This window comes from Pristiophorus japonicus, chromosome 25, assembly GCF_044704955.1.
Source record: "Pristiophorus japonicus isolate sPriJap1 chromosome 25, sPriJap1.hap1, whole genome shotgun sequence".
Classification (NCBI taxonomy): Eukaryota; Metazoa; Chordata; class Chondrichthyes; family Pristiophoridae; genus Pristiophorus; species Pristiophorus japonicus.
In genome coordinates, this window is record NC_092001.1 from 18,887,115 (window position 1) to 18,959,203 (window position 72,089).

A 72,089-nucleotide genomic window follows, 5' to 3' on the forward strand; every position below is an offset into this window, starting at 1 on the left:
AATAAATACTGACCTGGAGAGTCCAATAAGTACTGACCTGGAGAGTACAATAAATACTGACCTGGAGTGGGCAATAAATACTGACCTGGAGAGTACATTAAATACTGACATGGGGAGTACAATAAATACAGACCTGGAGAGGGTAATAAATACTGACCTGGAGAGAGTAATAAATACGGACCTGGAGAGTACAATAAATACTGACCTTGAGAGGGTAATAAACACTGACCTGGAGAGAACAATAAATACTGACCTGGAGAGTACCATAAAAATTGACCTGGAGAGGGTAATAAATACTGACCTGGAGAGTACAATAAATACTGACCTGGAGAGTACAATAAATACTGAGCTGGAGAGTACAATAAATAATGACCTGGAGAGGGTAATAAATACTGACCTGGAGAGTACAATAAATACTGACCTGGAGAGTGCAATAAATAATGACCTGGAGAGTAGAATAAATAATGACCTGGTGAATACAATAAATACTGACATGCAGAGAACAATAAATACTGATCTGGAGAGTACAATAAATACTGACCTGGAGAGTACAATAAATACTAACCTGGAGAGGGTAATAAATACTGACCTGGAGAGTACAATAAATGCTGACCTGGAAAGTACAATAAATACTAACCTGGAGAGTACAATAAACACTGACCTGGAGAGAACAATAAATACTGACCTGGAGAGTACCATAAAAATTGACCTGGAGAGTGTAATAAATACTGACCTGGAGAGTACAATAAATACTGACCTGGAGAGTCCAATAAGTACTGACCTGGAGAGTACAATAAATACTGACCTGGAGTGGGCAATAAATACTGACCTGGAGAGTACATTAAATACTGACATGGGGAGTACAATAAATACCGACCTGGAGAGGGTAATAAATACTGACCTGGAGAGAGTAATAAATACGGACCTGGAGAGTACAATAAATACTGACCTTGAGAGGGTAATAAACACTGACCTGGAGAGAACAATAAATACTGACCTGGAGAGTACCATAAAAATTGACCTGGAGAGGGTAATAAATACTGACCTGGAGAGTACAATAAATACTGACCTGGAGAGTCCAATAAGTACTGACCTGGAGAGTACAATAAATACTGACCTGGAGTGGGCAATAAATACTGACCTGGAGAGTACATTAAATACTGACATGGGGAGTACAATAAATACAGACCTGGAGAGGGTAATAAATACTGACCTGGAGAGAGTAATAAATACGGACCTGGAGAGTACAATAAATACTGACCTTGAGAGGGTAATAAATACTGACCTGGAGTGTACAATAAATACTGACCTGGAGAGTACAATAAATACTGACCTGGAGAGGGTAATAAATACTGATCTGGAGAGTACTATAATTACTGACCTGATGAGTACAATAAATACTGACCTGGAGAGGTTCATAAATACTGACCTGGAGAGTACACAAAATACTGACCTTGGAGTAAAATAAATGCTAACCTGGAGAGGGCAATAAATACTAACCTCCACATCACAATAAATACTGACCTGGAGTGTACAATAAATACTGACCTGGAGAGTGCAAAAAATATTGACCTGGAGAGTCGAATAAATTATGACCTGGTGAATACAATAAATACTGACATGCAGAGAACAATAAATACTGATCTGGATAGTACAATAAATACTGACCTGGAGAGTACAATAAACAGTAACCTGGAGAGGGTAATAAATACTGTCCTGGAGAGTACAATAAATGCTGACCTGGAGAGTACATAAATACTAACCTGGAGAGTACAATAAACACTGACCTGGAGAGAACAATAAATTCTGACCTGGAGATACCATAAAAACTGAGCTGGAGAGGGTAATAAGTACTGACCTGGAGAGTACAATAAATGCTGACCTGGAGAGTCCAATAAGTACTGACCTGGAGAGTACAATAAATACTGACCCAGAGAGTACAATAAATACTGACCTGGAGAGTACAATAAATACTGACCTGGAGAGTACAATAAATACTGACCTGGAGAGTACAATAAATACTGACCTGGAGAGTCCAATAAGTACTGACCTGGAGAGTACAATAAATACTGACCTGGAGAGGGCAATAAATACTGACCTGGAGAGTACAATAAATACTGACATGGGGAGTACAATAAATACAGACCTGGAGAGGGTAATAAATACTGACCTGGAGAGAGTAATAAATACGGACCTGGAGAGTACAATAAATATTGACAATGAGAGGGTAATAAATACTGAACTTGGAGAGTACAACAAATACTGACCTGGAGAGAATAATAAATACGGACCTGGAGACTACAATACATACTGACCTGGACAGCACAATAAATACTGACCTGGAGAGTATAATAAATACTGACCTGGGGAGTAAAATAAATACTGACCTGGAGAGTAAAATAAATACTGACCTGTAGAATACAATAAATACTGACATGGAGAGGACAATAAATACTGACATGGAGAGTACAATCAATCCTGAACTGGAGAGGGTAATAAATACTGACCTGGAGATTACAATAAATACTGACCTGGAGAGTGCAGTAAATACTGACCTGGAGAGTACAATAAATACTGACGTGGAGAGTACAATAAATACTGACCTGGAGAGTACATAAATAATGACCTGGAGAGTAAAATAAATACTGACCTGGAGAGTACAATAAATACTGACCTGGAGAGTATAATAAATACTGAGCTGGAGAGTACAATAAATAATGACCTGGAGAGGGTAATAAACACTGACCTGGAGAGTACAATAAATACTGACGTGGAGAGTATAATAAATACTGACCTGGAGAGTACAATAAATACTGACCTGGAGAGTACAATAAATACTGACCTGGAAATTACAATAAATACTGAGCTGGAGAGTACAATAAATAATGACCTGGAGAGGGTAATAAATACTGACCTGGAGAGTACAATAAATACTGACCTGGAGAGTGCAATAAATACTGACCTGGAGAGTAGAATAAATAATGACCTGGTGAATACAATAAATACTGACATGCAGAGAACAATAAATACTGATCTGGAGAGTACAATAAATACTAACCTGGAGAGGGTAATAAATACTGACCTGGAGAGTACAATAAATGCTGACCTGGAAAGTACAATAAATACTAACCTGGAGAGTACAATAAACACTGACCTGGAGAGAACAATAAATACTGACCTGGAGAGTACCATAAAAATTGACCATGAGAGGGTAATAAATACTGACCTGGAGAGTACAATAAATACTGACCTGGAGAGTCCAATAAGTACTGACTTGGAGAGTACAATAAATACTGATTTGGAGAGTACAATAAATACTGACCTGTTGAGTACAATTAATACTGACCTGGAGAGAACAATAAATAATGACTTGGAGAATACAATAAAAACTGGTCTAGAGAGTCCAATAAATACTGACCTGGAGAGTACAATAAATACTGACTTGGATAAGGCAATAAATACTGACCTGGACAGTACATTAAATACTGACCTGGAGAGTACCATAAAAATTGACCTTGAGAGGGTAATAAATACTGACCTGGAGAGCACAATAAATACTGACCTGGAGAGTCCAATAAGTACTGACCTGGAGAGTACAATAAATACTGACCTGGAGAGTACAATAAATACTGACCTGTTGAGTACAATTAATACTGACCTGGAGAGTACAATAAATACTGACTTGGAGAGTACAATAAATACTGGTCTAGAGAGTCCAATAAATACTGACCTGGAGAGTACAATAAATACTGACTTGGATAAGGCAATAAATACTGACCTGGACAGTACATTAAATACTGCCCTGGAGAGTACAATAAATACTGACATGGAGAGTACAAGAAATACTGACCTGGAGAGTACAATAAATACTGAGCTGGAGAGTGTAATAAATACTGACCTGGAGAGTACAATAAATAATGACCTGGAGAGTACAATAAATACTGACCTGTTGAGTACAATAAATACTGACCTGGAGAGTACAATAAATAATGACTTGGAGAGTACAATAGATACTGATCTAGAGAGTACAATAAATACTGACCTGGAGAGTACAATAAATACTGACCTGGAGAGTCCAATACGTACTGACCTGGAGAGTACAATAAATACTGACCTGGAGAGGGCAATAAATACTGACCTGGAGAGTACAATAAATACTGACATGGGGAGTACAATAAATACAGACCTGGAGAGGGTAATAAATACTGACCTGGAGAGAGAAATAAATACGGACCTGGAGAATACAATAAATATTGACAATGAGAGGGTAATAAATACTGAACTTGGAGAGTACAACAAATACTGACCTGGAGAGTATAATAAATACGGACCTGGAGAGTACAATAAATTGTGACCTGGAGAGGGTAATAAATACTGAACTGGAGAGTACTATAATTACTGACCTGATGAGTACAATAAATACTGACCTGGTGAGGGTAATACATACTGACCTGGAGAGTACAAAAAATACTGACTTTGGAGTAAAATAAATGCTAACCTGGAGAGGGCAATAAATACTAACCTCCACATTACAATAAATACTGACCTGGAGAGTACAATAAATACTGACTTGGAGAGTGCAATAAATATTGACGTGGAGAGTCGAATAAATAATGACCTGGTGAATACAATAAATACTGACATGCAGAGAACAATAAATACTGATCTGGAGAGTACAATAAATACTGACCTGGAGAGTACAATAAACAGTAACCTGGAGAGGGTAATAAATACTGTCCTGGAGAGTACAATAAATGCTGACCTGGAGAGTACAATAAATACTAACCTGGAGAGTACAATAAACGCTGACCTGGAGAGAACAATAAATACTGACCTGGAGATACCATAAAAACTGAGCTGGAGAGGGTAATAAGTACTGACCTGGAGAGTACAATAAATGCTGACCTGGAGAGTCCATAAAGTACTGACCTGGAGAGTACAATAAATACTGACCCAGAGAGTACTATAAATACTGACCTGGAGAGTACAATAAATACTGACCTCTAGAGGGTAATAAATACTGACCTGGAGAGGGTAATAAATACAGACCTGGAGAGTATAATAAACACTGACCTGGAGAGGGCAATACATACTGACCTGGAGAGTCCAATAAATACTGACCTGGAGAGCACAATATATGCTGCCCTGGAGATTATAATAAATGCTGACCTGGGGAGTAAAATAAATACTGAAATGGAGAGGGTAATAAATAGTGACCTGAAGAGTACAATAAATACTGAACTGGAGAGTAAAATAAATACTGACCTGGAGACTACAATAAACACTGACCTGGAGAGGGTAATAAATACAGATCTGTAGAGTATAATAAACACTGACCTGGAGAGTGCAATAAATACTGACCTGGAGACTACAATACATACTGACCTGGAGAGCACAATAAATACTGACCTGGAGAGTATAATATATACTGACCTGGGGAGTAAAATAAATACTGACCTGGAGAGTAAAATAAATACTGACCTGGAGAATACAATAAATACTGACATGGAGAGTACAATAAATACTGACAAGGAGAGTGCAATCTATACTGAACTGGAGAGGGTAGTAAATACTGACCTGGAGATTACAATAAATACTGACCTGGAGAGTGCAATAAATACTGACCTGGAGAGTACAATAAATACTGACCTGGAGAGTGCAATAAATACTGACCTGGAGAGTACAATAAATACTGAGCTGGAGAGTACAATAAATAATGACCTGGAGAGGGTAATAAATACTGACCTGGAGAGTACAATAAATACTGACACGGAGAGTGCAATAAATACTGAGCTGGAGAGTAGAATAAATAATGACCTGGTGAATACAATAAATACTGACATGCAGAGAACAATAAATACTGATCTGGAGAGTACAATAAATACTGACATAGAGAGTACAATAAATACTAACCTGGAGAGGGTAATAAATACTGACCTGGAGAGTACAATAAATACTGACGTGGAGAGTAAAATAAATACTGACCTGGAGAGTACAATAAATACTGACCAGGAGAGTACAATAAATACTGACCTGGAGAGTACAATAAATACTGAGCTGGAGAGTACATTAAATAATGACCTGGAGAGGGTAATAAATATTGACCTGGAGAGTACAATAAATACTGACCTGGAGAGTGCAATAAATACTGACCTGGAGAGTAGAATAAATAATGACCTGGTGAATACAATAAATACTGACATGCAGAGAACAATAAATACTGACCTGGAGAGTACAATAAATACTGACCTGGAGAGGTTAATAAATACTGACCTGGAGAGGGTAATAAATACAGACCTGGAGAGTATCATAAACACTGACCTGGAGAGGGCAATAAATACTGATCTGGAGAGTCCAATAAATACTGACCGGGAGAGCACCATATATGCTACCCTGGAGATTATAATAAATGCTGAACTGGGGAGTAAAATAAATACTGAAATGGAGATGGTAATAAATAGTGACCTGAAGAGTACAATAAATACTGAACTGGAGAGTAAAATAAACACTGACCTGGAGAATACAATAAACACTGACCTGGAGAGGGTAATAAATACAGATCTGTAGAGTATAATAAACAGTGACCTGGAGAGTGCAATAAATACTGACCTGGAGACTACAATACATACTGACCTGGAGAGCACAATAAATACTGACCTGGAGAAAACAATAAATACTGACATGGAGAGTACAATAAATACTGACATGGAGAGTACAATCAATACTGAACTGGAGAGGGTAATAACTACTGACCTGGAGATTACAATAAATACTGACCTGGAGAGTACATAAATAATGACCTGGAGAGTAAAATAAATACTGACCTGGAGAGTACAATAAATACTGACCTGGAGAGTACAATAAATACTGACCTGGAGAGTACAATAAATACTGAGCTGGAGAGTACAATAAATAATGACCTAGAGAGGGTAATAAATACTGACCTGGAGAGTACAATAAATACTGACCTGAGAGTGCAATAAATACTGACCTGGAGAGTAGAATAAATAATGACCTGGTGAATACAATAAATACTGACATGCAGAGAACAATAAATACTGATCTGGAGAGTACAATAAATACTGACCTGGACAGTACAATAAATACTGACTTGGATAGGGCAATAAATACTGACCTGGACAGTACAATAAATACTGACCTGGAGAGTACAATAAATACTGAACTGGAGAGTGCAATAAATACTGACCTGGGGAGTAGAATAAATAATGACCTGGTGAATACAATAAATACTGACATGCAGAGAACAATAAATACTGACCTGGACAGTACAATAAATACTGACCTGGAGAGTACAATAAATACTGATCTGGAGAGTACAATAAATACTGACCTGGAGAGTACAATAAATACTGACGTGGAGAGTAAAATAAATACTGACCTGGAGAGTACAATAAATACTGACCTGGAGAGTACAATAAATACTGACCTGGAGAGTACAATAAATACTGAGCTGGAGAGTACAATAAATAATGACCTGGAGAGGGTAATAAATACTGACCTGGAGAGTACAATAAATACTGACCTGGAGAGTGCAATAAATACTGACCTGGAGAGTAGAATAAATAATGACATGGTGAATACAATAAATAGTGACATGCAGAGAACAATAAATACTGATCTGGAGAGTACAATAAATACTGACCTGGAGAGTACAATAAATACTAACCTGGAGAGGGTAATAAATACTGACCTGGAGAGTACAATAAATACTGACCTGGAGAGTCCAATAAGTACTGACCTGGAGAGTACAATAAATACTGACCTGGAGAGTACAATAAATACTGACCTGTTGAGTACAATAAAGACTGACCTGGAGAGAACAATAAATAATGACTTGGAGAGTACAATAAATACTGATCTAGAGAGTCCAATAAATACTGACCTGGAGAGTACAATAAATACTGACTTGGATAGGGCAATAAATACTGACCTGGACAGTACATTAAATACTGCCCTGGAGAGTACAATAAATATTGACATGGAGAGTACAATAAATACTGACCTGGAGAGTACAATAAATACTGACCTGTTGAGTACAATAAAGACTGACCTGGAGAGTATAATAAATACTGAGATGGAGAGTACAATAAATACTGACCTGGAGAGTCCAATAAGTACTGACCTGGAGAGTACAATAAATACTGACCTGGAGAGTACAATAAATACTGACCTGTTGAGTACAATAAATACTGACCTGGAGAGTACAATAAATACTGACCTGTAGAGTACAATAAATACTGACCTGGAGAGTACAATTAATACTGAGCTGGAGAGTACAATCAATAATGACCTAGAGAGGGTAATAAATACTGACCTGGAGAGTACAATAAATACTGAACTGGAGAGTGCAATAAATACTGACCTGGAGAGTAGAATAAATAATGACCTGGTGAGTACAATAAATACTGACATGCAGAGAAAAATAAATACTGATCTGGAGAGTACAATAAATACTGACCTGGAGAGTACAATAAATACTGACGTGGAGAGTAAAATAAAAACTGACCTGGAGAGTACAATAAATACTGACCTGGAGAGTACAATAAATACTGACCTGGAGAGTACAATAAATACTGAGCTGGAGAGTACAATAAATAATGACCTGGAGAGGGTAATAAATACTGACCTGGAGAGTACAATAAATACTGACCTGGAGAGTGCAATAAATACTGACCTGGAGAGTAGAATAAATAATGACCTGGTGAATTCAATAAATACTGACATGCAGAGAACAATAAATACTGATCTGGAGAGTACAATAAATACTGACCTGGAGAGTACAATAAATACTGACCTGGAGAGTACAATAAGTACTGACGTGGAGAGTAAAATAAATACTGACCTGGAGAGTACAATAAATACTGACCTGGAGAGTACAATAAATACTGACCTGGAGAGTACAATAAATACTGAGCTGGAGAGTACAATAAATAATGACGTGGAGAGGGTAATAAATACTGACCTGGAGAGTACAATAAATACTGACCTGGAGAGTGCAATAAATACTGACCTGGAGAGTAGAATAAATAATGACCTGGTGAATACAATAAATACTGACATGCAGAGAACAATAAATACTGATCTTTTCAGAGTACAATAAATACTGACCTGGAGAGTACAATAAATACTAACCTGGAGAGGGTAATAAATACTGACCTGGAGAGTAAAATAAATGCTGACCTGGAAAGTACAATAAATACTAACCTGGAGAGTACAATAAATACTGACCTGGAGAGTCCAATAAGTACTGACCTGGAGAGTACAATAAATACTGACCTGGAGAGTACAATAAATACTGACCTGTTGAGTACAATAAAGACTGACCTGGAGAGAACAATAAATAATGACTTGGAGAGTACAATAAATACTGATCTAGAGAGTCCAATAAATACTGACCTGGAGAGTACAATAAATACTGACTTGGATAGGGCAATAAATACTGACCTGGACAGTACATTAAATACTGCCCTGGAGAGTTAATAAATACTGACATGGAGAGAACAAGAAATACTGACCTGGAGAGTACAATAAATACTGAGATGGAGAGTACAATAAATACTGACCTGTTGAGTACAATAAATACTGACCTGGAGAGTACAATAAATACTGACCTGAAGAGTACAATAAATACTGACCTGTTGAGTACAATAAATACTGACCTGGAGAGTACAATAAATAATGACTTGGAGAGTACAATAAATACTGATCTAGAGAGTACAATAAATACTGACCTGGAGAGTACAATAAATACTGACCTGGAGAGGGCAATAAATACTGACCTGGAGAGTACAATAAATACTGACATGGGGAGAACAATAAATACAGACCTGGAGAGGGTAATAAATACTGACCTGGAGAGAGTAATAAATACGGACCTGGAGAGTACAATAAATACTGACCTTGAGAGGGTAATAAATACTGACCTGGAGAGTACAACAAATACTGACCTGGAGAGTATAATAAATACGGACCTGTAGAGTACAATAAATACTGACCTGCGGAGTACTATAATTACTGACCTGATGAGTACAATAAATACTGACCTGGAGAGGGTAATAAATACTGACCTGGAGAGTACAAAAAATACTGACCTTGGAGTAAAATAAATGCTAACCTGCAGAGGGCAATAAATACTAACCTCCACATTACAATAAATACTGACCTGGAGAGTACAATAAATACTGACTTGGATAGGGCAATAAATAATGACCTGGACAGTACATTAAATACTGACCTGGAGAGTACAATAAATACTGACGTGGAAGTACAATAAATACTGAGCTGGAGAGTACAATAAATACTGACCTGGAGGGGGTACTAAATACTGACCTGGAGAGTACAATAAATACTGACCTGGAGAGTGCAATAAATATTGACGTGGAGAGTCGAATAAATAATGACCTGGTGAATACAATAAATACTGACATGCAGAGAACAATAAATACTGATCTGGAGAGTACAATAAATAATGACCTGGAGAGTACAATAAACAGTAACCTGGAGTGGGTAATAAATACTGTCCTGGAGAGTACAATAAATGCTGACCTGGAGAGTACAATAAATACTAACCTGTAGAGTACAATAAACACTGACCTGGAGAGAACAATAAATACTGACCTGGAGATACCATAAAAACTGAGCTGGAGAGGGTAATAAGTACTGACCTGGAGAGTAGAATAAATGCTGACCTGGAGAGTCCAATAAGTACTGACCTGGAGAGTACAATAAATACTGACCCAGAGAGTACAATAAATACTGACCTGGAGAGGGCAATAAACACTGAGCTGGAGAGTCCAATAAATACTGAATTGGAGAGCACAATATATGCTGCTCTGGAGATTATAATAAATGCTCACCTGGGTTGTAAAATAAATATTGAAATGGAGAGGGTAATAAATATTGACCTGAAGAGTACAATAAATACTGAACTGGAGAGTAAAATAAATACTGTCCTGGAGAATACAATAAACACTGACCTGGAGAGGGTAATAAATACAGATCTGTAGAGTATAATAAACACTGACCTGGAGAGTGCAATAAATACAGACCTGGAGACTACAATACATACTGACCTGGAGAGCACAATAAATACTGAACTGGGGAGTAAAATAAATACTGACCTGGAGAGTAAAATAAATACTGACCTGGAGAATACAATAAATACTGACATGGAGAGTACAATCAATACTGACATGGAGAGTACAATCAATACAGAACTGGAGAGGGTAATAAATACTGACCTGGAGATTACAATAAATACTGACCTGGAGAGTGCAATAAATACTGACCTGGAGAGTACAATAAATACTGACGTGGAGAGTACAATAAATACTGACCTGGAGAGTGCAATAAATACTGACCTGGAGAGTACAAAAAATACTGAGCTGGAGAGTACAATAAATAATGACCTGGAGAGGGTAATAAATACTGACCTGGAGAGTACAATAAATACTGACCTGGAGAGTGCAATAAATACTGACCTGGAGAGTAGAATAAATAATGACATGGTGAATACAATAAATAGTGACATGCAGAGAACAATAAATACTGATCTGGAGAGTACAATAAATACTGACCTGGAGAGTACAATAAATACTAACCTGGAGAGGGTAATAAATACTGACCTGGAGAGTACAATAAATACTGACCTGGAGAGTCCAATAAGTACTGACCTGGAGAGTACAATAAATACTGACCTGGAGAGTACAATAAATACTGACCTGTTGAGTACAATAAAGACTGACCTGGAGAGAACAATAAATAATGACTTGGAGAGTACAATAAATACTGATCTAGAGAGTCCAATAAATACTGACCTGGAGAGTACAATAAATACTGACTTGGATAGGGCAATAAATACTGACCTGGACAGTACATTAAATACTGCCCTGGAGAGTACAATAAATATTGACATGGAGAGTACAATAAATACTGACCTGGAGAGTACAATAAATACTGACCTGTTGAGTACAATAAAGACTGACCTGGAGAGTATAATAAATACTGAGATGGAGAGTACAATAAATACTGACCTGGAGAGTCCAATAAGTACTGACCTGGAGAGTACAATAAATACTGACCTGGAGAGTACAATAAATACTGACCTGTTGAGTACAATAAATACTGACCTGGAGAGTACAATAAATACTGACCTGTAGAGTACAATAAATACTGACCTGGAGAGTACAATTAATACTGAGCTGGAGAGTACAATCAATAATGACCTAGAGAGGGTAATAAATACTGACCTGGAGAGTACAATAAATACTGAACTGGAGAGTGCAATAAATACTGACCTGGAGAGTAGAATAAATAATGACCTGGTGAGTACAATAAATACTGACATGCAGAGAAAAATAAATACTGATCTGGAGAGAACAATAAATACTGACCTGGAGAGTACAATAAATACTGACGTGGAGAGTAAAATAAAAACTGACCTGGAGAGTACAATAAATACTGACCTGGAGAGTACAATAAATACTGACCTGGAGAGTACAATAAATACTGAGCTGGAGAGTACAATAAATAATGACCTGGAGAGGGTAATAAATACTGACCTGGAGAGTACAATAAATACTGACCTGGAGAGTGCAATAAATACTGACCTGGAGAGTAGAATAAATAATGACCTGGTGAATTCAATAAATACTGACATGCAGAGAACAATAAATACTGATCTGGAGAGTACAATAAATACTGACCTGGAGAGTACAATAAATACTGACCTGGAGAGTACAATAAGTACTGACGTGGAGAGTAAAATAAATACTGACCTGGAGAGTACAAAAAATACTGAGCTGGAGAGTACAATAAATAATGACCTGGAGAGGGTAATAAATACTGACCTGGAGAGTACAATAAATACTGACCTGGAGAGTGCAATAAATACTGACCTGGAGAGTAGAATAAATAATGACATGGTGAATAAAATAAATAGTGACATGCAGAGAACAATAAATACTGATCTGGAGAGTACAATAAATACTGACCTGGAGAGTACAATAAATACTAACCTGGAGAGGGTAATAAATACTGACCTGGAGAGTACAATAAATACTGACCTGGAGAGTCCAATAAGTACTGACCTGGAGAGTACAATAAATACTGACCTGGAGAGTACAATAAATACTGACCTGTTGAGTACAATAAAGACTGACCTGGAGAGAACAATAAATAATGACTTGGAGAGTACAATAAATACTGATCTAGAGAGTCCAATAAATACTGACCTGGAGAGTACAATAAATACTGACTTGGATAGGGCAATAAATACTGACCTGGACAGTACATTAAATACTGCCCTGGAGAGTACAATAAATATTGACATGGAGAGTACAATAAATACTGACCTGGAGAGTACAATAAATACTGACCTGTTGAGTACAATAAAGACTGACCTGGAGAGTATAATAAACACTGAGATGGAGAGTACAATAAATACTGACCTGGAGAGTCCAATAAGTACTGACCTGGAGAGTACAATAAATACTGACCTGGAGAGTACAATAAATACTGACCTGTTGAGTACAATAAATACTGACCTGGAGAGTACAATAAATACTGACCTGTAGAGTACAATAAATACTGACCTGGAGAGTACAATTAATACTGAGCTGGAGAGTACAATCAATAATGACCTAGAGAGGGTAATAAATACTGACCTGGAGAGTACAATAAATACTGAACTGGAGAGTGCAATAAATACTGACCTGGAGAGTAGAATAAATAATGACCTGGTGAGTACAATAAATACTGACATGCAGAGAAAAATAAATACTGATCTGGAGAGTACAATAAATACTGACCTGGAGAGTACAATAAATACTGACGTGGAGAGTAAAATAAAAACTGACCTGGAGAGTACAATAAATACTGACCTGGAGAGTACAATAAATACTGACCTGGAGAGTACAATAAATACTGAGCTGGAGAGTACAATAAATAATGACCTGGAGAGGGTAATAAATACTGACCTGGAGAGTACAATAAATACTGACCTGGAGAGTGCAATAAATACTGACCTGGAGAGTAGAATAAATAATGACCTGGTGAATTCAATAAATACTGACATGCAGAGAACAATAAATACTGATCTGGAGAGTACAATAAATACTGACCTGGAGAGTACAATAAATACTGACCTGGAGAGTACAATAAGTACTGACGTGGAGAGTAAAATAAATACTGACCTGGAGAGTACAATAAATACTGACCTGGAGAGTACAATAAATACTGACCTGGAGAGTACAATAAATACTGAGCTGGAGAGTACAATAAATAATGACGTGGAGAGGGTAATAAATACTGACCTGGAGAGTACAATAAATACTGACCTGGAGAGTGCAATAAATACTGACCTGGAGAGTAGAATAAATAATGACCTGGTGAATACAATAAATACTGACATGCAGAGAACAATAAATACTGATCTTTTCAGAGTACAATAAATACTGACCTGGAGAGTACAATAAATACTAACCTGGAGAGGGTAATAAATACTGACCTGGAGAGTAAAATAAATGCTGACCTGGAAAGTACAATAAATACTAACCTGGAGAGTACAATAAATACTGACCTGGAGAGTCCAATAAGTACTGACCTGGAGAGTACAATAAATACTGACCTGGAGAGTACAATAAATACTGACCTGTTGAGTACAATAAAGACTGACCTGGAGAGAACAATAAATAATGACTTGGAGAGTACAATAAATACTGATCTAGAGAGTCCAATAAATACTGACCTGGAGAGTACAATAAATACTGACTTGGATAGGGCAATAAATACTGACCTGGACAGTACATTAAATACTGCCCTGGAGAGTACAATAAATACTGACATGGAGAGAACAAGAAATACTGACCTGGAGAGTACAATAAATACTGAGATGGAGAGTACAATAAATACTGACCTGTTGAGTACAATAAATACTGACCTGGAGAGTACAATAAATACTGACCTGAAGAGTACAATAAATACTGACCTGTTGAGTACAATAAATACTGACCTGGAGAGTACAATAAATAATGACTTGGAGAGTACAATAAATACTGATCTAGAGAGTACAATAAATACTGACCTGGAGAGTACAATAAATACTGACCTGGAGAGGGCAATAAATACTGACCTGGAGAGTACAATAAATACTGACATGGGGAGAACAATAAATACAGACCTGGAGAGGGTAATAAATACTGACCTGGAGAGAGTAATAAATACGGACCTGGAGAGTACAATAAATACTGACCTTGAGAGGGTAATAAATACTGACCTGGAGAGTACAACAAATACTGACCTGGAGAGTATAATAAATACGGACCTGGAGAGTACAATAAATACTGACCTGCGGAGTACTATAATTACTGACCTGATGAGTACAATAAATACTGACCTGGAGAGGGTAATAAATACTGACCTGGAGAGTACAAAAAATACTGACCTTGGAGTAAAATAAATGCTAACCTGGAGAGGGCAATAAATACTAACCTCCACATTACAATAAATACTGACCTGGAGAGTACAATAAATACTGACTTGGATAGGGCAATAAATACTGACCTGGACAGTACATTAAATACTGACCTGGAGAGTACAATAAATACTGACGTGGAAGTACAATAAATACTGAGCTGGAGAGTACAATAAATACTGACCTGGAGGGGGTACTAAATACTGACCTGGAGAGTACAATAAATACTGACCTGGAGAGTGCAATAAATATTGACGTGGAGAGTCGAATAAATAATGACCTGGTGAATACAATAAATACTGACATGCAGAGAACAATAAATACTGATCTGGAGAGTACAATAAATAATGACCTGGAGAGTACAATAAACAGTAACCTGGAGTGGGTAATAAATACTGTCCTGGAGAGTACAATAAATGCTGACCTGGAGAGTACAATAAATACTAACCTGGAGAGTACAATAAACACTGACCTGGAGAGAACAATAAATACTGACCTGGAGATACCATAAAAACTGAGCTGGAGAGGGTAATAAGTACTGACCTGGAGAGTAGAATAAATGCTGACCTGGAGAGTCCAATAAGTACTGACCTGGAGAGTACAATAAATACTGACCCAGAGAGTACAATAAATACTGACCTGGAGAGGGCAATAAACACTGAGCTGGAGAGTCCAATAAATACTGAATTGGAGAGCACAATATATGCTGCTCTGGAGATTATAATAAATGCTCACCTGGGTTGTAAAATAAATATTGAAATGGAGAGGGTAATAAATATTGACCTGAAGAGTACAATAAATACTGAACTGGAGAGTAAAATAAATACTGTCCTGGAGAATACAATAAACACTGACCTGGAGAGGGTAATAAATACAGATCTGTAGAGTATAATAAACACTGACCTGGAGAGTGCAATAAATACAGACCTGGAGACTACAATACATACTGACCTGGAGAGCACAATAAATACTGAACTGGGGAGTAAATTAAATACTGACCTGGAGAGTAAAATAAATACTGACCTGGAGAATACAATAAATACTGACATGGAGAGTACAATCAATACTGACATGGAGAGTACAATCAATACAGAACTGGAGAGGGTAATAAATACTGACCTGGAGATTACAATAAATACTGACCTGGAGAGTGCAATAAATACTGACCTGGAGAGTACAATAAATACTGACGTGGAGAGTACAATAAATACTGACCTGGAGAGTGCAATAAATACTGACCTGGAGAGTACAAAAAATACTGACCTGGAGAGTACATAAATAATGACCTGGAGAGTTAAATAAATACTGACCTGGAGAGTACAATAAATAGTGACCTGGCGAGTACAATAAATACTGAGATGGAGAGTACAATAAATAATGACCTGGAGAGTACAATAAATACTAACCTGGAGAGTACAATAAACACTGACCTGGAGAGAACAATAAATACTGACCTGGAGATACCATAAAAACTGAGCTGGAGAGGGTAATAAGTACTGACCTGGAGAGTAGAATAAATGCTGACCTGGAGAGTCCAATAAGTACTGACCTGGAGAGTACAATAAATACTGACCCAGAGAGTACAATAAATACTGACCTGGAGAGGGCAATAAACACTGAGCTGGAGAGTCCAATAAATACTGAATTGGAGAGCACAATATATGCTGCTCTGGAGATTATAATAAATGCTCACCTGGGTTGTAAAATAAATATTGAAATGGAGAGGGTAATAAATATTGACCTGAAGAGTACAATAAATACTGAACTGGAGAGTAAAATAAATACTGTCCTGGAGAATACAATAAACACTGACCTGGAGAGGGTAATAAATACAGATCTGTAGAGTATAATAAACACTGACCTGGAGAGTGCAATAAATACAGACCTGGAGACTACAATACATACTGACCTGGAGAGCACAATAAATACTGAACTGGGGAGTAAAATAAATACTGACCTGGAGAGTAAAATAAATACTGACCTGGAGAATACAATAAATACTGACATGGAGAGTACAATCAATACTGACATGGAGAGTACAATCAATACAGAACTGGAGAGGGTAATAAATACTGACCTGGAGATTACAATAAATACTGACCTGGAGAGTGCAATAAATACTGACCTGGAGAGTACAATAAATACTGACGTGGAGAGTACAATAAATACTGACCTGGAGAGTGCAATAAATACTGACCTGGAGAGTACAAAAAATACTGACCTGGAGAGTACATAAATAATGACCTGGAGAGTTAAATAAATACTGACCTGGAGAGTACAATAAATAGTGACCTGGCGAGTACAATAAATACTGAGATGGAGAGTACAATAAATAATGACCTGGAGAGTGTAATAAATACTGACCTGGAGAGTACAATAAATACTGACCTGGAGAGTGCAATAAATACTGACCTGGAGAGTAGAATAAATAATCACCTGGTGAATACAATAAATACTAACCTGGAGAGTGCAATAAATATTGACATGGAGAGTCGAATAAATAATGACCTGGTGAATACAATAAATACTGACATGCAGAGAACAATAAATACTGATCTGGAGAGTACAATAAATACTGACCTGGAGAGTACAATAAACAGTAACCTGGAGAGGGTAATAAATACTGAAAAGAGAGCACAATATATGCTGCCCTGGAGATTATAATAAATGCTGACCTGGGGAGTAAACTAAAGACTGAAATGGAGAGGGTAATAAATAGTGAGCTGAAGTGTACAATAAATACTGAACTGGAGAGTAAAATAAATACTGACCTGGAGAATACAATAAAGACTGACCTGGAGAGGGTAATAAATACAGATCTGTCGAGTATAATAAATACTGACCTGGAGAGTGCAATAAATACTGACCTGGAGACTGCAATACATACTGACCTGGAGAGCACAATAAATACTGACCTGGAGAGTATAATAAATATTGTCCTGGGGAGTAAAATAAATACTGACCTGGAGAGTAAAATAAATACTGACCTGGAGAATAAAATAAATACTGACATGGAGAGTACAATAAATACTGACATGGAGAGTACAATCAATACTGAATTGGAGAGGGTAATAAATACTGACCTGGAGATTACAATAAATACTGACCTGGAGAGTGCAATAAATACTGACCTGGAGAGTACAATAAATACTGACGTGGAGAGTACAATAAATACTGACCTGGAGAGTGCAATAAATACTGACCTGCAGAGTACAATAAATAATGACCTGGAGAGTACATAAATAATGACCTGGAGAGTAAAATAAATACTGACCTGGAGAGTACAATAAATACTGAGCTGGAGAGTACAATAAATAATGACCTGGAGAGGGTAATAAATACTGACCTGGAGAGTACAATAAATACTGACCTGGAGAGTGCAATAAATACTGACCTGGAGAGTAGAATAAATAATCATCTTGTGAATACAATAAATACTGACCTGGAGAGTGCAATAAATATTGACATGGAGAGCCGAATAAATAATGACCTGGTGAATACAATAAATACTGACATGCAGAGAACAATAAATACTGATCTGGAGAGTACAATAAATACTGACCTGGAGAGTACAATAAACAGTGACCTGGAGAGGGTAATAAATACTGTCCTGGAGAGTACAATAAATGCTGACCTGGAGAGTACAATAAATACTAACCTGGAGAGTACAATAAATACTGACCTGGAGAGAGCAATAAATACTGACCTGGAGATACCATAAAAACTGAGCTGGAAAGGGTAATAAGTACTGACCTGGAGAGGACAATAAATGCTGACCTGGAGAGTCCAATAAGAACTGACCTGGAGAGTACAATAAATACTGACCCAGAGAGTACAATAAATACTGACCTGGAGAGTACAATAAATACTGACCTGGAGAGGGGAATAAATACTAACCTGGAGAGGGTAATAAATACAGACCTGGAGAATATAATAAACACTGACCTGGAGAGGACAAAAAATACTGACCTGGAGAGTCCAATAAATACTGACCTGGAGAGCACAATATATGCTGCCCTGGAGATTATAATAAATGCTGACCTGGGGAGTAAAATAAATACTGAAATGGAGAGGGTAATAAATAGTGAGCTGAAGAGTACAATAAATACTGAACTGGAGAGTAAAATAAATACTGTCCTGGAGAATACAATAAACACTGACCTGGAGAGGGTAATAAATACAGATCTGTCGAGTACAATAAACACTGACCTGGAGAGTGCAATAAATACTGACCTGGAGACTACAATACATACTGACCTGGAGAGCACAATAAATACTGACCTGGAGAGTATAATAAATACTGACCAGGGGAGTAAAATAAACACTGACCTGGAGAGTAAAATAAATACTGACCTGGAGAATACAATAAATACTGACATGGAGAGTACAATAAATACTGACATGGAGAGTACAATCAATACTGAACTGGAGAGGGTAATAAATACTGACCTGGAGATTACAATAAATAGTGACCTGGAGAGTGCAATAAATACTGACCTGGAGAGTACAATAAATACTGACGTGGAGAGTACAATAAATACTGACCTGGAGAGTGCAATAAATACTGACCTGGAGAGTACAATAAATAATGACCTGGAGAGCACATAAATAATGACCTGGATAGTAAAATAAATACTGACCTGGAGAGTACAATAAATACTGACCTGGAGAGTACAACAAATACTGACCTGGAGATTACAATAAATACTGAGCTGGAGAGTACAATAAATAATGACCTGGAGAGGGTCATAAATACTGACCTGGAGAGTACAATAAATACTAACCTGGAGAGTACAATAAATACTAACCTGGAGAGGGTCATAAATACTGACCTGGAGTGTACAATAAATGCTGACCTTGAAAGTACAATAAATACTAACCTGGAGAGTACAATAAACACTGACCTGGAGAGAACAATAAATACTGACCTGGAGAGTACCACAAAATTGACCTGGAGAGGGTAATAAATACTGACCTGGAGAGTACAATAAATACTGACCTGGAGAGTACAATAAATACTGACCTGTTGAGTACAATAAATACTGACCTAGACAGTAAAATAAATAATGACTTGGAGAGTACAATAAATACTGATCTAGAGAGAACAATAAATACTGACCTGGAGAGCACAATAAATACTGACTTGGATAGGGCAATAAATACTGACCTGGACAGTACATTAAATACTGCCCTGGAGAGTACAATATATACTGATATGGAGAGTACAATAAATACTGACCAGGAGAGTACAATAAATACTGAGCTGGAGAGTACAATAAATACTGACCTGGAGAGGGTAATAAATACTGACTTGGAGAGTACAATAAATACTGACCTGGAGAGTACAATAAATACTGACCTGTTGAGTACAATAAATATTGACCTGGAGAGTACAATAAATAATGACTTGGAGAGTACAATAAATACTGATCTAGAGAGTACAATAAATACTGACCTGAAGAGTACAATAAATACTGACTTGGATAGGGCAATAAATACTGACCTAGACAGTACAGTAAATACTGCCCTGGAGAGTACAATAAATACTGACATGGAGAGTACAAGGTATACTGACCTGGAGAGTACAATAAATACTGAGCTGGAGAGTACAATAAATACTGACCTGGAGAGGGTAATAAATACTGACATGGATAGTACAATAAATACTGACCTGGAGAGTACAATAAATACTGACGTGGAGAGTACAACAAATACTAACCTGGAGAGTACAATAAACACTGACCTGGAGAGAACAACAAATACTGACCTGGAGAGTACCATAAAAATTGACCTGGAGAGGCTAATAAATACTGACCTGGAGAGTACAATAAATACTGACCTGGAGAGTCCAATATGTACTGACCTGGAGAGTACAATAAATACTGACCTGGTGAGTACAATAAATACTGACCTGGAGAGAACAATAAATACTGACCTGGAGATACCATAAAAACTGAGCTGGAGAGGGTAATAAGTACTGACCTGGAGAGTACAATAAATGCTGACCTGGAGAGTCCAATAAGTACTGACCTGGAGAGTACAATAAATACTGACCTGGAGAGTTCAATAAATACTGACCTGGAGAGCACAATATATGCAGCCCTGGAGATTATAATAAATGCTGACCTGTGGAGTAAACTAAAGACTGAAATGGAGAGGGTAATAAATAGTGAGCTGAAGTGTACAATAAATACTGAACTGGAGAGTAATATAAATACTGACCAGGAGAATACAATAAAGACTGACCTGGAGAGGGTAATAAATACAGATCAGTTGAGTATAATAAACACTGACCTGGAGAGTGCAATAAATACTGACCTGAAGACTACAATACATACTGACCTGGAGAGCACAATAAATACTGACCTGGAGAGTATAATAAATATTGACCTGGGGAGTAAAATAAATACTGACCTGGAGAGTAAAATAAATACTGACCTGGAGAATACAATAAATACTGACATGGAGAGTACAATAAATACTGACATGGAGAGTACAATCAATACTGAACTGGAGAGGGTAATAAATAATGACCTAGAGATTACAATAAATACTGACCTGGAGAGTGCAATAAATACTGACCTGGAGAGTACAATAAATACTGACGTTGAGAGTACAATAAATACTGACCTGGAGAGTGCAATAAATACTGACCTGGAGAGTACAACAAATAATGACCTGGAGAGTACATAAATAATGACCTGGAGAGTAAAATAAATACTGACCTGGAGAGTACAATAAATACTGACCTGGAGAGTACAATAAATACTGACCTGGAGAGTACAATAAATACTGAGCTGGAGAGTACAATAAATAATGACCTGGAGAGGGTAATAAATACTGACCTGGAGAGTACAATAAATACTGACCTGGAGAGTGCAATAAAGACTGACCTGGAGAGTAGAATAAATACTGACCTGGAGATTACAATAAATACTAACCTGGAGAGTGCAATAAATACTGACCTGGAGAGTACAATAAATACTGACGTTGAGAGTACAATAAATACTGACCTGGAGAGTGCAATAAATACTGACCTGGAGAGTACAACAAATAATGACCTGGAGAGTACATAAATAATGACCTGGAGAGTAAAATAAATACTGACCTGGAGAGTACAATAAATACTGACCTGGAGAGTACAATAAATACTGACCTGGAGAGTACAATAAATACTGAGCTGGAGAGTACAAAAAATAATGACCTGGAGAGGGTAATAAATACTGACCTGGAGAGTACAATAAATACTGACCTGGAGAGTGCAATAAAGACTGACCTGGAGAGTAGAATAAATAATGACCTGGTGAATACAATAAATACTGACATGCAGAGAACAATAAATACTGATCTGGAGAGTACAATAAATACTGACCTGGAGAGTATAATAAATACTAACCTGGAGAGGGTAATAAATACTGACATGGAGAGTACAATAAATACTGACGTGGAGAGTAAAATAAATACTGACCTGGAGAGTACAATAAATATTGACCTGGAGAGTACAATAAATACTGACCTGGAGAGTACAATAAATACTGAGCTGGAGAGTACAATAAATAATGACCTGGAGAGGGTAATAAATACTGACCTGGTGAGTACAATAAATACTGACCTGGAGAGTGCAATAAATACTGACCTGGAGAGTAGAATAAATAATCACCTGATGAATACAATAAATACTGACCTGGAGAGTGCAATAAATATTGACATGGAGCGTCGAATAAATAATGACCTGGTGAATACAATAAATACTGACATGCAGAGAACAATAAATACTGATCTGGAGAGTACAATAAATACTGACCTGGAGAGTACAATAAAGAGTAATCTGGAGAGGGTAATAAATACTGTCCTGGAGAGTACAATAAATGCTGACCTGGAGAGTACAATAAATATTAACCTGGAGAGTACAATAAACACTGACCTGGAGAGAACAATAAATACTGACCTGGAGATACCATAAAAACTGAGCTGGAAAGGGTAATATGTACATACCTGGAGAGGACAATAAATGCTGACCTGGAGAGTCCAATAAGTACTGACCTGGAGAGTACAATAAATACTGACCTGGAGAGGTGAATAAATACTGACCTGGAGAGGGTAATAAATACAGACCTGGAGAATATAATAAACACTGACCTGGAGAGGGCAATAAATACTGACCTGGAGAGTCCAATAAATACTGACCTGGAGAGCACAATATATGCTGCCCTGGAGATTATAATAAATGCTGACCTGGGGAGTAAAATAAATACTGAAATGGAGAGGGTAATAAATAGTGAGCTGAAGACTACAATAAATACTGAACTGGAGAGTAAAATAAATAATGTCCTGGAGAATACAATAAACACTGACCTGGAGAGGGTAATAAATACAGATCTGTCGAGTATAATAAACATGACCTGGAGAGTGCAATAAATACTGACCTGGAGACTACAATACATACTGACCTGGAGAGCACAATAAATACTGACCTGGAGAGTATAATAAATACTGACCTGGGGAGTAAAATAAATACTGACCTGGAGAGTAAAATAAATACTGACCTGGAGAATACAATAAATACTGACATGGAGAGTACAATAAATACTGACATGGAGAGTACAATCAATACTGAACTGGAGAGGGTAATAAAGACTGACCTGGAGATTACAATAAATACTGACCTGGAGAGTGCAATAAATACTGACCTGGAGAGTACAATAAATACTGACGTGGAGAGTGCAATAAATACTGACCTGGAGAGTGCAATAAATACTGACCTGGAAAGTACAATAAATAATGACCTGCAGAGTACATAAATAATGACCTGGAGAGTAAAATAAATACTGTCCTGGAGAATACAATAAACACTGACCTGGAGAGGGTAATAAATACAGATCTGTCGAGTATAATAAACACTGACCTGGAGAGTGCAATAAATACTGACCTGGAGACTACAATACATACTGACCTGGAGAGCACAATAAATACTGACCTGGAGAGTATTATAAATACTGACCTGGGGAGTAAAATAAATACTGACCTGGAGAGTAAAATAAATACTGACCTGGAGAATACAATAAATACTGACATGGAGAGTACAATAAATACTGACATGGAGAGTACAATCAATACTGAACTGGAGAGGGTAATAAATACTGACCTGGAGATTACAATAAATACTGACCTGGAGAGTGCAATAAATACTGACCTGGAGAGCACAATAAATACTGACGTGGAGAGTACAATAAATACTGACCTGGAGAGTGCAATAAATACTGACCTGGAGAGTTACAATAAATAATGACCTGGAGAGTACATAAATAATGACCTGGAGAGTAAAATAAATACTGACCTGGAGAGTACAATAAATACTGACCTGGAGAGTACAATAAATACTGACTTGGAGATTACAATAAATACTGAGCTGGAGAGTACAATAAATAATGACCTGGAGAGGGTAATAAATACTGACCTGGAGAGTACAATAAATACTGACCTGGAGAGTGCAATAAATACTTACCTGGAGAGTAGAATAAATAATGACCTGGTGAATACAACAAATACTGACATGCAGAGAACAATAAATACTGATCTGTTGAGTACAATAAATACTGACCTGTAGAGTATAATAAATACTAACCTGGAGAGGGTAATAAATACTGACCTGGAGAGGACAATAAATACTGACGTGGAGAGTAAAATAAATACTGACCTGGAGAGTACAATAAATACTGAGCTGGAGAGTACAATAAATAATGACCTGGAGAGGGTAATAAATACTGACCTGGATAGTACAATAAATACTGACCTGGAGAGTGCAATAAATACTGACCTGGAGAGTAGAATAAATAATCACCTGGTGAATACAATAAATACTGACCTGGAGAGTGCAATAAATATTGACATGGAGAGTCGAATAAATAAAGACCTGGTGAATACAATAAATACTGACATGCAGAGAACAATAAATACTGATCTGGAGAGTACAATAAATACTGACCTGGAGATTACAATAAACAGTAACCTGGAGAGGGTAATAAATACTGTCCTGGAGAGTACAATAAATGCTGACCTGGAGAGTACAATAAATACTAACCTGCAGAGTACAATAAACACTGACCTGGAGAGAACAATAAATACTGACCTGGAGATATCATAAAAACTGAGCTGGAGAGGGTAATAAGTATTGACCTGGAGAGGACAATAAATGCTGACCTGGAGAGTCCAATAAGTACAGACCTGGAGAGTACAATAAATACTGACCCAGAGAGTACAATAAATACTGACCTGGAGAGTACAATAAATACTGACCTGGAGAGGGGAATAAATACTGACCTGGAGAGGGTAATAAATACAGACCTGGAGAGTATAATAAACACTGACCTGGAGAGGGCAATAAATACTGACCTGGAGAGTCCAATAAATACTGACCTGGAGAGCACAATATATGCTGCCCTGGAGATTATAATAAATGCTGACCTGGAGAGTAAAATAAATACTGAAATGGAGAGGGTAATAAATAGTGAGCTGAAGAGTACAATAAATACTGAACTGGAGAGTAAAATAAATACTGTCCTGGGGAATACAATAAACACTGACCTGGAGAGGGTAATAAATACAGATCTGCAGAGTAAAATAAACACTGACCTGGAGAGTGCAATAAATACTGACCTGGAGACTACAATACATACTGACCTGGAGAGCACAATAAATACTGACCTGGAGAGTATAATAAATACTGACCTGGGTTGTAAAATAAATACTGACCTGGAGAGTAAAATAAATACTGACCTGGAGAATACAATAAATACTGACATGGAGAGTACAATCAATACTGACATGGAGAGTACAATAAATACTGACCTGGAGAGTACAATAAAGAGTAATCTGGAGAGGGTAATAAATACTGTCCTGGAGAGTACAATAAATGCTGACCTGGAGAGTACAATAAATATTAACCTGGAGAGTACAATAAACACTGACCTGGAGAGAACAAAAAATACTGACCTGGAGATACCATAAAAACTGAGCTGGAAAGGGTAATAAGTACATACCTGGAGAGGACAATAAATGCTGACCTGGAGAGTCCAATAAGTACTGACCTGGAGAGTACAATAAATACTGACCTGGAGAGGGGAATAAATACTGACCTGGAGAGGGTAATAAATACAGACCTGGAGAATATAATAAACACTGACCTGGAGAGGGCAATAAATACTGACCTGGAGAGTCCAATAAATACTGACCTGGAGAGCACAATATATGCTGCCCTGGAGATTATAATAAATGCTGACCTGGGGAGTAAAATAAATACTGAAATGGAGAGGGTAATAAATAGTGAGCTGAAGACTACAATAAATACTGAACTGGAGAGTAAAATAAATAATGTCCTGGAGAATACAATAAACACTGACCTGGAGAGGGTAATAAATACAGATCTGTCGAGTATAATAAACATGACCTGGAGATTGCAATAAATACTGACCTGGAGACTACAATACATACTGACCTGGAGAGCACAATAATAACTGACCTGGAGAGTATAATAAATACTGACCTGGGGAGTAAAATAAATACTGACCTGGAGTGTAAAATAAATACTGACCTGGAGAATACAATAAATACTGACATGGAGAGTACAATAAATACTGACATGGAGAGTACAATCAATACTGAACTGGAGAGGGTAATAAAGACTGACCTGGAGATTACAATAAATACTGACCTGGAGAGTGCAATAAATACTGACCTGGAGAGTACAATAAATACTGACGTGGAGAGTGCAATAAATACTGACCTGGAGAGTGCAATAAATACTGACCTGGAAAGTACAATAAATAATGACCTGGAGAGTACATAAATAATGACCTGGAGAGTAAAATAAATACTGTCCTGGAGAATACAATAAACACTGACCTGGAGAGGGTAATAAATACAGATCTGTCGAGTATAATAAACACTGACCTGGAGAGTGCAATAAATACTGACCTGGAGACTACAATACATACTGACCTGGAGAGCACAATAAATACTGACCTGGAGAGTATTATAAATACTGACCTGGGGAGTAAAATAAATACTGACCTGGAGAGTAAAATAAATACTGACCTGGAGAATACAATAAATACTGACATGGAGAGTACAATAAATACTGACATGGAGAGTACAATCAATACTGAACTGGAGAGGGTAATAAATACTGACCTGGAGATTACAATAAATACTGACCTGGAGAGTGCAATAAATACTGACCTGGAGAGCACAATAAATACTGACGTGGAGAGTACAATAAATACTGACCTGGAGAGTGCAATAAATACTGACCTGGAGAGTTACAATAAATAATGACCTGGAGAGTACATAAATAATGACCTGGAGAGTAAAATAAATACTGACCTGGAGAGTACAATAAATACTGACCTGGAGAGTACAATAAATACTGACTTGGAGATTACAATAAATACTGAGCTGGAGAGTACAATAAATAATGACCTGGAGAGGGTAATAAATACTGACCTGGAGAGTACAATAAATACTGACCTGGAGAGTGCAATAAATACTTACCTGGAGAGTAGAATAAATAATGACCTGGTGAATACAACAAATACTGACATGCAGAGAACAATAAATACTGATCTGGTGAGTACAATAAATACTGACCTGTAGAGTATAATAAATACTAACCTGGAGAGGGTAATAAATACTGACCTGGAGAGGACAATAAATACTGACGTGGAGAGTAAAATAAATACTGACCTGGAGAGTACAATAAATACTGAGCTGGAGAGTACAATAAATAATGACCTGGAGAGGGTAATAAATACTTACCTGGATAGTACAATAAATACTGACCTGGAGAGTGCAATAAATACTGACCTGGAGAGTAGAATAAATAATCACCTGGTGAATACAATAAATACTGACCTGGAGAGTGCAATAAATATTGACATGGAGAGTCGAATAAATAAAGACCTGGTGAATACAATAAATACTGACATGCAGAGAACAATAAATACTGATCTGGAGAGTACAATAAATACTGACCTGGAGATTACAATAAACAGTAACCTGGAGAGGGTAATAAATACTGTCCTGGAGAGTACAATAAATGCTGACCTGGAGAGTACAATAAATACTAACCTGCAGAGTACAATAAACACTGACCTGGAGAGAACAATAAATACTGACCTGGAGATACCATAAAAACTGAGCTGGAGAGGGTAATAAGTATTGACCTGGAGAGGACAATAAATGCTGACCTGGAGAGTCCAATAAGTACAGACCTGGAGAGTACAATAAATACTGACCCAGAGAGTACAATAAATACTGACCTGGAGAGTACAATAAATACTGACCTGGAGAGGGGAATAAATACTGACCTGGAGAGGGTAATAAATACAGACCTGGAGAGTATAATAAACACTGACCTGGAGAGGGCAATAAATACTGACCTGGAGAGTCCAATAAATACTGACCTGGAGAGCACAATATATGCTGCCCTGGAGATTATAATAAATGCTGACCTGGAGAGTAAAATAAATACTGAAATGGAGAGGGTAATAAATAGTGAGCTGAAGAGTACAATAAATACTGAACTGGAGAGTAAAATAAATACTGTCCTGGGGAATACAATAAACACTGACCTGGAGAGGGTAATAAATACAGATCTGCAGAGTAAAATAAACACTGACCTGGAGAGTGCAATAAATACTGACCTGGAGACTACAATACATACTGACCTGGAGAGCACAATAAATACTGACCTGGAGAGTATAATAAATACTGACCTGGGTGGTAAAATAAATACTGACCTGGAGAGTAAAATAAATACTGACCTAGAGAATACAATTAATACTGACATGGAGAGTACAATCAATACTGACATGGAGAGTACAATAAATACTGACGTGGAGAGTACAATAAATAATGACCTGGAGAGTGCAATAAATACTGTCTGGAGAGTACAAAAAATACTGACCTGGAGAGTACATAAATAATGACCTGGAGAGTAAAATAAATACTGACCTGGAGAGTACAATAAATACTGACCTGGAGAGTACAATAAATACTAACCTGGAGAGTACAATAAATACTGAGCTGGAGAGTACAATAAATAATGACCTGGAGAGGGTAATAAATACTGATTTGGAGAGTACAATAAATACTGACCTGGAGACTGCAATAAATACTAACCTGGAGAGTAGAATAAATAATGACCTGGTGAATACAATAAATACTGACATGCAGAGAACAATAAATACTGATCTGGAGAGTACAATAAATACTGACCTAGAGAGTACAAAAATACTAACCTGGAGAGGGTAATAAATACTGACCTGGAGAGTACAATAAATACTGACGTGGAGAGTAAAGTAAATACTGACCTGGAGAGTACAATAAATGCTGACCTGGAGAGTACAATAAATACTGACCTGGAGAGTACAATAAATACTGAGCTGGAGAGTACAATAAATAATGACCTGGAGAGGGTAATAAATACTGACCTGGAGAGTACAATAAATACTGACCTGGAGAGTGCAATAAATACTGACCTGGAGATTACAATAAATACTAACCTGGAGAGGGTAATAAATACTGACCTGGAGAGTACAATAAATGCTGACCTGGAAAGTACAATAAATACTAACCTGGAGAGTACAATAAACACTGACCTGGAGAGAACAATAAATACTGACCTGGAGAGTACCATAAAAATTGACCTGGAGAGGGAAATAAATACTGACCTGGAGAGTACAATAAATACGGACCTGGAGAGTCCAATAAGTACTGACCTGGAGAGTACAATAAATACTGACCTGGAGAGTACAATAAATACTGACCTGGAGAGTACAATAAATACTGAGCTGGAGAGTACAATAAATACTGACCTGGAGAGGGTAATAAATACTGACCTGGAGAGTACAATAAATACTGACCTGGAGAGTACAATAAATACTGACCTGTTGAGTACAATAAATACTGACCTGGAGAGTACAATAAATAATGACTTGGAGAGTACAATAAATATTGATCTAGAGAGTACAATAAATACTGACCTGGTGAGTACAATAAATACTGACCTGGAGAGTACAATAAATACTGACCTGGAGAGTACAATAAATACTGATCTGGAGTGGGCAATAAATACTGACCGAGAGAGTACAATAAATACTGACCTGGAGAGCACAATAAATACTGACCTGGAAGTACAATAAATACTGACCTGGAGATTACAATAAGTACTGACCTGGAGATGACAATAAATACTGACCTGGAGAGGGCAATAAATACTGACCTAGAGAGCACAATAAATACTGAATTGGAGAGGGAAATAAATACCGACGTGGAGAGGGTAATAAATGCTGACCTGGAGAGTACAATAAATAGTAACCTGGAGTGTACAATAAACACTGACCTGGATAGAACAATAAATACTGACCTGGAGATACCATAAAAACTGAGCTGGAGAGGGTAATAAGTACTGACCTGGAGAGTACAATAAATGCTGACCTGGAGAGTCCGATAAGTACTGACCTGGAGTGTACAATAAATACTGACCCAGAGAGTACAATAAATACTGACCTGGAGAGTACAATAAATACTGACCTGGAGAGGGTAATAAATACTGACCTGGAGTGGGTAATAAATACAGACCTGGAGAGTATAATAAAAACTGACCTGGAGAGGGCAATAAATACTGACCTGGAGAGTCCAATAAATACTGACCTGGAGAGCACAATATATGCTCCCCTGGAGATTATAATAAATGCTGACCTGGGGAGTAAAATAAATACTGAAATGGAGAGGGTAATAAATAGTGAGCTGAAGAGTACAATAAATACTGAACTGGAGTGTAAAATAAAAACTGACCTGGAGTATAAAATAAACACTGACCTGGAGAGGGTAATAAATACAGATCTGACGAGTATAATAAACACTGACCAGGAGAGTGCAATAAATACTGACCTGGAGACTACAATACATACTGACCTGGAGAGCACAATAAATACTGACCTGGAGAGTATAATAAATACTGACCTGGGGAGTAAAATAAATACTGACATGGAGAGTAAAATAAATACTGACATGGAGAGTAAAATAAATACTGACCTGGAGAATACAATAAATACTAACATGGAGAGTACAATAAATACTGACATGGAGAGTACAATCAATACTGAACTGGAGAGGGTAATAAATACTGACCTGGAGATTACAATAAATACTGACCTGGAGAGTGCAATAAATACTGACCTGGAGAGTACAATAAATACTGACGTGGAGAGTACAATAAATACTGACCTGGAGAGTGCAATAAATACTGACCTGGAGAGTACAATAAATACTGACTTGGAAAGTACATAAATAATGACCTGGAGAGTAAAATAAATACTGACCTGGAGAGTACAATAAATACTGACCTGGAGAATACAATAAATACTAACATGGAGAGTACAATAAATACTGACATGGAGAGTACAATCAATACTGAACTGGAGAGGGTAATAAATACTGACCTGGAGATTACAATAAATACTGACCTGGAGAGTGCAATAAATACTGACCTGGAGAGTACAATAAATACTGACGTGGAGAGTACAATAAATACTGACCTGGAGAGTGCAATAAATACTGACCTGGAGAGTACAATAAATACTGACTTGGAAAGTACATAAATAATGACCTGGAGAGTAAAGTAAATACTGACCTGGAGAGTACAATAAATACTGACCTGGAGAGTACAATAAATACTGACCTGGTGAGTACAATAAATACTGACCTGGAGAGAACAATAAATACTGAACTGGAGATACCATAAAAACTGAGCTGGAGAGGGTAATAAGTACTGACCTGGAGAGTACAATAAATGCTGACCTGGAGAGTCCAATAAGTACTGACCTGGAGAGTACAATAAATACTGACCCAGAGAGTACAATAAATACTGACCTGGAGAGTACAATAAATACTGACCTGGAGAGGGAAATAAATACTGACCTGGAGAGGGTAATAAATACAGACCTGGAGAGTATAATAAACACTGACCTGGAGAGGGCAATAAATAATGACCTGGAGAGTTCAATATATGCTGCCCTGGAGATTATAATAAATGCTGACCTGGGGAGTAAACTAAAGACTGAAATGGAGAGGGTAATAAATAGTGGGCTGAAGTGTACAATAAATACTGAACTGGAGAGTAAAATAAATACTGACCTGGAGAATACAATAAAGACTGACCTGGAGAGGGTAATAAATACAGATCAGTCGAGTATAATAAACACTGACCTGGAGAGTGCAATAAATACTGACCTGGAGACTACAATACATACTGACCTGGAGAGCACAATAAATACTGACCTGGAGAGTATAATAAATATTGACCTGGGGAGTAAAATAAATACTGACCTGGAGAGTAAAATAAATACTGACCTGGAGAATGCAATAAATACTGACATGGAGAGTACAATAAATACTGACATGGAGAGTACAATCAATACTGAACTGGAGAGGGTAATAAATACTGACCTGGAGATTACAATAAATACTGACCTGGAGAGTGCAATAAATACTGACCTGGAGAGTACAATAAATACTGACGTTGAGAGTACAATAAATACTGACCCGGAGAGTGCAATAAATACTGACCTGGAGAGTACAATAAATAATGACCTGGAGAGTACATAAATAATGACCTGGAGAGTAAAATAAATACTGACCTGGAGAGTACAATAAATACTGAGCTGGAGAGTACAATAAATAATGACCTGGAGAGGGTAATAAATACTGACCTGGAGAGTACAATAAATACTGACCTGGAGAGTGCAATAAATACTGACCTGGAGAGTAGAATAAATAATGACCTGGTGAATACAATAAATACTGACCTAGAGAGTACAATAAATACTGACCTGGAGACTACAATACATACTGACCTGGAGAGTACAATAAATACTGACCTGGAGAGTACATAAATAATGACTTGGAGATTACAATAAATACTGACCTGGAGAGGGCAATAAATACTGACCTGGAGAGTACAATAAATACTGACCTGGAGAGTACAATAAATACTGCTCTGGAGAGTACAATAAATACTGACCTGGCGAGTACAATCAATACTGACCTGGAGAGTACAATAAATACTGACCTGGAGAGTACATAAATAATGACCTGGAGAGTAAAATAAATACTGACCTGGAGAGTACAATAAACACTGACCTGGAGAGAACAATAAATACTGACCTGGAGAGTACAATAAAAACTGAATTGGAGAGTACAATAATTACTGACCTGGAGAGCACAATAAATAATGACTTGGAGAGTACAATAAATATTGACCTGGAGAGTACAATAAATACTGAGCTGGAGAGTACAATAAATAATGACCTGGAGAGGGTAATAAATACTGAGCTGGAGAGCACAATAAATACTGACCTGGAGAGTGCAATAAATACTGTCCTGGAGAGTGCAATAAATACTGACCTGGAGAGTAGAATAAATAATGACCTGGTGAATACAATAAATACTGACATGCAGAGAACAAAAAATACTGATCTGGAGAGAACAATAAATACTGACCTGTAGAGTATATTAAATACTAACCTGGAGAGGGTAATAAATAATGACCTGCAGTGTACAATAAATACTGACCTGGAGAGTACATAAATAATGACCTGGAGAGTAAAATAAATACTGACCTGGAGAGTACAATAAATACTGACCTGGAGAGTACAATAAATACTGACCTGGAGAGTACAATAAATACTGAGCTGGAGAGTACAATAAATAATGACCTGGAGAGTATAACAAATACTGACCTGGAGAGTACAATAAATACTGACCTGGAGAGTGCAATATATACTGACCTGGAGAGTAGAATAAATAATGTTCTGGTGAATACAATAAATACTGACATGCAGAGAACAATAAATACTGATCTGGAGAGTACAATAAATACTGCCATGGTGAGTACAATAATTACTAACCTGGAGACGGTAATAAATACTGACCTGGAGAGTACAATAAATGCTGACCTGGAGAGTACAATAAATACTAACCTGGAGAGTACAATAAACACTGACCTGGAGAGAACAATAAATACTGACCTGGAGAGTATCATAAAAAATTGACCTGGAGAGGGTAATAAATACTGACCTGGAGAGTACAATATATACTGACCTGGAGAGTCCAATAAGTACTGACCTGGAGAGTACAATAAATACTGACCTGGAGAGTACAATAAATACTGACCTGGAGAGTACAATAAATACTGACCTGGAGAGTACAATAAATACTGATCTGGAGTGGGCAATAAATACTGACCTAGAGAGTAAAATAAATACTGACCTGGAGAGCACAATAAATACTGACCTGGAAGTAGAATAAATACTGACCTGGAGATTACAATAACTACTGACCTGGAGATTACAATAAATACTGACCTGGAGAGAGCAATAAATACTGACCTGGAGAGCACAATAAATACTGAACTGGAGAGTACAATAAATAATGAATTGGAGAGGGTAATAAATACCGACGTGGAGAGGGTAATAAATACTGACCTGGAGAGTATAATAAATACTGACCTGGAGAGGGCAATAAATACTGATCTGGAGAGTACAATAAATACTGATCTGGAGAGAACAATAAATAATGACTTGGAGAGTACAATAAATACTGACCTGGAGAGTACAATATATATTGACCTGGGGAGTACAATAAATACTGACCTGGAGAGTAAAATAAATACTGACCTGAAGAATACAATAAATACTGACCATGAGATGCCAATAAATACTGACCTGGAGACTACAATAAATACTGACCTGGAGAGTACAATAATTACTGACCTGGAGAGGGCAATAAATACTGACCTGGAGAGTACAATAAATACTGACCTGGAGAGTACAATAAATACTGACGTGGAGAGTGCAATAAATACTGACCTGGAGAGTACAATAAATACTGATCTGGCGAGTACATAAATAATGACCTGGAGAGTAAAATAAATACTGAATTGGAGAGTACAATAAACACTGACCAGGAGAGTACAATTAATAGTGACTTGGAGATTACAGTAAATACTGACCTGGAGAGGGCAATAAATACTGACCTGGAGAGTACAATAAATACTGCTCTGGAGAGTACAATAAATACTGACCTGGAGAGTAGAATAAATAATGACCTGGTGAATACAATAAATACTGACATATAGAGAACAATAAATACTGATCTGGAGAGTACAATAAATACTGACTCGGAGAGTACAATAAAAACTGAATTGGAGAGTACAATAAATACTGACCAGGAGAGTACAATTAATAGTGACTTGGAGATTACAATAAATACTGACCTGGAGAGGGCAATAAATACTGACCTGCAGAGTATAATAAATACTGACCTGGAGAGTACAATAAATACTGCTCTGGAGAGTACAATAAATACTGACCTGGAGAGTACAATCAAAACTGACCTGGAGAGGGTGATAAATACTGACCTGGAGAGTACAATAAATGCTGACCTGGAGAGTGCAATAAATACTGACCTGGAGAGTAGAATAAATAATGACCTGGTGAATACAATAAATACTGACATACAGAGAACAATAAATACTGATCTGGAGAGTACAATAAATACTGACCTGGAGAGTACAATAAATACTGACCTAGAGAGTCCAATAAATACTGACCTGGAGAGCACAATAAATAATGACTTGGAGAGTACAATAAATACTGACCTGGAGAGTACAATTAATATTGACCTGGGGAGTACAATAAATACTGACCTGGAGAGTAAAATAAATACTGACCTGGAGAATACAATAAATACTGACCATGAGAAGGCAATACATACTGACCTGGAGACTGCAATAAATACTGACCTGGAGAATAGAATAATTACTGACCTGGAGAAGGCAATAAATACTGAACTGGTGAGTACAATAAATAGTGACTTGGAGAGTAGAATAAGTACTGATCTGGAGAGTACAATAAAATCTGACCTGGAGAGTACAATAAAAACTGAATTGGAGAGTACAATAAATACTGAGCTGGAGAGTACAATAAATAATGAATTGGAGAGTACAATAAATACTGACTTGGAGAGTACAATACATAATGACTTGGAGAGTACAATAAATACTGATCTAGAGAGTACAATAAATAGTGACCTGGAGAGTACAATAAACACTGACCTGCAGAGAACAATAAATACTAACCTGGAGAGTACAATAAACACTGACCTGGTGAGAACAATAAATACTGACCTGGAGAGTACCATAAAAATTGACCTGGAGAGTACAATAAATACTGACCTGGAGAGTACAATAAATACTGACCTGGAGAGTACAATAAATACTGATCTGGCGCGGGCAATAAATACTGACCTTGAGAGTAAAATAAATACTGACCTGGAGAGCACAATAAATACTGACCTGGAAGAACAATAAATACTGACCTGGAGATTACAATAAGTACTGACCTGGAGATTACAATAAATACTGAGCTGGAGTGGGCAATAAATAATGAATTGGAGAGGGTAATACATACCGACGTGGAGAGGGTAATAAATACTGACCTGGAGAGTATAATAAATACTGACCTGGAGAGGGCAATAAATACTGACCTGGAGAGTATAATAAATACTGACCTGGAGAGTGCAATAAATACTGACCTGGAGAGTACAATAAATACTGACCTGGAGAGTACAATAAATACTGATCTGGAGAGAACAATAAATAATGACTTGGAGAGTACAATAAATACTGACCTGGAGAGTACAATCAATACTAACCTGGAGAGTACAATAAACACTGACGTGGAGAGAACAATAAATACTGACCTGGAGAGTACCATAAAAATTGACCTGGAGAGGTAATAAATACTGACCTGGAGAGTACAATAAATACTGACCTGGAGAGTCCAATCAGTACTGACCTGGAGAGTACAATAAATACTGACCTGGAGAGTACAATAAATACTGACCTGGAGAGTACAATAAATACTGATCTGGAGTGGGCAATAAATACTGACCTAGAGTGTAAAATAAATGCTGACATGGAAGTAGAATAAATACTGACCTGGAGATTACAATAAGTACTGACCTGGAGATTACAATAAATACTGACCTGGAGAGGGCAATAAATACTGACCTGGAGAGCACAATAAATACTGATCTGGAGTGAACAATAAATAATGACTTGGAGAGGGAAATAAATACCGACGTGGAGAGTACAATAAATACTGACCTGGAGAGTACAATATATACTGACCTGGGGAGTACAATAAATACTGACCTGGAGAGTAAAATAAATACTAACCTGAAGAATACAATAAATACTGACCATGAGAAGGCAAAAAATACTGACCTGGAGACTACAATAAATACTGACCTGGAGAGTACAATAATTACTGACCTGGAGAGGGCAATAAATACTGACCTGGAGAGTACAATAAATACTGACCTGGAGAGTACAATAAATACTGACCTGGAGAGTGCAATAAATACTGACCTGGAGAGTACAATAAATACTGATCTGGAGAGTACATAAATAATGACCTGGAGAGTAAAATAAATACTGACCTGGAGAGTAAAATAAATAGTGACCTGGAGAGTACAATAAACACTGACCTGGAGAGGGCAATAAATACTGACCTGGAGAGTACAATAAATACTGACCTGGAGAGTACAATAAATACTGCTCTGGAGAGTACAATAAATACTGACCTGGAGAGTACAATCAATACTGACCTGGAGAGGGTAATAAATACTGACATGGAGAGTACAATAAATACTGACCTGGAGAGTGCAATAAATACTGACCTGGAGAGTAGAATAAATAATGACCTGGTGAATACAATAAATACTGACCTGGAGAGTGCAATAAATACTGACCTGGAGAGTACAATAAATACTGACCTGGAGAGTATATAAATAATGACCTGGAGAGTAAAATAAATACTGACCTGGAGAGTAAATTAAACACTGACCTGGAGAGAACAATAAATACTGACCTGGAGAGTACAATAAATACTGACCTGGAGAGTGCAATAAATACTGACCTGGAGAGTACAATAAATACTGACCTGGAGAAGTAAATAAATACTGACCTGGAGAGTACAATAAATACTGACCTGGAGAGAGTAATAAATACTGACATGGAGAGTACAATAAACACTGCCCTGGAGAGTACAATAAATACAGACCTGAAGAGTACAATAAACACTGACCTGGAGAGTACAATAAATGCTGACCTGGAGAGGGTAATAAATACTGACCTGGAGAGTACAATAAATACTGACCTGGAGAGTCCAATAAATACTTACCTGGAGAGTACAATTAATACTGACCTGGAGAGTACAATAAATACTGAACTGGAGTGTACAATAAATAATGACCTGGAGAGTACAATAAAAACTGACTTGGATAGGGCAATAAATACTGACCTGGACAGTACATTAAATACTGCCCTGGAGAGTACAATAAATACTGACTTAGAGAGTACAATAAATACTGACCTGGAGAGTACAATAAATACTGAGCTGGAGAGTACAATAAATACTGACCTGGAGAGGGTAATAAATACTGACCTGGAGAGTACAATAAACACTGACCTGGAGAGTCCAATAAATACTTACCTGGAGAGTACAATAAATACTGACCTGGACAGTACAATAAATACTGACCTGGAGTGTACAATAAATACTGACCTGGAGAGTACAATAAAAACTGACTTGGATAGGGCAATAAATACTGACCTGGAGAGTACATTAAATACTGCCCTGGAGAGTACAATTAATACTGACCTGGAGAGTGCAATAAATACTGACCTGGAGAGTAGAATAAATAATGACCTTGTAAATACAATAAATACTGACATGCAGAGAACAATAAATACTGACCTGGAGAGTACAATCAATACTAACCTGGAGAGTACCATAAAAATTGACCTGTAGAGGGTAATAAATACCGACGTGGAGAGGGTAATAAATACTGACCTGGAGAGTATAATAAATACTGACCTGGAGAGGGCAATAAATACTGACCTGTTGAGTACAATAACTACTGACCTGGAGAGTAGAATATATACTGATCTGGAGAGAACAATAAATACTGACCTGGAGAGTACAATAAATACTGACCTGGAGAGTACAATAAAAACTGAATTGGAGAGTACAATAAAGACTGACCTGGAGAGTACAATAAATAATGACTTGGAGAGTACAATAAATACTGACCTGGAGAGTACAATAAATACTGACCTGGAGAGTACAATAATTACTGACCTGGAGAGGGCAATAAATACTGAACTGGTGAGTACAATAAATAGTGACTTGGAGAGTAGAATAAATACTGATCTTGAGAGTACAATAAATACTGACCTGGTGAGTACAATAAAAACTGAATTGGAGAGTACAATAAATACTGACCTGGAGAGTACAATAAATATTGACCTGGATAGTAAAATAAATACTGACCTGTAGAGGATAATAAATACTGACCTGGAGAGTACCTTAAAAATTGACCTGGAGAGGGAAATAAATACTGACCTGGAGAGTACAATCTATATTGACCTGGAGAGTCCTATAAGTACTGACCTGGAGAATACAATAAATACTGACCTGGAGAGTACAATAAATACTGACCTGGAGAGTACAGTAAATACTGATCTGGAGTGGGCAATAAATACTGACCAAGAGAGTACAATAAATACTGACCTGGAGAGCACAATAAATACTGACCTGGAAGTACAATAAATACTGACCTGGAGATGACAATAAGTACTGACCTGGAGATTACAATAAATAATGAATTGGAGAGGGTAATAAATACCGACGTGGAGAGGGTAATAAATACTGACCTGGAGAGTATAATAAATACTGACCTGGAGAGGGCAATAAATACTGACCTGTCGATTACAATAACTACTGCCCTGGAGAGTAGAATATATACTGATCTGGAGAGAACAATAAATAGTGACCTGGAGAGTACAATAAATACTGACCTGGAGAGTACAATAAAAACTGAATTGGAGAGTACAATAAAGACTGACCTGGAGAGTACAATATATATTGACTTGGAGAGTACAATAAATACTGACCTGGAGAGTACAATAAATATTGACCTGGGGAGTACAATAAATACTGACCTGGAGAGTAAAATAAATACTGACCTGGAGACTACAATAAATACTGACCTGGAGAGTACAATAATTACTGACGTGGAGAGGGCAATAAATACTGAACTGGTGAGTACAATAAATAGTGACTTGGAGAGTAGAATAAATACTGATCTTGAGACTACAATAAATACTGACCTGGAGACAACAATAAAAACTGAATTGGAGAGTACAATAAATACTGGCCTGGAGCGTACAATAAATAATAAATTGGAGAGTACAATGAATACTGATGTGGAGAGTACAATCAATACTGACTTGGAGAGAACAATAAATACTGACCTGGAGAGTACAATAAATACTGACCTGGAAAGTACCACAAATACAGACCTGGAGCGGGTAATAAATACTGACCTGGAGAGGGTAATAGGTAATGACCTGGAGAGGATAATAAATACTGACCTGGAGAGTACAATAAATACTGACCTGGAGAGTACAATGAAAACTGACCTGGAGAGTACAATCAATACTGACTTGGAGAGTACAATAAATACTGACCTGGAGAGTACAATAAATACTGACCTGGAGAGTCCAATAAATACTGACCTGGAGAGTACAATAAATACAGACCTGGTGAGTACAATAAATACTGACCTGGAGAGTACAATAAATATTGACCTGGGTAGTAAAATAAATACTGACCTGTAGAGGATAATAAATACTGACGTGGGGAGTACAATAAATCCTGACCAGGAGAGGGCAATAAATACTGACCTGGAGAGTACAATAAATACTGACCTTGAGAGTACAATAAATGCTGACCTGGAGAGTACAATCAATACTAACCTGGATAGTTCAATAAAAACTGACCTGGAGAGAACAATAAATACTGACCTTGAGAGTACCATAAAAATGGACATGGAGAGGGTAATAAATACTGACCTGGAGAGTACAATAAATATTGACCTGGAGAGTACAATAAATACTGACCTGGAGAGGCCAATAAATACTGACCTGGTGAGTACAGTAAATACTGATCTGGAGTGGGCAATAAATATTGACCTAGAGAGTACAATAAATACTGACCTGGAGAGCACAATAAATACTGACCTGGAAGTACAATAAATACTGACCTGGAGATTACAATAAGTACTGACCTGGAGATTACAATAAATAATGAATTGGAGAGGGTAATAAATACCGACGTGGAGAGGGTAATAAATACTGACCTGGAGAGTATAATAAATACTTACCTGGAGAGTAGAATATATACTGACCTGGAGAGTACAATAAATACTGACCTGAAGAGTACAATAAATACTGAGCTGGAGTGTACAATAAATACTGACCTGGAGAGGGTAATATATAATGAGCTGGAGAGTACAATAAATACTGACCTGTAGAGTGCAATAAATATTGAACTGGTGAATCGAATAAATAATGACCTGCTGAATAAAATAAATACTGACATGCAGAGAACAATACATACTGATCTGGAGAGCATAATAAATACTGGCCTGCAGTGTACAATAAATACTAATCTGGAGAGGGTAATAAATACTGACCTGTAGAGTACAATAAATGCTGACATGGAGAGTACAATAAATACTAACCTGGAGAGTACAATAAACACTGACCTGGAGAGAACAATAAATACTGACCTGGAGATACCATAAAAACTGAGCTGGAGAGGGTTTTAAATACTGACCAGGAGAGGGCAAAAAATACTGACCTGTAGATTACAATAAATACTGACCTGGAGAGTACAATAAATACTGACATGGAGAGGACAATAACTAGTGACTTGGAGAGTACAATAAATACTGACTTGGAGAGTACCATAAATACTGAACTTGAGCGGGTAATAAATACTTACCTGGAGAGCACAATAAATACTGACCTGGAGAGTAAAATAAAAACTGACCTGGATAGTACAATAAATACTGACCTTGTGAGGGTAATAAATACTTACCTGGAGAGTACAATAAATACTGACCTGGAGAGGGTAATACATACTGACCTGGAGAATACTATAAATGCTGACCTGGAGAGTACAATAAAAATTGAAATGGAGAGGGTAATAAATACTGACCTGGAGAGTACAATAAATATTGACCTGGAGAGTACAATAAATACTGACCTGGAGAGGCCAATAAATACTGACCTGGAGAGTACAGTAAATACTGATCTGGAGTGGGCAATAAATATTGACCTAGAGAGTACAATAAATACTGACCTGGAGAGTACAATAATTACTGACCTGGAGAGGGCAATAAATACTGAACTGGTGAGTACAATAAATAGTGACTTGGAGTGTAGAATAAATACTGATCTTGAGACTACAATAAATACTGACCTGGAGAGTGCAATAAATACTGACCTGGAGAGTACAATAAATACTGATCTGGAGAGTACAATACATACGGACCTGGAGAGTACAATAAATACTGACATGGAGAGGGTAATAAATACTGACCTGGAGAGGGTAATAAATACTGACCTGGAGAGTACAATAAATACTGACCTGGTGACTGTAAGAAATAGTGATCTGCAGAGTACAATAAATAGTGACCTGAAGAGTACAATAAATAGTGACCTGGACAGTACAATAAATACTGACCTGGACAGTACAATAAATACTGACCTGGAGAATACAATAAATACGGACTTGGAGAGGATAATAAACACTGACCTGGAGAGTACATTAAATTCTGAACTGGAGAGTACAATAAATACTGACCTGGAGAGTACAATAAATCCTGACCTGGAGAGGGTAATAAATACTGACCTGGAGAGCACAATACAAACTGACCTGGAGAGTACAATAAAAACTGACCTGGAGATTACAATAAACACTGACCTGGAGAATACAATAAATTCTGACCTGGAGAGTACAATAAATACTGACCTGGAGATTACAATAAACACTGACCTGGAGAATACAATAAATACTGACCTGGAGAGTGTAATAAATACTGACCTGGAGAGTACAATAAATATTAAGCTCGAGAGTACAATAAATAGTGACCTGGAGAGTACAATAAATACTGACCTGTAGAGTGCAATAAATACTGACCTGGAGACTGTAATAAAGAGTGACCTGGAGAGTACATTAAATAGTGACCAGGAGAGTACAATAAATAATGACCTGGACAGTACAATAAATACTGACCTGGAGAGTACAATAAATACTGACTTGGAGAGTACAATAAATACTGACCTGGGGAGTACAATAAATACTGATCTGGAGAATACAATAAATATGGACCTGGAAAGGGTAATAAATACTGACCTGAAGAATAAAATAAATATGGACCTGGAGAGGGTAATAAATACTGACCTGGAGAGTACAATATATTCTGAACTGGAGAGTACAATAAATACTGATCTGGAGAGTGCAATAAATTATGACCTGGAGAGGATAATAAATACTGACCTGGAGAGAACAATAAATACTGACCTGGAGAGTACAATAACTACTGACCTGGAGAGGGCAATAAATATTGACCAGGAGAGTGCAACAAATACTGACCTGGAGATTACAATAAATACTGATCTGGAGAGTACAATACATACTGACCTGGAGAGCACAATAAATGCTGACCTGGAGAGTACAATAAATACTGACCTGCAGAGTATAATAAATACTGACCTGGACAGTACAATAAATACGGACCTGGAGAGTACAATCAATTCTGACCTGCAGAGTACAATAAATACTGACCTGGAGAGACTAATAAATACTGACCTGGACAGTACAATAAATACTGACCTGGAGAGTATAATAAATTCTGACCTGGAGAGTACAATCAGTACTGGCCTGGAGAGTACAATAAATACTGACATGGAGAGGGCAATAAATACTGACCTGGAGAGTACAATAAATACTTACCTGGAGCGTACAATAAATACTGACCTGGAGAGGGTAATAAATAATGACCTGGAGAGGGTAATAAATACTGACCTGGAGAGGATAAGAAATACTGACCTGGAGAGGATAATAAATACTGACCTGGAGAATACAATAAATATGGACCTGGAGAGGGTAATAAATACTGACCTGGAGAGGACAATAAATTCTGAACTGGAGAGTACAATAAATACTGACCTGGAGAGTACAATAAATAGTGACCTGGAGAGTACAATAAATACTGACCTGGACAGTACAATAAATACTGACCTGTACAGTACAATAAATACTGACCTGGAGAGTACAATAAATACTGACTTGGAGAGTACAATAAATACTGACCTGGACAGTACAATAAATACTGACCTGGAGAATACAATAAATATGGACCTGGAGAGGGTAATAAATACTGACCTGGAGAGGACAATAAATTGTGAACTGGAGAGTACAATAAATACTGACCTGGCGAGTACAATAAATACTGACATGGAGAGGATAAGAAATACTGACCTGGAGAGGATAATAAATACTGACCTGGAGAATACAATAAATATGGACTAGGAGAGGGTAATAAATACTGACCTGGAGAGTACAATAAATTCTGAACTGGAGAGTACAATAAATACTGACTTGGAGAATACAATAAATTCTGACCTGGAGAGTACAATAAACACTGACCTGGAGATTACAATAAACACTGACCTGGAGAATACAATAAATACTGACCTGGAGAGTGTAATAAATACTGACCTGGAGAGTACAATAAATAATAAGCTGGAGTGTACAATAAATAGTGACCTGGAGAGTACAATAAATACTGACCTGGAGAGTACAATCAATACTGACCTGGAGACTGTAATAAAGAGTGACCTGGTAAGTACATTAATTAGTGACCAGGAGAGTACAATTAATACTGACCTGGACAGTACAATGAATACTGACCCGGACAGTACAATAAATAATGACCTGGAGAGTACAATAAATACTGACTTGGAGAGTGCAATAAATACTGACCTGTAGAGTACAATAAATAATGAAGTGGAGAATACAATAAATATGGACCTGGAGAGGGTAATAAATACTAACCTGGAGAATACAATAAATATGGACCTGGAGAGTACAATAAATTCTGAACTGGAGAGTACAATAAATAATGATCTGGAGAGTGCAATATATACTGACCTGGAGAGGATAATAAATATTGTCCTGGAGAGAACAATAAATACTGACCTAGAGAGTACAATAACTACTGACCTGGAGAGTACAATAAATACTGACCTGGAGAGGGCAATAAATATTGACTAGTAGAGTGCAATAAATACTGACCTGGAGATTACAATAAACACTTACCTGGAGAATACAATAAATACTGACCTGAAGAGTGTAATAAATTCTGACCTGGTGAGTACAATAAATAATAAGCTGGAGAGTACAATAAATAGTGACCTGGAGAGTACAATAAATGCTGACCTGGAGAGTACAATAAATACTGACCTGGAGACTGTAATAAAGAGTGACCTGGTGAGTACATTAAATAGTGACCAGGAGAGAACAATAAATACTGACCTGGACAGTACAATAAATAATGACCTGGACAGTACATTAAATAATAACCTGGAGAGTACAATAAATACTGACTTGGAGAGTGCAATAAATACTGACCTGGAGAGTACAATAAATACTGATCTGGAGAATAAAATAAATATGGACCTGGAGAGGGTAATAAATACTGACCTGGAGAATACAATAAATATGGACCTGGAGAGTACAATAAATTCTGAACTGGAGAGTACAATAAATACTGATCTGGAGAGTGCAATAAATACTGACCTGGAGAGGATAATAAATACTGTCCTGGCGAGAACAATAAATACTGACCTGGAGAGTACAATAACTACTGACCTGGAGAGTACAATAAATAATGACCTGGAGAGGGCAATAAATACTGACCTGGAGATGGCTATAAATATTGACCAGGAGAGTGCAATAAATACTGACCTGGAGAGTACAATAAATACTGATCTGCAGAGTACAATACATACTGACCTGGAGAGCACAATAAATGCTGACCTAGAGAGTACAATAAATACTGACCTGGAGAGGGTAATGAATATTGACCTGGAGAGTACAATAAATACTGACCTGCAGATTATAATAAATACTGACCTGGACAGTACAATAAATACTGACATGGGGAGTACAATAAATACTGACCTGGACAGCACAATAAATACTGAGCTGGAGAGTACAATCAATTCTGACCTGGGGAGTGCAATAAATACTGACCTGGAGAGGCTAATAAATACTGACCTGGAGAGTACAATAAATAGTGACCTGGAGAATATAATAAATACTGACCTGGACAGTACAATAAATACTGACCTGGAGAGTACAATACATTCTGACCTGGAGAGTACAATCAGTTCTGGCCTGAAGATTACAATAAATACTGACATGGAGAGGGCAATAAATACTGACCTGGAGAGTACAATATATACTGACCTGGAGAGGGTAATAAATAATGACCTGGAGAGGGTAATACATTCTGACCTGGAGAGTACAATAAACACTGACCTGGAGACTGTAATAAATAGTGACCTGGAGAGTACAATAAATAGTGACCTGGACAGTACAATAAATACTTACCTGGAAAGTACAATAAATACTGACCTGGTGAGTACAATAAATACTGACTTGGAGAGTACAATAAATACTGACCTGGAGAGTACAATAAATACTGACTTGGAGAGTACAATAAATTCTGACCTGGAGAGTACAATAAATACTGACCTGGAGAGTACAATAAATATGGACCTGGAGAGGGTAATAAATACTGACCTGGAGAGTACAATAAATTCTGAACTGGAGAGTACAATAAATACTTACCTGGAGAGTACAATAAATACTGACCTGGAGAGGATAAGAAATACTGACCTGGAGAGAACAATAAATACTGACCTGGAGAGTACAATAAATACGGACCTGGAGAGGATAATAAATACAGACCTGGAGAGTACAATAAATTCTGACCGGGAGAGTACAATAAAAACTGACCTGGAGAGTACAATAAATACTGACCTGGGCAGTACAATAAATATTGACCTGGAGAGTACAATAAATACTGACTTGGAGAGTACAATAAATACTGAACTGGAGAGTACAATAAATACTGATCTGGACAATACAATAAATATGGACCTGGAGAGGGTAATAAATACTGACCTGGAGAATACAATAAATATGGACCTGGAGAGTACAATAAATTCTGAACTGGAGATTACAATAAATACTGATCTGGAGAGTGCAATAAATACTGTCCTGGAGAGGATAATAAATACTGTCCTGGAGAGAACAATAAATACTGACCTGGAGAGTAAAATAACTACTGACCTGGAGAGTACAATAAATACTGACCTGGAGAGGGCAATGAATACTGACCTGGAGAGTACAATAAATACTTACCTGGAGCGTACAATAAATACTGACCTGGAGAGGGTAATAAATAATGACCTGGAGTGGGTAATAAATACTGACCTGGAGAGTACAATAAACACTGACCTGGAGACTGTAATAAATAGTGACCTAGAGAGTACAATAAATAGTGACCTGGAGAGTACAATAAATACTGAACTGGACAGTACAATAAATACTGACCTGGACAGTACAATATATACTGACCTGGAGAGTACAATACATACTGACTTGGAGAGTACAATAAATACTGACCTGGACAGTACAATAAATACTGACCTGGAGAATACAATAAATATGGACCTGGAGAGGGTAATAAATACTGACCTGGAGAGGACAATAAATTCTGAACTGGAGAGTACAATAAATACTGACCTGGAGAGTACAATAAATACTGACCTGGAGAGGATAAGAAATACTGACCTGGAGAGAACAATAAATACTGACCTGGAGAGTACAATAAATACGGACCTGGAGAGGATAATAAATACTGACCTGGAGAATACAATAAGTATGGACCTGGAGAGGGTAATAAATACTGACCTGGAGAGTACAATAAATTCTGAACTGGTGAGTACAATAAATACTGACCTGGAGAATACAATAAATTCTGACCTGGAGAGTACAATAAATACTGACCTGGAGATTACAATAAACACTGACCTGGAGAATACAATAAATACTAACCTGGAGAGTGTAATAAATACTGACCTGGAGAGTACAATAAATAATAAGCTGGAGAGTACAATAAATAGTGACTGGAGAGTACAACAAATACTGACCTGGAGAGTACAATCAATACTGACCTGGAGACTGTAATAAAGAGTGACCTGGTGAGTACATTAAATAGTGACCAGGTGAGAACAATAAATACTGACCTGGACAGTACAATAAATACTGACCTGGACAGTACAATAAATAATGACCTGGAGAGTACAATAAATACTGACTTGGAGTGTACAATAAATACTGACCTGGAGAGTACAATAAATACTGATCTGGAGAATACAATAAATATGGACCTGGAGAGGGTAAAAAATACTGACCTGGAGAATACAATAAATATGGACCTGGAGAGTACAATAAATTCCCAACTGGAGAGTACAATAAATACTGATCTGGAGAGTGCAATATATACTGACCTGGAGAGGATAATAAATATTGTCCTGGAGAGAACAATAAATACTGACCTGGAGAGTACAATAAATACTGACCTGGAGAATACAATAAATTCTGACGTGGAGAGTACAATAAATACTGACCTGGAGATTACAATAAACACTGACCTGGAGAATACAATAAATACTGACCTGGAGAGTGTAATGAATACTGACCTGGTGAGTACAATAAATAATAAGCTGGAGAGTACAATAAATAGTGACGTGGAGAGTGCATTAAATGCTGACCTGGAGAATACAATAAATACTGACCTGGAGACTGTAATAAAGAGTGACCTGGCGAGTACATTAAATAGTGACCAGGAGTGTACAATTAAAACTGACCTGGACAGTACAATAAATAATGACCTGGACAGTACAATAAATAATGACCTCGAGAGTACAATAAATACTGACTTGGAGAGTACAATAAATACTGACCCGGAGAGTACAATAAATACTGATCTGGAGAATACAATAAATATGGACCTGGAGAGGGTAATAAATACTGACCTGGAGAATACAATAAATATGGACCTGGAGGGTGCAATAAATTCTGAATTGGAGACTACAATAAATACTGATCTGGAGAGTGCAATAAATACTGACCTGGAGAGGATACTAAATACTGTCCTGGAGAGAACAATAAATACTGACCTGGAGAGTACAATAACTACTGACCTGGAGAGAACAATAAATACTGACCTGGAGAGGGCAATATATACTGACCTGGAGAGGGCTATAAATATTGACCAGGAGAGTGCAATAAATACTGACCTGGAGAGTACAATAAATACTGATCTGCAGAGTACAATACATACTGACCTGGAGAGCACAATAAATGCTGGCCGAGAGAGTACAATAAATACTGACTTGGAGAGTACAATAAATACTGACATGGAGAGTACAATAAATACTGACCTGGAGAATACAATAAATATGGACCTGGAGAGGGTAATAAATACTGACCTGGAGAGTAAAATAAATTCTGAACGGGAGAGTACAATAAATACTGACCTGGAGAATACAATAAATTCTGACCTGGAGAGTACAATAAATACTGACCTGGAGATTACAATAAACACTGACCTGGAGAATACAATAAATACTAACCTGGAGAGTGTAATAAATACTGACCTGGAGAGTACAATAAATAATAAGCTGGAGAGTGCCATAAATAGTGACCTGGAGAGTACAATAAATACTGACCTGGAGAGTACAATCAATACTGACATGGAGACTGTAATAAAGAGTGACCTGGTGAGTACATTAAATTGTGACCAGGAGAGTACAATAAATACTGACCTGGACAGTACAATAAATACTGACCTGGACAGTACAATAAATAATGACCTGGAGAGTACAAAATAAATACTGACTTGGAGAGTACAATAAATACTGACCTGGAGAGTACAATAAATACTGATCTGGAGAATACAATAAATACTGACCTGGAGAGTGTAATGAATACTGACCTGGTGAGTACAATAAATAATAAGCTGGAGAGTACAATAAATAGTGACCTGGAGAGTACATTAAATGCTGACCTGGAGAGTACAATAAATACTGACCTGGAGACTGTAATAAAGAGTGACCAGGTGAGTACATTAAATAGTGACCAGGAGAGTACAATAAATACTGACCTGGACAGTACAATAAACAATGACCTGGATAGTACAATAAATAATGACCTGGAGTGTACAATAAATACTGACCTGGAGAGTACAATAAATATGGACCTGGAGAGGATAATAAATACTGACCTGGAGAATACAATAAGTATGGACCTGGAGAGGGTAATAAATACTGACCTGGAGAGTACAATAAATTCTGAACTGGTGAGTACAATAAATACTGACCTGGAGAATACAATAAATTCTGACCTGGAGAGTACAATAAATACTGACCTGGAGATTACAATAAACACTGACCTGGAGAATACAATAAATACTAACCTGGAGAGTGTAATAAATACTGACCTGGAGAGTACAATAAATAATAAGCTGGAGAGTACAATAAATAGTGACTGGAGAGTACAACAAATACTGACCTGGAGAGTACAATCAATACTGACCTGGAGACTGTAATAAAGAGTGACCTGGTGAGTACATTAAATAGTGACCAGGTGAGAACAATAAATACTGACCTGGACAGTACAATAAATACTGACCTGGACAGTACAATAAATAATGACCTGGAGAGTACAATAAATACTGACTTGGAGTGTACAATAAATACTGACCTGGAGAGTACAATAAATACTGATCTGGAGAATACAATAAATATGGACCTGGAGAGGGTAAAAAATACTGACCTGGAGAATACAATAAATATGGACCTGGAGAGTACAATAAATTCCGAACTGGAGAGTACAATAAATACTGATCTGGAGAGTGCAATATATACTGACCTGGAGAGGATAATAAATATTGTCCTGGAGAGAACAATAAATACTGACCTGGAGAGTACAATAAATACTGACCTGGAGAATACAATAAATTCTGACGTGGAGAGTACAATAAATACTGACCTGGAGATTACAATAAACACTGACCTGGAGAATACAATAAATACTGACCTGGAGAGTGTAATGAATACTGACCTGGTGAGTACAATAAATAATAAGCTGGAGAGTACAATAAATAGTGACGTGGAGAGTGCATTAAATGCTGACCTGGAGAATACAATAAATACTGACCTGGAGACTGTAATAAAGAGTGACCTGGCGAGTACATTAAATAGTGACCAGGAGTGTACAATTAAAACTGACCTGGACAGTACAATAAATAATGACCTGGACAGTACAATAAATAATGACCTGGAGAGTACAATAAATACTGACTTGGAGAGTACAATAAATACTGACCCGGAGAGTACAATAAATACTGATCTGGAGAATACAATAAATATGGACCTGGAGAGGGTAATAAATACTGACCTGGAGAATACAATAAATATGGACCTGGAGGGTGCAATAAATTCTGAATTGGAGACTACAATAAATACTGATCTGGAGAGTGCAATAAATACTGACCTGGAGAGGATACTAAATACTGTCCTGGAGAGAACAATAAATACTGACCTGGAGAGTACAATAACTACTGACCTGGAGAGAACAATAAATACTGACCTGGAGAGGGCAATATATACTGACCTGGAGAGGGCTATAAATATTGACCAGGAGAGTGCAATAAATACTGACCTGGAGAGTACAATAAATACTGATCTGCAGAGTACAATACATACTGACCTGGAGAGCACAATAAATGCTGGCCGAGAGAGTACAATAAATACTGACTTGGAGAGTACAATAAATACTGACATGGAGAGTACAATAAATACTGACCTGGAGAATACAATAAATATGGACCTGGAGAGGGTAATAAATACTGACCTGGAGAGTAAAATAAATTCTGAACGGGAGAGTACAATAAATACTGACCTGGAGAATACAATAAATTCTGACCTGGAGAGTACAATAAATACTGACCTGGAGATTACAATAAACACTGACCTGGAGAATACAATAAATACTAACCTGGAGAGTGTAATAAATACTGACCTGGAGAGTACAATAAATAATAAGCTGGAGAGTGCCATAAATAGTGACCTGGAGAGTACAATAAATACTGACCTGGAGAGTACAATCAATACTGACATGGAGACTGTAATAAAGAGTGACCTGGTGAGTACATTAAATTGTGACCAGGAGAGTACAATAAATACTGACCTGGACAGTACAATAAATACTGACCTGGACAGTACAATAAATAATGACCTGGAGAGTACAAAATAAATACTGACTTGGAGAGTACAATAAATACTGACCTGGAGAGTACAATAAATACTGATCTGGAGAATACAATAAATACTGACCTGGAGAGTGTAATGAATACTGACCTGGTGAGTACAATAAATAATAAGCTGGAGAGTACAATAAATAGTGACCTGGAGAGTACATTAAATGCTGACCTGGAGAGTACAATAAATACTGACCTGGAGACTGTAATAAAGAGTGACCAGGTGAGTACATTAAATAGTGACCAGGAGAGTACAATAAATACTGACCTGGACAGTACAATAAACAATGACCTGGATAGTACAATAAATAATGACCTGGAGTGTACAATAAATACTGACTTGGAGAGTACAATAAATAGTGACCTGGAGAGTACGATAAATACTGATCTGGAGAATACAATAAATATGGACCTGGAGAGGGTAATAAATACTGACCTGGAGAATACAATAAATATGGACCTGGAGAGTACAATAAATTCTGAACTGGAGAGTACAATAAATACTGATCTGGAGAGTGCAATAAATACTGACCTGGAGAGGATACTAAATACTGTCCTGGAGAGAACAATAAATACTGACCTGGAGAGTACAATAACTACTGACCTGGAGAGTACAATAAATACTGACCTGGAGAGGGCAATAAATACTGACCTGGAGAGGGCTATAAATATTTAACAGGAGAGTGAAATAAATACTGACCTGGAGAGTACAATAAATACTGATCTGCAGAGTACAATACATACTGACCTGGAGAGCACAATAAATGCTGACCGAGAGAGTACAATAAATAATGACTTGGAGAGTACATTAAATACTGACATCTAGAGTACAATAAATACTGACCTGGAGAATACAATAAATATGGACCTGGAGAGGGTAATAAATACTGACCTGGAGAGGATAAGAAATACTGACCTGGAGAGAACAATAAATTCTGACCTGGAGAGTACAATAAATACGGACTTGGAGAGGATAATAAATACAGACCTGGAGAGTACAATAAACTCTGACCTGGAGAGTACAATAAAAACTGATCTGGAGAGTACAATAAATACTGACCTGGAGATTACAAATACACTGACCTGGAGAATACAATAAATTCTGTCCTGGAGAGTACAATAAATACTGACCTGGAGATTACAATAAACACTGACCTGGAGAATACAATAAATACTGACCTGGAGAGTGTAATAAATACTGACCTGGAGAGTACAATAAATAATAAGCTGGTGAGTACAATAAATAATGACCTGGAGAGTACAATAAATACTGACCTGGAGAGTACAACAAATACTGACCTGGAGACTGTAATAAATAGTGACCTGGAGAGTACATTAAATAGTGACCAGGAGAGTACAATAAATACTGACATGGACAGTACAATAAATAATGACCTGAAGAGTACATTAAATACTGACTTGGAGAGTACAATAAATACTGACCTGGAGAGTACAATAAATACTGATCTGGAGAATACAATAAATATGCACCTGGAGAGGGTAATAAATACTGACCTGGAGAATACAATAAATATGGACCTGGAGAGTACAATAAATTCTGAACTGGAGAGTACAATAAATACTGATCTGGAGAGTGCAATAAATACTGACCTGGAGAGGATAATAAATACTGTCCTGGAGAGAACAATAAATCCTGACCTGGAGAGTACAATAAATACTGACCTGGAGAGGGCAATAAATACTGACCTGGAGAGGGCTATAAATATTGACCAGGAGAGTGCAATAAATACTGACCTGGATAGTACAATAAATACTTATCTGCAGAGTACAATACAGACTGACCTGGAGAGCACAATAAATGCTGACCTAGAGAGTACAATAAATACTGACCTGGAGAGGGTAATGAATACTGACCTGGAGAGTACAATAAATACTGACCTGCAGATTATAATAAATACTGACCTGGACAGTACAATAAATACTGACATGGGGAGTACAATAAACACTGACCTGGACAGTACAATAAATACTGACCTGGAGAGTACAATCAATTCTGACCTGGAGAGTACAATAAATACTGACCTGGAGTGGCTAATAAATACTGACCTGGAGAGTACAATAAATAGTGACCTGCAGAATATAATAAATACTGACCTGGACAGTACAATAAATACTGACCTGGAGAGTACAATAAATTCTGACCTGGAGAGTACAATCAGTTCTGGCCTGGAGAGTACAATAAATACTGACATAGAGAAGGCAATAAATACTGACCTGGAGAGTACAATAAATACTGACCTGGAGAGGGTAATAAATATTGACCTGGAGAGTACAATAAATAGTGACCTGGAGAGTACAATAAATACTGTCCTGGACAGTACAATAAATACTGACCAGGAAAGTACAATAAATACTGACCTGGAGAGTACAATAAATACTGACTTGGAGAGTATAATAAATACTGACCTGGAGAGTACAATAAATACTGACTTGGAGAGTACAATAAATACTGACCTGGAGAGTACAATAAATACTGACCTGGAGAATACTTTAAATATGGACCTGGAGAGGGTAATAAATACTGACCTGGTGAGTACAATAAATTCTGAACTGGAGAGTACAATAAATACTGACCTGGAGAGTACAATAAATAATGACCTGGAGAGGATAAGAAATACTGACCTGGAGAGGGCAATGAATACTGACCTGGAGAGGGCAATAAATATTGACTCGGAGAGTGCAATAAATACTGACCTGGAGAGTACAATAAATACTGATCTGGAGAGTACAATACATACTGACCTGGAGAGCACAATAAATGCTGACCTAGAGAGTACAATAAATACTGCCCTGGAGTGTACAATAAATACGGACCTGGAGAGGATAATAAATATTGAGCTGGAGAGTACAATAAATTCTGTCCTGGAGAGTACATTAAAAACTGACCTGGAGCGTACAATAAATACTGACATGGAGATTACAATAAACACTGACCTGGAGAATACAATAAATTCTGACCTGGAGAGTACAATAAATACTGAACTGGAGATTACAATAAACACTGACCTGGAGAATACAATAAATACTGACCTGGAGAGTGTAATGAATACTGACCTGGTGAGTACAATAAATAATAAGCTGGAGAGTACAATAAATAGTGACCTGGAGAGTACATTAAATGCTGACCTGGAGAGTACAATAAATACTGACCTGGAGACTGTAATAAAGAGTGACCTGGTGAGTACATTAAATAATGACCAGGAGAGTACAATAAATACTGACCTGGACAGTACAAGAAACAATGACCTGGACAGTACAATAAATAATGACCTGGAGAGTACAATAAATACTGACTTGGAGAGTACAATAAATACTGACCTGGAGAGTACGATAAATACTGATCTGGAGAATACAATAAATATGGACCTGGAGAGGGTAATAAATATGAACTGGAGAATACAATAAATATGGACCTGGAGAGTACAATAAATTCTGAACTGGAGAGTACAATAAATACTGATCTGGAGATTGCAATAAATACTGACCTGGAGAGGATACTAAATACTGTCCTGGAGAGAACAATAAATACTGACCTGGAGAGTACAATAACTACTGACCTGGAGAGAACAATAAATACTGACCTGGAGAGGGCAATAAATACTGACCTGGAGAGAGCTATAAATATTGAACAGGAGAGTGCAATAAATACTGACCTCGAGAGTACAATAAATACTGATCTGCAGAGTACAATACATACTGACCTGGAGAGCGCAATAAATGCTGACCGAGAGAGTACAATAAATACTGACTTGGAGAGTACAATAAATACTGACATGGAGAGTACAATAAATACTGACCTGGAGAATACAATAAATATGGACCTGGAGAGGGTAATAAATACTGACCTGGAGAGGATAAGAAATACTGACCTGGAGAGAACAATAAATACTGACCTGGAGAGTACAATAAATATGGACCTGGAGAGGATAATAAATACAGACCTGGAGAGTACAATAAACTCTGACCTGGAGAGTACAATAAAAACTGATCTGGAGAGTACAATAAATACTGACCTGGAGATTACAAAAAACACTGACCTGGAGAATACAATAAATTCTGTCCTGGAGAGTACAATAAATACTGACCTGGAGAGGATAAGAAATACTGACCTGGAGAGAACAATAAATACTGACCTGGAGAGTACAATGAATACGGAACTGGAGAGGATAATAAATACAGACCTGTAGAGTACAATAAATTCTGACCTGGAGAGTACAATAAAAACTGACCTGGAGATTACAATAAATACTGACCTGGAGATTACAATAAACACTGACCTGGAGAATACAATAAATTCTGACCTGGAGAGTACAATAAATACTGACATGGAGATTACAATAAACACTGACCTGGAGAATACAATAAATACTGACCTGGAGAGTGTAATAAATACTGACCTGGAGAGTACAATAAATAATAAGCTGGTGAGTACAATAAATAATGACCTGAAGAGTACAATAAATACTGACCTGGAGAGTACAACAAATACTGACCTGGAGACTGTAATAAAAAGTGACCTGGAGAGTACATTAAATAGTGACCAGGAGAGTACAATAAATACTGACCTGGACATTACAATAAATAATGACCTGAAGAGTACAATAAATACTGACTTGGAGAGTACAATAAATACTGACCTGGAGAGTACAATAAATACTGATCTGGAGAATACAATAAATATGCACCTGGAGAGGGTAATAAATACTGACCTGGAGAATACAATAAATATGGACCTGGAGAGTACAATAAATTCTGAACAGGAGAGTACAATAAATACTGATCTGGAGAGTGCAATAAATACTGACCTGGAGAGGATAATAAATACTGTCCTGGAGAGAACAATAAATCCTGACCTGGAGAGTACAATAAATACTGACCTGGAGAGGGCAATAAATACTGACCTGGAGAGGGCTACAAATATTGACCAGGAGAGTGCAATAAATACTGACCTGGAGAGTACAATAAATACTTATCTGCAGAGTACAATACATACTGACCTGGAGAGCACAATAAATGCTGACCGAGAGAGTACAATAAATACTGACCTGGAGAGGGTAATGAATACTGACCTGGAGAGTACAATAAATACTGACCTGCAGATTATAATAAATACTGACCTGGACAGTACAATAAATACTGACATTTTGGAGTACAATAAATACTGACCTGGACATTACAATAAATACTGACCTGGAGAGTACAATAAATACTGGCCTGGAAAGGGTAATAAATACTGACATGGAGAGCACAATAAATGCTGACCAGGAGACTGTAATAAATAGTGACCTGGAGAGTACAATAAATAGTGACCTGGAGAGTACAATAAATACTGACCTGGACAGTAGAATAAATACTGACCTGGAAAGTACAATAAATAATGACCTGGAGAGTACAATAAATACTGACATGGAGAGTACAATAAATACTGACCTGGAAAGTAAAATAAATACTGACCTGGAGAATACAATAAATACGGACCTGGAGAGAATAATAAATACTGACCTGGAGAGTACAATAAATACTGACCTGGAGAGTACAATAAATACTGACCTGGAGAGTACAATAAATACTGACCTGGAGAGCACAATAAACACTGACCTGGAGAATACAATAAATTCTGAACTGGAGAGTACAATAAATACTGACCTGGAGAGGACAATAAAAACTGAACTGGAGAGGACTATAATTATTGACCAGGAGAGTGCAATAAATACTGACCTGGAGAGTACAATAAATACTGATCTGGACAGTACAAGAAATACGGACCTGGAGAGTAAAATAAATGCTGACCTGGAGAGTACAATAAATACTGACCTGGAGAGGGTAATAAATACTGACCTGGAGAGCACAATAAAAACTGACCTGGAGAGTACAATAATACTGACCTGGAGATTACAAAAAACACTGATCTGGAGAGTACAATAAATACTGACCTGGAGAGGGTAATAAATAGTGACCTGGAGAGTACAATAAATACTGACCTGAAGAATATAATAAATACTGACCTGGAGAGTACAATAAATACTGACCTGGAGATTATAATAAATACTGACCTGGACAGTACAATAAATAATGACCTGGAGAGTGCAATAAATACTGACCTGTTCAGTACAATAAATACTGACCTGGAGAGCACAATAAATACTGACCTGGAGAGTACAATCAATTCTGACCTGGAGAGTACTATAAATACTGACCTGGAGAGTACAATAAATACTAACCTGGAGAGTACAATAATTACTGACCTCGAGAATATAATAAATACTGACCTGGACAGTACAGTAAATACTGACCTGGAGAGGGCAATAAATACTGACCTGGAGAGTACAATAAATATTTACCTGGAGCGTACAATAAATAATGACCTGCAGAGGGTATAAATACTGTCCTGGAGAGGCTAATAAATACTGACCTGGAGAATATAATAAATACTGACCTGGAGAGGGCAATAAATTCTGACATCGAGAGTACAATAAATACTGACCTGGAGATTACAATAAACACTGACCTGGAGAGTACAATAAATACTGACCTGGAGAGTGTAATAAATAGTGACCTGGAGAGTACAATAAATACTGACCTGAAAAGTGCAATAAATATTGACCTGGAGTGTACAATAAATACTGACGTGGAGAGTACAATAAATACTGACCTGGAGAGTACAATAAATACTGACCTGGAGAGTACAATAAATACTGACCTGGAGAGTGTAATAACTACTGATCTGGAGAGTACAATTAATACTCACTAGGAGAGTATAATAAATGCTGACCTGGACAGTACAATAAATACTGACCTTGAGAGTACATGAAATAATGACCTTTTCAGTACAATAAATTTTGACCTGGAGAGTACAAAAAATACTGACCTGGAGAGTACAATCAATTCTGACCTGGAGAGTACAATAAATACTGCTCTGGAGAGTGCAGTAAATACTGACGTGGAGAGTACAATCAATTCTCACCTGGAGAGTACTATAAATACTGGACCTGGAGAGTACAATAAAAACTGACCAGGAAAGTATAATAATTACTGACCTGGAGAATATAATAAATACTGACCTGGACACTTCAATAAATACTGACCTGGAGAAAGCAATAAATACTGACCTGGAGAGTAAAATACATATTTACCTGGAGCGTACAATAAATACTGACCTGGAGAGGGTAATAAATACTGTCCTGGAGAGGCTAATAAATACTGACTTGGAGAATATAATAAATACTGACCTGGAGACAGCAATAAATTCTGACCTCGAGAGTAAAATACATACTGACCTGGAGATTACAATAAACACTGACCTGGAGAGTACAATAAATACTGACCTGGAGAGGATAATAAATAGTGTCCTGGAGAGTACAATAAACAATGACCTGAAGAATACAATAACTACTGACCTGGAGAGTACAATAAATACTGATCTGGAGAGGGCAATAAATACTGACCTGGAGAGGGCAATACATATTGACCAGGAGAGTGCAATAAATACTGACCTGGAGAGTACAATAAATACTGCTCTGGAGAGTGCAATAAATACTGACCTGGAGAGTACAATCAATTCTGACCTGGACAGTACAATAAATACTGACCTGGAGAGGGCAATAAATACTGACCTGGAGAGTACAATACATATTTACCTGGAGCGTACAATAAATACTGACCTGTAGAGGGTAATAAATACTGTCCTGGAGAGGCTAATAAATACTGATCTGGAGAATATAATAAATACTGACCTGGAGAGGGCAATAAATTCTGACCTCGAGAGTACAATAAATACAGACCTGGAGATTACAAAAAACAATGACCTGGAGAGTACAATAAATACTGACCTGGGGAGGGTAATAAATAGTGACCTGGAGAGTACAATAAATACTGACCTGAAGAATATAATAAATACTGACCTGGAGAGTACAATAAATACTGACCTGGAGAGTATCATAAATACTGACCTGGACAGTACAATAAATAATGACCTGGAGAGTGCAATAAATACTGACCTGGTCAGTACAATAAATACTGACCTGGAGAGCACAATAAATACTGACCTGGAGAGTACAATCAATTCTGACCTGGAGCGTACTATAAATACTGACCTGGAGAGTACAATAAATACTAACCTGGAGAGTACAATAATTACTGAGCTCGAGAATATAATAAATACTGACCTGGACAGTACAGTAAATACTGACCTGGAGAGGGCAATAAATACTGACCTGGAGAGTACAATAAATATTTACCTGGACCGTACAATAAATAATGAACTGGAGAGGGTATAAATACTGTCCTGGAGAGGCTAATAAATATTGAACTGGAGAATATAATAAATACTGACCTGGAGAGGGCAATAAATTCTGACCTCGAGAGTACAATAAATACTGACCTGGAGATTACAATAAACACTGACCTGGAGAGTACAATAAATACTGACCTGGAGAGTGTAATAAATAGTAACCTGGAGAGTACAATAAATACTGACCTGAAAAGTGCAATAAATATTGACCTGGAGTGTACAATAATTACTGACGTGGAGAGTACAATAAATACTGACCTGGAGAGTACAATAAATACTGACCTGGAGAGTACAATAAATACTGACCTGGAGAGGGTAATAAATACTGATCTGGAGAGTACAATTAATACTCACTAGGAGAGTATAATAAATGCTGACCTGGACAGTACAATAAATACTGACCTTGAGAGTACAAGAAATAATGACCTTTTCAGTACAATAACCTTTGACCTGGAGAGTACAAAAAATACTGACCTGGAGAGTACAATCAATTCTGACCTGGAGAGTACAATAAATACTGACCTGGAGAGGGTAATAAATACTGACCTGGAGAGCACAATAAAAACTGACCTGGAGAGTACAATAATACTGACCTGGAGATTACAATAAACACTGACCTGGAGAGTACAATAAATACTGACCTGGAGAGTTCAATAAATAGTGACCTGGAGAGTACAATAAATACTGACCTGAAAAGTGCAATAAATATTGACCTGGAGTGTACAATAAATACTGACGTGGAGAGTACAATAAATACTGACCTGGAGAGTACAATAAATACTGACCTGGAGAATACAATAAATACTGACCTGGAGAGTGTAATAACTACTGATCTGGAGAGTACAATTAATACTCACGAGGAGAGTATAATAAATGCTGACCTGGACAGTACAATAAATACTGACCTTGAGAGTACATGAAATAATGACCTTTTCAGTACAATAAATTTTGACCTGGAGAGTACAAAAAATACTGACCTGGAGAGTACAATCAATTCTGACCTGGAGAGTACAATAAATACTGCTCTGGAGAGTGCAGTAAATACTGACCTCGAGAGTACAATCAATTCTGACCTGGAGAGTACTATAAATACTGACCTGGAGAGTACAATAAAAACTGACCTGGAAAGTATAATAATTACTGACCTGGAGAATATAATAAATACTGACCTGGACAGTACAATAAATACTGACCTGGAGAGGGCAATAAATACTGACCTGGAGAGTACAATACATATTTACCTGGAGCGTACAATAAATACTGACCTGGAGAGGGTAATAAATACTGTCCTGGAGAGGCTAATAAATACTGACTTGGAGAATATAATAAATACTGACCTGGAGACAGCAATAAATTCTGACCTCGAGAGTAAAATACATACTGATCTGGAGATTACAATAAACACTGACCTGGAGAGTACAATAAATACTGACCTGGAGAGGATAATAAATAGTGTCCTGGAGAGTACAATAAACAATGACCTGAAGAATACAATAACTACTGACCTGGAGAGTACAATAAATACTGATCTGGAGAGGGCAATAAATACTGACCTGGAGAGGGCAATACATATTGACCAGGAGAGTGCAATAAATACTGACCTGGAGAGTACAATAAATACTGCTCTGGAGAGTGCAATAAATACTGACCTGGAGAGTACAATCAATTCTGACCTGGAGAGTACTATAAATACTGACCTGGAGAGTACAATAAATACTGACCTGGAGAGTATAATAATTACTGACCTGGAGAATATAATAAATACCGACCTGGACAGTACAATAAATACTGACCTGGAGAGGGCAATAAATACTGACCTGGAGAGTACAATACATATTTACCTGGAGCGTACAATAAATACTGACCTGGAGAGGGTAATAAATACTGTCCTGGAGAGGCTAATAAATACTGATCTGGAGAATATAATAAATACTGACCTGGAGAGGGCAATAAATTCTGACCTCGAGAGTACAATAAATACTGACCTGGAGATTACAAAAAACACTGACCTGGAGAGTACAATAAATACTGACCTGGGGAGGGTAATAAATAGTGACCTGGAGAGTACAATAAATACTGACCTGAAGAATATAATAAATACTGACCTGGAGAGTACAATAAATACTGACCTGGAGAGTATCATAAATACTGACCTGGACAGTACAATAAATAATGACCTGGAGAGTGCAATAAATACTGACCTGGTCAGTACAATAAATACTGACCTGGAGAGCACAATAAATACTGACCTGGAGAGTACAATCAATTCTGACCTGGAGCGTACTATAAATACTGACCTGGAGAGTACAATAAATACTAACCTGGAGAGTACAATAATTACTGAGCTCGAGAATATAATAAATACTGACCTGGACAGTACAGTAAATACTGACCTGGAGAGGGCAATAAATACTGACCTGGAGAGTACAATAAATATTTACCTGGAGCGTACAATAAATAATGAACTGGAGAGGGTATAAATACTGTCCTGGAGAGGCTAATAAATACTGAACTGGAGAATATAATAAATACTGACCTGGAGAGGGCAATAAATTCTGACCTCGAGAGTACAATAAATACTGACCTGGAGATTACAATAAACACTGACCTGGAGAGTACAATAAATACTGACCTGGAGAGTGTAATAATTACTGACGTGGAGAGTACAATAAATACTGACCTGGAGAGTACAATAAATACTGACCTGGAGAGTACAATAAATACTGACCTGGAGAGGGTAATAAATACTGATCTGGAGAGTACAATTAATACTCACTAGGAGAGTATAATAAATGCTGACCTGGACAGTACAATAAATACTGACCTTGAGAGTACAAGAAATAATGACCTTTTCAGTACAATAACTTTTGACCTGGAGAGTACAAAAATACTGACCTGGAGAGTACAATCAATTCTGACCTGGAGAGTACAATAAATACTGCTCTGGAGAGTGCAGTAAATACTGACCTGGAGAGTACAATCAATTCTGACCTGGAGAGTACTATAAATACTGACCTGGAGAGTACAATAAATACTGACCTGGAGAGTATAATAATTACTGACCTGGAGAATATAATAAATACTGACCTGGACAGTACAATAAATACTGACCTGGAGAGGGCAATAAATACTGACCTGGAGAGTACAATAAATATTTACCTGGAGCTACAATAAATACTGACCTGGAGAGGGTAATAAATACTGTCCTGGAGAGGCTAATAAATACTGACCTGGAGAATATAATAAATACTCACCTGGAGACGGCAATAAATTCTGACCTCGAGAGTACAATAAATACTGACCTGGAGATTACAATAAACACTGACCTGGAGAGTACAATAAATACTGACCTGGAGAGGGTAATAAATAGTGACCTGGAGAGTACAATAAATACTGACCTGAAGAGTGCAATAAATATTGACCTGGAGAGTACAATAAATACTGATGTGGAGAGTACAATAAATACTGACCTGGAGAGCACAATAAATACTGACCTGGAGAGTACAATAAATACTGACCTGGAGAGGGTAATAAATACTGATGTGGAGAGTACAATTAATACTAACTAGGAGAGTATAATAAATACTGACCTGGACAGTACAATAAATACTGAACTTGAGAGTACAAGAAATAATGACCTTTTCAGTACAATAAATTTTGACCTGGAGAGTACAAAAAATACTGACCTGGAGAGTACAATCAATTCTGACCTGGAGAGTACAATAAATACTGCTCTGGACATTGCAATAAATACGGACCTGGAGAGTACAATAAATACTGACCTGGAGATTACAATAAACAATGACCTGGAGAATACAATAACTACTGACCTGGAGAGTACAATAAATGCTGACCTGGAGAGTACAATAAATACTGACCTGGAGAGGGTAATAAATACTGACCTGGAGAGTACAATAAATACTGACCTGGAGAGTATAATAAATACTGACCTGGGCAGCAGTACAATAAATACTGACCTGGAGAGTACAATAAATACTGACCTGGTCAGTACAATAAATACTGACCTGGAGAGCACAATAAATACTGACCTGGAGAGTACAATCAATTCTGACCTGGAGAGTACTATAAATACTGACCTGCAGAGGGTAATAAATACTGACCTGAAGAGTACAATAAATACTGACCTGGAGAATATAACAAAAACTGACCTGGACAGTACAATAAATACTGACCTGGAGAGGGCAATAAATACTGACCTGGAGAGTACAATAAATATTTACCTGGAGCGTACAATATATACTGACCTGGAGAGGGTAATAAATACTGTCCTGGAGAGGCAATAAATACTGACCTGGAGAATATAATAAATACTGACCTGGAGAGGGCAATAAATTCTGACCTCGAGAGTACAATAAATACTGACCTGGAGATTACAATAAACACTGACCTGGAGAGTACACTAAATACTGAACTGGAGAGGGTAATAAATAGTGACCTGGAGAGTACAATAAATACTGACCTGAAGAGTGCAATAAATATTGACCTGGAGAGCACAATAAATACTGACCTGGAGAGTACAATAAATACTGACCTGAAGAGTACAATAAATAATGACCTGGAGATTACAATAAATACTGACCTGGAGAGTACAATATATACTGACCTGGAGAGCACAATAAATACTGACCTGGAGTGTACAATAAATACTGACCTGGAGAGTACAATTAATACTGACCTGGAGAGTACAATAAACACTGACCTGGATAAGAACAATAAATACTGACCTTGACAGTACAATAAATACTGACCTGGAGACGGTAATAAATACTGACCTGGAGACGGTAATGAATACAGACATGGAGAGTACAATAAATACTGACCTGGAGTGGACAATAAAAACAATGGGCCTTCAAGGACAGCAATTCCCTTTCAAAAGAATAAAGTGGGATTTCTATCATTCCCGAAGGCAATTGTTGTGTGCGTGAATGAGCGCGGGTCTCAGGACCACGCGGGGCTGGGACGGTTGTTGAAGCCACAGGTCATAGACAGGCAGGAAGGAGGGAGGGACGTAAAACCAACCCAGAAAAAAAGACAATTTAAAACATATATATATTTATCATCATACGAAAATAAATAAATTTGCAATTTTATTGCACAAAATTGTATTTTATTTGATTTAAATAAATAAATAATTGTTTCTTATTCTATATATTTTTGATTGACCAAAGGCTGTGTGACTGCATGACATCCAATGGAAATCAGGGCATGCAGTCAGTAAATTCCCAAACACAGTAAGCTCATGGTGTAAGACAACCCACGAGGGAAGATGTGGGCAACAAAGGCGATTTTTAAAAGTCGCGCGTGCCTTTCTGCAGGATCAGACTGCAGCTGCATGTGCTGTGAAAGAGATGAAATGTAATAGAGCCAATGCAGGCAGAACAGAAAAAGCACATTTATTGTGAAGTTTAAAAAGTACGGAATGTATATAAATATACGCATATAGAAATATTTATACATATATTTAGATAAACAAAGTCAGTCAGTCAGTCATGTCTTGTCTTGTCTTGTATTGATTTGATTTGTATTTGAAAATAAGGCGGAAGGAGCTCATCATGTCATACAGCCCATCCGCAAGCTCTCGCTAAAATCACTATGTTTCTACCTTATATAATTTGCCTTCTTCAGATGTGGAATAGCAAAATCCCACAGCAGATTCTTCTCCTGTCAGGCAGTCCTCGAATGCGTGGTGAATCAAATCAGTGTGGCTTAAAGTTGCATGTGATGCATTTTTTCGCCCATGACATGAAATGCACAGTAAGATCGTGCAGAACGTTTGCACGTACTCCCTCGTTTACACAAACACACCAACAAACTAAAATTCCTGCACCCTCCAAAGGCAGTTTTTGAAATTTGAAATTTGAAATCCGGGACAGACAGCACATTTCTTTTAAACAGATACATAATGATCCGATACAGATAGCACACCATTTTGGAGAGACAGAGAATTACCCCTGTCAGACCAGCACATCAACTTAAAAGGGATACGGAAACACAATAAACAAAAACAAAGAATTCTGTTAAACTCAGCAGGTCGTGAACATTCTGTGAATGAAGAACCCGGGCTCCCGTTCAGTCAGATGATCATTCCGATATATTAAGTAAAATTTAAAGTTTACAGATTTTTTTCCACGAAAATAGCACCTGGAAATAAATAGGCAGCGAGGAAGGACAAAAGGGAATGTCTGTGATACAGTGGAGCGTAGGAATGATTGAATATAAATGGCACAATGTGAAAAGGCAAAGTGGGTGGTAAGCGGGCAATAAAGTAACAAAGGATGGACCAGAGGAGGTGTTAGTGGGAACAGCAGAACCATTATCAGACAATGGGAGCGGTGCTAATGATCCGATACATTGAATCGAATGTCGAGGCCAGAACACTATAATAACATGCCTGGAATGGAGGCTGTGAACGCCTTTTAATCAGACCATTCAGCTTGGCCACACCGGATTGATTTCCTGTACGGTTTAAATTCGGAAACCAAGGTACGAAATCCAAAGCCAGCTTCTCACATCATTTCAGCGCTGGAGAAATAGGACGCACTCGTGTTCAGGTCATCGTCTGTTTCACGTTGAAGTGGAGATTGACGCTGAATTTTTGCTTATCCCAATGGAGGTGAGCTCATGCGTGCAGAAAGGAAGATATACTGATCAAGTATTGGCCGGAATCAAACATGGGTTTGGGTTGTCCAATGAGACACAGAGCCGAGTACATCTGAGATGCAGGAACTTTACTCAGTTCGGTGAGTTTCACTTTGCTACTGGCAATCTCCAGGATTTTGAGACGCTGTGGGGACAACGGAGCGCAATCATACGTTTTAATTTGAAACATATCACTTTGCTCACATGTCGACCGGCTGAGAATTGGTATTTTGACTAAAGGATGGCAGGGTTCGTTTGGGATTTGAACCACGGACCTCTCGCATTTCAATTCTTAAAGTCCCTAAGCCAGAATCATACTCCTAGACCAACGAGCCGCCGACAGTGAGGGATGAAGCTCTCAGATTCTGACGTTAGTTTGCTATTCGGCCCATCGTGCCTGTGCTGACTCTCAGGGGCGTATCTCATGAGTCCCCCTCTCCATAGTCCTGCTAAAGTTTTCCCTTTGATGATCAGATTATTTTTTGAGACATTACTTCATCAGCGAGCTGCATCCTTGTCAGTAAAAGGAGAATTTGGCAATGAGGTTCAATGTGTGACGAAAAAAAACGAGGGGAAAATGTTTATCACAATAACGACGAAGCTGGGGGCATAGTGGATCAGCAGTCCAGTGCCTCAACTACTCAGTCACCTTGTCTCCTATTTACTGCAAAGTCAGACATCCATCCCCTACTTTTTGCATTCAAACAGAAATAATGTGCACGAAAGTCAACTTCACCGCTTTTTGTGCTCGTGCAACCAGATCGATAGTGATGAAAATTTGCCATTAGCTTCAAAAAGCAAACAGCCTTCCTTTAATTCAGGTGAGTGACTGTACGAGATGGTTGTTTTTGAGGCAGAATCAAAACAAATAATATAAAATGTCAGGCTATGAGGTAGTTGACTGCGGTAGGACTCGAACCTGTAATATTCTGATAACATCGTGGTTATAATTGAAGTCAGACGCCTTGTCCATTCGTCCATTGGCACACATTTGTTGTTTTATATATTGAGAGCAAATTTGGGATAAGGGTCATTTCAAGGAATGGATGTCGGAAAACATGAGCATATTTCGAGTAATGAATCGATGCGCTGCGATATGGATGCGCACGGGCACAGGCAACGTCAATGTCGCTTGAAACACAACAGTTTCACAATTCGGTCATCGCAGCTGAAATCACACACCTTTTAAAACTATACAGAATGATCCGGTTTATGAGAAAATACGTCATAAAGGGGCAAATTATGGACCGGAACTGACAACCATCCCGTTTAAGCAGACACCGAAAGATCCTGAACAGCAAGCACATCCCAATTACAAAGATGTAGAAAGACCCTTGACTGACACAGTACGCTTTTAAAAGAATAAAGTGGGATTTCTGTCATTCTTGAAAGCAATTGTGCTGAGCTTGAGTGAGCGTGGGGTTCAGGACCAGTCGGGGCTGGGACGGTTGTTGAAGACACAGGTGGTCGAAAGGCAGGAATGAGGGAGGGAAGTAAAACCAACCCAGACAAAAATACAATGTAAAACATATATATATTTATCATCGTAAGAAAATAATTAATTTTACAATTTTATTGCAAAAAATTTAATTTGATTTGATTTGAATAAATAAATAATTGTTTCATAATCTATATATTTTTTATTGAACGAAGACTGTGTGACTGGATGAATTCCGCTGGAAATCAGGTGTTGCAGTCAGTAAATACCCAAACTCAGTAAGCCCATGGTGGAAGACAAGCCACGATGGAAGATGTGGGCAACGAAGGTGATCTTTCATAATCACGAGTGTTTTTTTGCTGGAACTGACAGCAGCTGCGTGTGCTGTGAAAGAGGTCAAATGTAATAGAGCCCAGTGCAGGCAGAACGGAAAATGTACATTTATAGTGAAAGTTAAAAAGTAGGGAATGTATATAAATATAGGTACATATAAATATTTATATACATATATATATAAACAATGTCAGTCAGTCAGTCATGTCTTCTCTTGTCTTGATTTGATTTGTATTTGAAAATAAGGTTGAAGGAGGTCATCATGTCACACAGCCCATACGCACTCTCTCGCTATAATCGCTATGTTTCTAACTTATGTCATTTGCCTTCTTTCAGATGTGGAATAACAAAATCCCACAGCAGATTCTGCTCCTGTCAGGCAATCCTCGAATGCGTGTTCAATCAAATCAGAATGGCTTCAAGTTGCATGTGATGCATTTTTTCTCACGTGACATGATTGCACAGTACGATCGCGCAGCACATTTGCACGCACTCTATCGCTTACACAAACACACAAACAAACTAATATTCCTGCACCCTCCAAAAGCAGTTTTTGAAATTTGAAATTTGAAATCTGGGAGAGTCAGCACAATCCCTTTAAAACAGGAAGGACAAAAGGGAATGTCTGTGATACAGTGGAGCTTAGGAGTGAATGAATAATAAATGGGACAATGCGAAAAGGCAACTGGGTAAAATGAAAAATATTGTATGTTACATTTTCCCAGGGTCTAGTTACTTTCTGCTGATGTTAAAATGGTAAGCGGGCAAAAAAGTAAAAAAGAATGATATAGAGGAGGTGTTAGTGGGAACAGCAGAGCCATTACCAGACAATGGGAGTGGTGTTTATGATCCGATGAGCTGGACCTAATGTTGAGGCCAGAAGACAATAACATGCCTGAAATATAGGGTGTGAACCCCTTTTAATCAGACCAGGCAGCTTGGCCACCCCGGATTGATTTCCTGTAAGGTGTGAATACGGCAGCCAAGGGATAATTCAAAAGCCAGCTTCTCACGTCTTTCCGGCATGAGAGAAACAGGATGCACTCATATTCAGGGCAGAGTATGTTTCACGTTGAAGTGGAGATTGACGCCGAATGTATGCTTATCCCAATGGAGGTGAGCTCATGCGTGCAGAAATGAAGATATACTGATCAGGTATTGGCCGGAACCAAACACGGGTTTAGGATGTCCATTGAGACACAGAGCCGAGTACATCTGAGATACTTTAACTTTACTCAGTTAGGTGAGTTTCACTTTGCTCCTGTGAAACTCCAGGATTTGGACTCTGTGGGAACAACGGAGCGAAATCATACGTTTTAATTTGAAATATGTACATTTTCTCACATGTCGACCTGCTCAGAAGAGGTTCTTTTGCTAAAAGTTGGCAGGGCTCGTGCGGCATTTGAACACGGGATCTCTTGCATTTCCATTTTGAAAATCCCAAAGCGAGAATCATAACCCTGGACCAAGGAGCCGCCAACTACGAGGAGCGTAGCTCTCAGATTCTGACGGTAGTTTACTAATCGGCCCATCGTGCCTGTGCTGAATCTCAGAGAGCTATCGAATGAGTCCCCCTATCCATAGTCCTGCTAATGTTTTCCCTTTGATGAATATATTATTAATTTGAGACATTACATTACCAAAGAGCTGCATCCTTTTCAGTAAAAGTTGAATTTGGCAATGTGGTTGACAAAAAAACCAGAGGGTTCAAATTTCTAACGCAATAACGACGAGGGTGGGAGCACACTGGATCAGCAGTCCATCGCCTAAAGCTCTCATCCGCCTCGGCTCCTATTTACAGCAACGGCAGACATCCATCCCCTACTTTTTGCATTCAAACAGAAAAATGTGCAAGGATGTCTACTTCACCGCCTGTTCTGCACGTGCAACCAGATCGGCAGTGATTTAAATGTGCCATTAGCTTATGAAAGCAAACAAACTTCCTTTACTTCAGGTTAGTGACTGTCCGAGATGGTCAATTTTGAGGCACAATCAAAACAAAGAATATAAAATTTCACGTGGGGAGTTAGTCGACCGGTGCAGGAGTCGAACCTGCAATTTTCTGATAACATCGTGGTTACAATTGACGTGAAATGCCTTATCCATTAGGCCACGCAGCCGCTGCCATCGGTACAAAATTTGTTGTTTTTATATTGAGAGCAAACTTGGGACAAGGGTGATTTCAAAGAATGGATGCAGGAAAATGTGAGCATATTTCGAGTAATGAATAGATGCGCTTCGATATGGATGTGCACGGGCATAGGCAACGTCAATGTAGCTTGAAACACAACAGTTTAACAATTCGGTCATCGTAGCTGCAATCACACTCCTTTTAGAACTATACAGAATGATCCAGATTATAAGAAAATACGTCATAAAGGGGCAAATTATGAACCGGAACTGACAACCATCCCGTT